At 37.8% G+C, this 72,089-nt stretch overlaps 2 protein-coding genes and 2 long non-coding RNA genes across 4 annotated transcripts; all 4 read left to right on the top strand.

Annotated features, from left to right (window-relative positions):
* Nucleotides 1-2,204: 2,204 nt before the first annotated feature.
* On the top strand, nt 2,205-18,175 carry LOC149767798 (regulator of nonsense transcripts UPF2-like). The gene is made up of 4 exons (XM_089930388.1): nt 2,205-2,210; nt 6,637-6,724; nt 13,331-13,533; nt 17,939-18,175. Exons 1-4 carry the CDS (start codon nt 2,205-2,207, stop codon nt 18,173-18,175), a joined length of 534 nt encoding a protein of 177 aa, XP_089786514.1.
* A 24,967-nt stretch (nt 18,176-43,142) lies between these two features.
* Nucleotides 43,143-46,739, top strand: LOC149767799 (uncharacterized). The gene is made up of 3 exons (XR_016400277.1): nt 43,143-44,404; nt 45,922-46,492; nt 46,576-46,739. It is a non-coding gene; the product is annotated as an uncharacterized LOC149767799 (long non-coding RNA).
* A 7,072-nt stretch (nt 46,740-53,811) lies between these two features.
* On the top strand, nt 53,812-55,880 carry LOC120107441 (uncharacterized). The gene is made up of 5 exons (XM_039120717.3): nt 53,812-54,128; nt 54,231-54,350; nt 54,457-54,613; nt 54,735-55,045; nt 55,151-55,880. The coding sequence occupies exons 1-5, from the start codon at nt 53,832-53,834 to the stop codon at nt 55,529-55,531; spliced, it is 1,266 nt and encodes a 421-aa protein (XP_038976645.3). The 5' UTR covers nt 53,812-53,831; the 3' UTR covers nt 55,532-55,880.
* A 7,579-nt stretch (nt 55,881-63,459) lies between these two features.
* LOC120113068 (uncharacterized) lies at nt 63,460-69,987 on the top strand. The gene is made up of 2 exons (XR_005514897.3): nt 63,460-63,921; nt 69,688-69,987. It is a non-coding gene; the product is annotated as an uncharacterized LOC120113068 (long non-coding RNA).
* The last annotated feature ends 2,102 nt before the right edge of the window (nt 69,988-72,089 follow it).

The raw sequence follows: 72,089 nt of genomic DNA on the forward strand, positions 1-72,089 counted from the left end.
ATATCAGCTGGTATGTTCCAATCTTTGTCCAAAAGGTGCAATCCTTGGCCCAAATAAAAGCAAAGACAGTGAAGCATTGAGATCTAAAATGAAAAGAGTAAGCTTGATTTTTTAAAAAATATATATATACTACAAAGCAATACAATTATAACATTTTTCTGCCTCTTTATAGCGCAAGACAACACCATTAGGGTAAAGTAAGCTTCATACGAGAAAGAGCACCCTTTCATTATAACTGTGACCTAACTAGAAAAGTTTGTAAGGATCATAATGAAATATTTCTCTAATGGAAACTATTCATTGCAAGTGCAGCAATCTCGATACCAGGTACGATACCAGTATCGGTTCGAGATGTGATCATATACACTCCGTACCGAAACAATCCTTTAACCATTTTTCTTAGTTTTCATCTCAATACCTAGGCACAGATCACTAATACGTAGCCGACCTAGGTGTTGGGTTCGAGGTATGACAAATATTTAAATATAATACTTTATTTTAATAAATAGTTTAAAGCAACCAATTTATTTAGCAAACTACCTAGATCACAGTTCACTTCAAACTTATTTTAAATGGTGTTGGCCTTAGGACGATTTTGTTGCCCCCTTCTTTACTATGGTTATTGGGCACCCAAATCAATAGATCCAAGGGCTTGGTGATCAATTAGGAAGTCATAAGCTACTGTAATCATAAAAATCAGGGTTGGGCTGCTCAGTGACTTAGTATTTGGTTTGTTGTTATATTGCCAAGCTTTGTGTTTCTAGTTTTGGGTACTTTTACAGTAGTTTGGCACTCGAAATATTATAGCATTCCATCTCATACTCTTAAGCATACTAAAGCCAGATTGAAATGGACAATATCAAAAAATTAGGAAGTATAATAGTTTACACAGCGATCCGTTAAAAATCATTAACTGACAAATTCTAATCAACTGTTATGTTGTTTTTACAAGACAACTGCTTCTTTATATGGTTGTTCATTAATGCAGTGAGTCACGAGTGTTGAGGCACAAAGTTTGAGGTTTTTTCTTTTTTCTTTTTGATCTAAGGTGTTTTATGTGACTTGAAACTGCATTATTCCCTCTACAGGGTTTTTCTAGGGTAATATCATGCTCATTTCAATGAACATAAATTGTATAATCACAAATTCCTTTGCAAATTATCCAAGTCTTTGTTTGTTCTTTTTGGAAAACACTTGTTCAAATTTAGGTCTGTATCTGGCCATTGTGGAGGGTTCTAATAATTCCATTTTGCTAAAAAAACCAGTTAAACTTAACAACAAATTGCAATTAAACTAGATTCAAAAAACCAACTCTTTCCCATGACTATTAATAGCTTGCATAAGGGCTCCCCAACACATTCACATGCACATTGAAGGGGAGAGGGGGAGGTGTGTGCTATGACAAGGTAGGCCATGAATTTAAAGTTTAAAAAGCATCTATCCTATTCCATTTAGATAATTTTTGAGAGAGAGAGAGGAGAGACATGGGAAAGTATTGCAAAGAGAGATGTCAAGAGAAGGCTGGTCATGAGGTTTTAGTTTAGAGAGCTCGATCTGAATTTCATTTTCATAATTTGAATCTCTATTTAGATGTTTTCGCTATCACTTTTAATCTTTTATTTTTAGAAATATTTTTTATTTTTTTAAAATATAAATATGTATTGTATAATCGATTATTATAAACATAAATATAACTATGGAAGCAAAGATAATTGGGGTAGTAGTGGAGGTTTTAGAAGAGTCAACATGATCACACACTTGCAAGGACACATGTCTGGTGAAGTTAGTTTTCTGTACAGCTGTAATAGAAGGCACACACACTTACCTCATGTTATTCTTTTAATGTACAACATAGAGTTAGCTTTTTTTAATTGTAAATAAATACACAGATGTAACTGAAAAAGAGCAGAATAAACCATTCTTTCATTTCCTTCCAACTACGTGGCATTTCCTCTGCTCCTTCTCTATTCTCTGCTTGCGTTTCTTGGGGTGTTGGTTGCAATGGAGCTGAAACTTTTCTTTTAACAAGAGGCAATAAAGAATATGATGATGTTGGTAGCGAGGTTGGTGGTGCTATGGTAGAGATAGTGATGATAGTGCATAGTGGTGTTATGGAGGCGATGGGGGGTGGCGATAGTGTGACGATAATGGTGATAGCAAATATCAAGATGTGGTGGAAGCGATGACACTAGTAAACAATAACGATGGAGGTAGTAGAGGTGCCATTGATGTAGTGGAGGCAATAATAATAGCAGCGATGGTGATAAACATGGCGGTTGCTACGACTGAAGCAATATTAGTAGTGATAGTAAAAAAATATTATTTTTTTTATTTTTTAGAAATAAAAATATATATTTTTTTGAAATAATAAAATAATTTTAAAAGTAAAAGAAAATAAACTAATGCAAACAAATATCCTTCATTGTTGATGATTTTTCATGGGTCTTGGAAACATTTATTGTTGTCATGGTATATTGGTATTCATTAAAATATAATTTTTATATAAAAAATTCCAGCTTTTTATGCAAAATTCACAAAGTCAAGAAAACATAGACGAGAAGTATTTCGGACCGGCTAGCCGCTAAACCCTACAACGGTCCAACTTTAAACCCTCCCCTCAACTCCTTCCTCTCTCTCTCTCTCTCTCTCTCTCTCAATGACATCTCTTCTCCAAAAGCTCCTCAAAAGACTTCCCCCCAACCCTCCCCTTCGAATCCTCGCATCCTTTGCCAACCCCCAGCTCGCAAATCCCCCGCTCCATCCATCCCTTCTCCACGACCCACTCCCCCGAACCAATCCGAGCCCGAACCCTTCTTCCTTCCCTTCTCTTCCCGATGGCTTCCGCCAATCCCTCCAATTTTACCCTGGCTTCCCCCATTGTTTTCATTTGAATCCCATCTCCCGATCCGGATTCGATCGATGCGATGAGGAGAGTGACAGCGATCCAGGGGTTGGTGAGGAGGGATGCGATCGCACGGTGTGGGCCGACAGTGCGAAGAAGAAAAGGAAGAGGAAGATGAACAAGCACAAGTACAAGAAGCTGCGGAAGAGACTTCGGCGCAAGAAATCTTGATCTGGTTGGAGCCCATGCTGTCATCGTTTTTTATTTCCTATTAAATGTTTTAATTTGGTCTAAATTTATAATCTTTTTGATAATTTATCGGCATACGAAAGCTGAGGAAGGTAGTAAGGCTCCAGAAGTCTTGATGTGGTTAGAGCCCATGGCGTCTTTGTTTTCACTTATTTTTGGAATAAATAATTTGGTCCAAGTTTGGATTTTTCTGTTAGATTATATGACATAAAAGGCTAAAGTTTCGATTTTGGGTCATTTTTGTCTTAGATATTTGATGCACCTTGTTAACGATGAGAATCTTATATGTCTGCATCCTCCTTATTGCCAAACTTTTGAAATAGATAACATATTGACCTACAATATTTAACCAAATCCTTTGAATATATCAAATATAACGCATGGGAAGTTCTACTTAATCTTCACCATTCTATTTTTATCATATCCATCTTAATCATTTATTACAGTCATGCAGCCAATATTTTCAAAACAACAGAAGTGAGCATTTTTTAAACTTTTCTCTCCATCTTATGAGTACTTTGGAATATTTATTGGCCTTTGATTTTGTTGAGGGCCTTGAATAATTCTTTGTTCCTACTAAAAGTGCAAGCTTATCCACTGCTTTACATTTAAGAATATATCTGCAAAACTGTGCAAAAAAAAAAATATCATCTAGAAATGTCTTACAGTATGAAACCTTTGCATACTGAAGATAGTTTAATGAATGATAAGTATATTATGATTGAGGTTTAGGCTGACTTTTGTGTATGCCTCTTGTTTCACATTTTTCATTTTTGGCTTGTTGTTTTCCTCATTGATATCAATGTCGCATTCCAGCATACACTTCTTTTTCTACAGCACCCTACAACATCCCGAGATTACCATACCGTAGGTTTTTGTATGTGAAAGGCCATATACTCTCTTTTTGCATAAATTTTCCCTCTTTTATCAGTTCCTTATATGTGGAACTAGCCTTAATAAGTGACCATCCTGAGAATAAGGGAAATTGTTTTGTTATTTATTTTTGTTTTTTATGGTCTTCTTTACATTATCATCTTCCATACTTTTATTTTAATTTATTTTTAATGTTTTAATGATTAGACAGCTTAGAAATTATTGCTATACTAGTCACCTATCATTGGGTGTTTCTGTAGTTTAAATTCGCAGTCAATAACCTAATTAACCAAACTAACTGGGTTTCTCACAAAATATCATATAATTCTATATCATTTGAACCTAATGTGATATAGAACAGTTCATGGGAAAGGAGAAGTTCAAGGTTTCGGGCTTTAGAATTCTAGAACTAAACCTATAGTTGGCTGGACTTTCTATTCAGATCTGGGTTTTGAGAAAAGGTGAACTACAAGCAAGGTTTCCTAGTCGAAAATATGCAATAGTGTTTTACAATTTTACATGTTTCTGGATGTAAGGATGGAATAGATGTTTGAGGAAAAAGATAGTTGGTGAGAAAGAAAGAAGGAAAAGAGTGAAGATCTGGACTCACATTGGGGTGTTGCTCCATGATCGAGCCTCACACTTGTGAGAAGGAAAGATAATGGAGAAAGAGAATATATGGTTACCTGGAACTCATTGGAGGGCCCAGCATGTGACTTTGTATTATAGAAAGCAGAACTCAAATGACAAATGGCTCTTCTACCAAAGAAAAAAGGGCTTCTAACATTAAACAAGACTACATTATTATCATTATATTAAATTCCCTAAGGGGGCTTGACTGTTCATAAATGACCTAAAAATGGCTTATGACCAAAATGCCTCTCCACTTATAATCGAATTACAAGTTAGTCACTATTTCATGCCCATATAACTCATGGACCTAGTAAACATAAATATAAAATAGCCTCTGCTATGTGCAGGAGTGCATGATCTAATGATTAAGCAAAATAGTACAAAATAATAGAAAAACAACATGAATTCAAGTACTCTCTCAAACAGTAAAGCCAGGACCACTAACTCTCAGGTCTATTAATTAGCTGATACTTGATTGCCTCAACCAAATTACTTGATCCTTGACTCTCTTGGTCCACAGGTTCCTACAAAATCAACTTAGTGACTGCATCATGCATGCTTGCTATCCTGGATTATCTAATGTTCAAGATCTTCCTAATGTTCTCTTCCTTATGAAATATGATAATAAATTCCTCAACATATCCTTTTGAAGCTCCAAGTTCTTCTCTAGTGGCTGCCTATACACCTTTCACTGTGCTATTTCTTCTTGTTGAAATCAATGTCCTTTGACACACTGTAACTAAGGATCTTAAAAGATAATATTCTTCAATATTGAAGAGAATATGCATCAGAAAGTAAGCACTTCTTTTGTGTAAGCATTGTTTACCTCTAAATTTGTAGCTTCTTTATCCACAAGTGCACTTCATGAGCAACTTATTCTTCAATCCTGGGGCTATCATATGCAGCTACTTCAGTTTGCGGTGGATACTGTGGCATGTCATCCTTGACTATCTAAACACAAAGGATGATGATAGGATCATAAATAGCTTTTTCGATATTCTATCTTCAATATTTTTGAGAGAATTCTGATCTTCAATATCATTCTGGATATCTTGTTTGTTGGCAAAACTTTGGGGAGCTTTTTTCAGCTCCTCTTTCAATTCTTATGCTACAATGCACTCTTTGCTAGACTCTTAGTTTTGCATTATGAGAATCCATTGGAAGTTGTAGATGATGCCATCTTCTTTAGCATGCTATTTTCACATGTTTGACTAGGCTCTTGGGTAGTAGGTGCTTCAATGCTTTAGATATAATGTGCATCTGAGAGTCTTCGGCTTGAAGAGGTTGTGACCTATTGCACTTTGACCTTGATCTATATTGATTGGTGTCTTGCATAGTGTCAAATAATACATCAAGCTGATTGCTATCATTGTCCACAATTAATTACATTTTCTTGGTGTCGAAAGACTGTCCCTTTGATACCATGACTATCCTTCATGAGTGCATAGAGTGTTAACATAACTCTGATGCCAAAAAATGATCTTGTTTCGCCTAGGAGAAAGGGGTAATTTAAGGTTTTGGCTTCAGGATGCGAGGACTGAAATTATCGTTGACGGTAGTTTCTAATTTAATATGCATTTTCAATAAAGGTTAGCTACGAGTGGCGTCTCTTCAGGGGAAAAATGCAAGGGATATTGGGGTTTTACCAATGATTTGAGGATCTGAGGTTATCTAAAAAGAAAGAAAAAGTGCACCAAAATTATAAATGAGATTAAATGGGAGAGGGAGAAAGGTATAAGGCCTGGCCTCACTCTGTTGGTCTTCACCTAGAGCTGGGAACGCTACCAGTGCATGATACACTAGTGCTGTTTGGGATAAATAACTATAGTCCTATTCAATTTCTTGTTCTGCAATTAATTTTACATAGTGAACTCAGAATTTATAATTTGCATTTGTTCTTGTAAACCTCATAGGCTGATTGATATTCATCAGATATTCGGTACTAGTAATCTGCTATATGATCTTCAGCTGGTTTTCAAGATCAGAACGTGCAACTAACACATAACTGAACCTTATAAATATAATTTTTTGCTTTGCAGGAAAGTGCTGCACGTCTTGAGGAATATAAGAAATCAATTGATGGGAAACTTGCTCTCCGTCATAGTAATCTGAATCCTGAAAGGCCTGGTAACTATGTAGCGAAGCATGTCATCTTCATAATTTTTCTGTTGTTTTTTGACTGTATTCTGCTAGAAAGTTAGGGATTCAAGTTTAGGATTAGTTACTGCTATTTCATGATTGTGTTAGACGTCAAAAAGTTACATGAGCCCTATTACCTTGACATTTAATAAAACTAAAACAAAATGATCGATGGACATCCAGACATCAGAATTTGCCCCTCCGCAAATGCAAGTGACATACCCAATAACATTTTTAGATGAGGAGATGCAATATTTCATCACAAGTGATGGCATGCAAAAAAATTGATAGGTATTTGGACTATATTATTTTTTTTCCCAATTCTGGTTGGGATACCCCAAAATTATGAAGGGAATTGATCCTACTGGTCCTCACCTCATCAGCTGATAAGCAAACCATTCTTTGTGTTGTTACAAATTTTTATTATTGATGCTGTCAGATGTCCTTATGCAAGAAAATATGGAGTTTTGGATTCACACAAAAATTAAGGTTTTCTTTTTGCATTCTAGTGAAATTGGTCTTCTTATGTGTGAAGTATGGAATTAAAAATCTGATACAAGATCCCTTGTCCATGTGCCTGAGTCCTGCACCCCCCCTCGAACCCACAAAAAAAAAAAAGAGAAAAATCCAGCATCAGTTGGCTACATACAATATATCCTGTTAGCAGTTTCAACCAAGACTTTGGTGTTGGCATGATATGCTTATTATGGTGGAATATAGTATGTCCACTTGGAATGCGCTGGTATGGAAAGTTATGCTAGCTTGCAGATTCACAACATGCATGCTTGGATAGGCTACTTTATTCATTTTGTTTTAAATAGATCAATTATATTGCTTTGTACTAGTGCTTAGACATGTTTTAGACAAATAAATATAGTCTTAATTAGTCCGTAGAAATTGAGAATCATTAATCATCTCACATATCTATACATACTGGGATTTAACACTTGCATTGCATGATTTGTCAAAGCTAACATTTGTGAACAGTTGTATACACCTATTACAATACAAATAAGCTCAAATCTATGATATAACAATATGAGTATATGCAACTATTTTTACACGTTAATAGCAGACTTTTAGTGTTGTAAAAATATTGTCAGTACTATGGGAAGTTCATATTACTAATGGTACTAAGGAAAGCTTATATACCATGTCATACCAATTTATAATCTTTGGTCAAACTACATGCTGACTTTTATTGCTATTATGTTCAATTGTCGATCACAGTTTCAAATCCTATCAGAAAAGGTAGTTATGAAGTGATTCAGATCATTTTGCAAACATACTAAAAAGTTGTTTAGATTGGGTATGGGTTAAAACAGGAAAATTCAGCATAAGGCTATACTGCTATATACTAGCATGTACTGATGCGTATTGAAACAACACAAACTGATGCAAAGTCAATAAGCATTTATACAGGTCAGCACACTTGATAGAGGTGTGCACCCTTGTACCAGGTGGATAAACTGTCAGCACATATATGTTGTTGATATTGCATGAAAGGGAAGGTGCTCTGAATGTTTATTACATCAATGTATGGCTGCAAAATCAGATTGAAAAAGCAATTATATAGTGATTGACATTTCATCAGCCACAACTCGCAAACATTTGCGGTTGGAGAGAATTTTGAGAACTTGCTAGAAGACTTTCCGGTCTGTAGATAAATTAGTGGATATTCTTTGGACTTTCCAGGTATTGGTTTATGGTGTTTACAAATGGTTACCTAATTTTGCTGTCCTTAGGTACTGTTCATCTTTGGAATGATTTTTTTCTTTTTTGGGGTCTAGGATAGCCTCCTCATTTAACTCTCATTCTTTTCTGGATACTAGACTACTCAATTACTTTGTACACTGAGTGGTTGATGAAAGGTTTCAGAAACTATTCCTCCTTGGCTGGGCCCATCAAATTTATGTTACAGGAATTCTCTGTTTCCTTCAAAAAATTCAGTGAAAAATAGAAAAAATATTAGAGATGGAAACATGCCAAGGGGAAAAGTTGTATTATTTGGAATGATGGAAGCATGCCAAGGGGAAAAAGTTGTATTATTTGGAATGATTGAATGTACGATTCCAATGTTTTTAGACAGAAAGTCTTGAACTGACAATATTTAAGGATAAGGTCATATCTAAACCAGCAAAAAATGCTAAATAATTGTGTCACACATCACTTTGCAGTCTATGTTATTCGACTGCTTGATAATGATCTAAAACTACAGAGATGTAATGATGTATAATTGTTGACTTGATGTTAGGGATGGCAACGGGTTGGATAGGCAATTACCTGTACTTGCCCTGTACTTGCCTCGAGGCCGGGTGGGTAGAGTTAGAAGGGGCAGCTTGGAGGATTAGGTTGGGTAAAGCTGTAAAAATCAATATTTTTTGCATACAAATCATTTTTTTTGCCTCGTTAGGGGATTTCTGAAGAGTGATATATATCTGGGTCGGGCACGGGGCGGGTTTTGCCATTACTCATACCCGCCTTGGATCCATAGCGGGTCGGGTAGAGGCTAGAGTAAAAATATACGGCTTAGAAAGGAAATGATTTTTAAGGGGGGCTTAACTTAGTTTGGTTGGGCTTTAAAAACCATTTCACCCCGATTCTGTCTTCTACTGTTAAAAAAGTGCTAGAGTTAGACATCAAGGATAGGCAAGGGAGAGAGTGCAGGCATCTTGCAACCCAACAGAGAGCAAAACTTGTTTGCAAGGTTTGCCATCTTTGGTAGCGGATCTCGTACCGTTGCCATCATGGTATAGTGACAGTATCTTGGTAAGGGGTAGGTTCAGCTTACTAATATTCAATACACCTCTCATACCGCGTACCGGTAGGTATACACCAGTATTGACCCCTACGGCATACCATACTTGGTTGAGTGATTAACTTAGCTAGTCTTCGCCTTTGACCTGACCAGGAGAGAATATACGGTCAAGCCAAGCCACCCTTCCTCACTTGCCCGAATGGAATACATATTTCCATCATCTAGTTGAGAAGGGAAAAGGCCCGACATGGAACTAGATCGTGAGTCTTCTAAACAATTACATTATGGAGAAGTCCATTCTCATCATAATCGATCCATATCCTACCATAATGTCTGGAGTACTAGGCTTGCTTAAGTTTCCAATCTAGCTTACTATGCTATGTGCGAAGGAATTTCTCTAAGATCGCACAAGCTAGCTAGAGGTGAAATTTGGAAATGGCTATGAACAACAGACATTTTCGCATATATGTTTTACCTCTCCATTTGCTACCCATGTCCCTTCATCCCCATCCTCATCCTTGTCCAAATCTTTTGCCTTCTTGTGCCACCATCCTTTGTTCTCTTTGCTTTTCTCTTCTACTCTGCATAGGCACTATGTGGAACCCTAGTTGCTCACAAAATGTGGCCATTTTTTAAAACTCTTGGTTCCATTTTGGAAGTTATGCGTAAAACAAACTATATGTAATAGAAGTTTCATCTTCTTTTCCATTTTATTCTATTTTTTTTTGTTAATTTGTATTTATAATTGATTAAGTAGTATTTTCTTCATTAACTTCTATAATTTTTAGATTTAGGAGGAAATGTATGTGTATATTATTTATCTAGATCTACTTATGAACAATACGTGGTGAATAGTTAATAAGACTTGGTAAATTCAAGAAATTACTTGATTGAGTGATCCACATGGATGATCTAACGAATGATGATTGAAGGATATTGATTTTTAGATTTTGCTGATTGGGATATGCTAACAAATTCTAACTTTGGCTTAGTTATAACCTGAGGTATCAATTTTTTTTAAAAAATAATTGAATATGTTTGAAATTTGTGGTTTTGCCAACTTCCTGTCATATCTCATGGAGGAAAGTTTTGTCTTTAGCTAAAACCAAATGTCTGCTTTTGTTAGTATTCTTCTGTGAAGCTTAGAATGGATTTCCTTCCATATTTATATTTAAGATAAAGATGTTATCCAACTACTGCTTAATAGTTTTTAAAATAACAAAGTAAATTTTCAAGTGATGTTCTGAATTGTCTTGTCGAATTGTACATCTATGGTTACAAGTACTTTTATGAAGTTGATGGATTTAAAGAAGGCACACTGGGGTTGGTCATGGGTCTATTACCAACTATCAGGAATTAGGAATGAGTGAGGGTATTCTTAGTGAAAGCTATGAGAAATTTCACCCTCAGCTAAGTGATTATTAACAGATGAGATGACAGAGTCTGCTGTCTAGTAGCTCTCTTAGATGACACAGTCTGCTTTCTAGTAGCTTTCTTACACAATGTTTTTGAAAAGGACTGATGCCAGCCCATGTCAGTCACTGGATGTTACAACACCTTTATCGACAAACTGTTCAGCCAGTACTCTGTATCCGTATGAGTGGGTATGTAGCCATCATTATGGGCTGTACTGATGCTACTTGAATCCTTGCTCTTATATGCTCAATCAGTTTTAGGTAATTTTTGGTATCTTGCTATTCATGATCTTCTTTCTCAATTTTTTTTTCTGGGTGTAATTTAAAGGTTTCTCAGCATTATACTTGTTCCACTAGTCTATAATATATCAAAGAAATGAAAGTTTTAAAATTTGGAATATACCATTAAGATTTCCCACCCCCCCCCCCCCCCCCCCCCCCCCCCCCCAGCATTATACTTGTTCCACTAGTCTATAATATATCAAAGAAATGAAAGTTTTAAAATTTGGAATATACCATTAAGATTTTGTATGTTGCAACCCCCCCCCCCCTCCTCTCTCGGGGGGCGAAAATAAGAACTCTCCTTAACAGAAAGAATATTTCCATGCAATCTCCTAGTTGCACTCAAATATCAGAAGCATAAAGAAGATATAGTGCCAGAAAATGTAGTTGCATAATTTAGATTCTTTAACATGTCATTGCACCATAATAAAGACACATTTCCTCAATTCCAATCTAATGGTATCAAAAATATAGACACCATTGCTCTTTCCTGATGCCATATTATCGTAAATATTGACAACTCTATCATATTCCTTTCAGATTCAGATCATAACACTCTATTGAGGTCACATAGCAAGTTTTCCTTTTCTTTACTCTATAGTTTCTTCCATAAAAAAAGAGAAAAAAAGATAAGTGAACGAAATATAGAATATCTTTACCATAAATAAGTGAATGAATGATTCCAAATATCAAAAATTATCACATCTATCCATCAAATGTTTTCTTCATAGTTATGCATTATTTTTATTTTTAAATTTGATTTTTAACTATTTTCTGTTTTAATTCAGTCTGCTTTTATTTTTTACATTAAGTTTATTTTTTTATTTTCCATATTCAATTTTGTATCCTTCTAAACCTTCTCTGATGTCCGTTATATCTTCTTGTTAGAAATGGCTTATGGAGGATTGGATGCCAAACAAATGTCATGAAGTTATAATTTATAATTGTGTTTTCTTTCATACCTTGGCATAAGGAACAAAGTGAATCAATTAAGAAACACTTTTTTAAAAATAATACAACAAAATCCTATGATTTCTTGTGGCTTCTATAAACAGGTAGCTTCTTCCTTTTTATGCCTCTGTTGTTCTAGATGCACGGTGTACATATATTTTTCCTCTATTTAACCCTCAGTTAATTCATAGGTGTTATTTATATATTTTGCTTTCTTTCTCCTTGGTACTTGACATGTAATGAATACAACATACTATATTTTCCAATTTCTTTACAAAAGACAAATTATTTTCATTCGATATGATGCTTATTAATGAAAATGCAAATCCAACTTTATGACTGTAGAAGTCTTTTATTTATCAATAATGTTGATTAGATGGCTTAGGGTTTTAAGTAAATAGTGAATTATTGTTGAAGCTTTTTATGTTTTAAGCTTGGGATTGGTGCTAGCAAGGTTTGGAGTCTTGGTATCGGGCACCATACTGGTATATTACCGGTTTAGTACGGGGACACACGTTGTACCTAGATATCTTTTGAGTCATTTTTCTTACTTCCTATCTCGGCACTGCTTGAATCTGGGTAGTATAGGTCGATATGTACCCTGGGTCACCTCGATACATCTTGGTATGCCTCAGTATGAGTCGGTACGGGTTCGAATGGGGCCTGTACCAACCCGAATACTGGGTGGTTCGGGGTGGTAGGGCAAACACTGCTCTAGCCTCTTTTAATCCCTCTAAAATCATGTCTTTTTTTTTCTGATCTTGAACTGTAGTGGATGAAACATAGTTGATTCCAAGATGACCTATTCAATTGCTTCAGATCACTAGTTTTTTATAATTTTATGGCATTTGGCCTGTCATGTTTGGGCTACCATGTGACTGCCTAGCAGCCTTTGTTAAATCTTTGACTGTTCCATATATGGTTCACCTGCATTTTATTTTTATCCGCTGAAATTCTTTTTGTGCATGAAAAATTTAGACCCATGGTAGTTTTATCATCATCATGCACACCTTGCTTACACAACAGGTGTCCATAAGTTTTGCCCTAGTGATGCTTGGGAAGCTGAATTTTCTCTCTCTCATTTCCTTTTAAATGATGCCTGAGTTAAATTATTATATTTATTCATCCTGTGCAGTCATCAGAGTAGATGTCTCTCTTACATAATAATATTTTGATGTTTTCTTCCAGACTCCGGTTTTCTCAGAACATTGGACTCCAGTATTAAACGCAATACAACAGTTATTAAAAAGCTTAAACGGATAAACGATGAGCAACGAGAAGGGTTGATGGATGAGTTAAGAAGTGTCAACTTAAGCAAATTTGTCAGTGAAGCTGTGGCAGCTATTTGTGATGGCAAGCTTAGAACTTCAGATATACAAGCTGCTGTGCAGGTATCAAATTGACAATTTACATTTTTGTTCCTGCATTGTTTGCAAATATTGTCTTTATCTTTGTGTCCAGCTTGAACTTTGTTAGTTATTAGAAAACATCTCAAATCTCTACTGACTACTTGATAGGATTCTAGGACCTTTTACATCTATCCTTTTAGTTGGTGCATATTTAAATTGTATACCCATATAATATTCCTAAGACATGGATTGTGTGCTTTGTTTTCTTATTTTTCTTGCATTAAGTTTGGCTTTTTGTTTAAGAATAGTCAAGAAGAAAAACGTCAAATCATTTCATCATACTTGCAGTTGTTTCCATGTATCTTACTTTGTTTTGGTCTTTTTTGTGGTCAAGTTTTCTGAATTGGGAGTTGTTCTTGGGTTCTATTTTTCTGCTATTTATATCATATTTGGCCCCCCTTTTTTCTAATATTTGAATGTGATTAACTATTTAATCCTTACTGGGTTTGTCTCAGAAAACATTTAATTTTGTGAAACCATTTCTGAAAATCTTGGTGTTACAACATTTTTTTTTAACTATTCATTTCTAATTTCATTGTTCTTAGTTTTGATCCTGCATTTACATCAGCATTTTCATTTCAGTTCTGTTTGCAGCATGCTCACAACCTTTTTAGTGCTTGACAGTTTGTTGCATACTTCGAAGCTAGTCTTGTACTTGTCTTTAAGTAGAGCATAATTACAATAAAGTAATAGGTAACGTGAATTATGCTTTTTTCATTGAGTTTGGAATTGATGTTATGGGGTACATGATGTTTTGTCAAGTTACTAGGTGTCCAAAAGCTAAGGATCGCCGAACCGGTACCGGTCGGCGCCGATATCGGTTCAGACCGGTATCGAACCGGCCACAGTGCACACACAGCGAAGGCGAGCGTGAGCACGCATGAATATGCCACAACGCGCTACAGTGGCATTAAATGCCACTGTAGCAGAGCTATAGTGTATGGCTATAGTGGCATTAAATGCCACAGTGGACCGGACTCGGTGCCGGTTCGCACGGAGTCCTGGTCAAACTAGACGGAACCGGTCCGGTTCCGTCTGGTTTGGCCTTATACTGGTCGGGGCCGGAACCGTTTTGTGTAGCCAGCACACTGCTAAAAGCAGACAGACGAGCATAAAACATACAATGACAAAATTTGGCAGCATGGTACAGTCAACAAATAACCAGATGAGACTAACTCTACTCGAGAAGGCATGACTCTGTTAATTAAAGCATTATATTTGAGAGTACGGGCTGAACCGTACCGGCCGATTCAGCATATCTTGCCAAAAGCATATATATTTGATGTGTATGCAGATGTCTATATATTGTAACATGCAACTAATTGGATCTATTTCCTGATATTTGCTAAAATTGGTAAATGATAAGCCAAACTTACATTAAATTTGACTTATACGTAGAATTGCCAGAAGTTGATGTGTAATTGGAGGGTCAAGCCTATGAAATGTCTAGTTATTCATGAAATTCAATTTAAAGTGTTTAGATAATGGTCGGCGGAATTGTTCCGAATCGGGTAGTTCCGGCCGATTCGAGCCGTACCGGTGGCTCACCGGTACGGTTCCGGCAACAGAAACGAAATCCGTTGCCGGAGGCGGAGGAGAAGGAAAAGAGAGAGAGAGAGAGAGAGAGAGAGAGCGGAGGAGAGAGGGTGGCGGAGGCCGGCAGAGGGACCTTTTGCGATTTACGCGGTTGTTCCCCTGTTTCGTTCCGCCGGGCCTCTGCCATGCCTCCGCCACCCTCCGCCGGCCTCTCCCTCCCTCCCCCGCTCTCTCTCTTTTTCTCTCTTGTTCTCTCTCTTCCCTATCTGTTCTACTGTCTGTACGGGCCTGGCGTAGCACGATACAGGCCCGTACCGACTCGTCCTATTGGAAAACTAGTACGGTGCCCAGTATTGGTTCCACCAACGTTGGTTTGGATAGCACCTTTTGGAACTAGATATCATGGATTAAGTGCTGATTGGCATGACACAACATGATACGGATCATGCTAGTACCTTATAAGCATGCAGAACCATCATGTTGTTGTCCGCATATAATTACTTTTATGCTGCTGTGTGAAGCAATGGCATGGGATGGCATGGCAGGAATGACACTAGTATTATGCCAGCACCTTACTGGCACACAATTCTTCCATCTATGGGATGTGGAAGTGGAGGTAGGGGCATATTGCATCTGGGAGGTAGGGTGGTGGTGCAGTGTGATGTTTTAAGAAGGGTGAAGGATATATAGGAGAGTTTGAATCACCGTCATGGTGTGAGATTCTAGCAAAGCAGAGTGCAAAGGAGAGGGCAACTCATAGTGTTTCCATTGTACTTACACTAGTCTTTCCCCCTTATGCCCTTCTATTCTTGTAAGTCACTAAGATGTTCCAAAACAGTTATGGATTTGATGCTTCACATTGTCAGGTGGATATTTGATTAGGATCCAGCTGGAAATTGACCTGAATCAGAATAGTTGATACCCTTGTTGTATGTATTTATGCATATTTACTTGCCGTCATCCCGAACTTCATTTTGTAACTCACAATCAATTTGTGTTATCCATTTTCTTTTACTTAATCCTTCTTTTAATATATCAGTTGCTATTATCTTTTTTTTTTTTTTTGAAAAATCAGATCCACCTGAAATGATTTTGACACCTTTATTTGTCATCTGTATGGTTTCCATCTTTCCATTTCTACGTCCTTGCTGAATCATTATTTTGTTATTACTGTCTGAGCCAGATCTTCTTCATCAATGTATTTGAAATTTTGAATCATTACTATGTACTCCTAGTGCAAATCCTTTTTGGTAGTTAAGAAAGTCTTTTTTCATTGTTCTACAGTCCCATCATATTTTACAAGGATATCAACATCTTTATGGTTCATGGATTATGCTTCTAATATGGCTTAGAGCTCTATCTATTCAACCCCCATCTTTGCTAGATCTGGGTTTCCTTCTTAGTCATGTTTTATGTGAAGAAGTTAATATGCAAAGCTGCTTGTTCAATGATGGTTTCCAACCTCTCTGCCTTGGAATTCTTGATGTAATCTATTTTTCATGTCATTTATCAATCTGAGACCTTTTTCTTATTAATTATGTATTACACTCTAGGTTTACTATTCAGTTACTTTGTTTAAGCATCTTTTAACTTTAGATTTGTCTACACGGCCCTGCCACTTAGCTGATACCTTCTACCATAAGGTCCCCTTTTGCCTCCATTCATCCGTCTTATCCTTATATATTTTGCCATTATATGTCAATTATCAAGGGCCGAAAGAACATAACCACCACCTAACTCTTACTCTTTTCTCTCTTACTGGCCGTTTTTACTAGTCTATGCTTGGTAATCAAACGTTACCTGGGGATAACTTGACATTTCTTATGTCATTTGTTATTGTTCTGGATGCTAGGTCTGCATCTGGTGATGCAAATTAAAGCTCAGGTTTGTTCTGATGTTATACACCTGCAATTCAGGAATAGCTTTAAGGGAATGAGTTAATGTTGACAGATAAAAACCCTTTAGGATATATCCTTAATGAGTTAATGTTGTCTACACGCTCTTGATGATCTATGGTTTCTCTTACATTTACCTGTTTATGGCACAGTTGTATAATTTAGGGATAATCAATATATACAGTTCAATAAGAATGAGTGTAAAAAAACACACCACAAAATTAAGATAATCTTATTAATAATTTTGTGGTTCTTCCTTGCAATGTCAAGTATTTTTGTTCCACCTCATTGTGTTATTTAAAAAGGTCGAAACACTGATCCATAAGAGTCAGAATCATGCAGCATCATGAATCAATTTTATACATTCAGGCATCTTATTCTGCTACATGGGAACATTCACTTATCTATTACTCTGATTATTTTTGTTGATCAGTCTTTTATAGGTTCTCGTAGCAGTTTTGTCTCCACTTTATTTTCAGAAAACTCTCAAATAACATGCTTTAATTAACAGAGTCATGCCTTCTCGAGTAGAGTTAGTCTCATCTAGTTATTTGTTGACTGTACCATGCTGCCAAATTTTGTCATTTTATGTTTTATGCTCGTCTGTCTGCTTTCAGCGGTGTGCTGGCTACAAAGATAAAAGAAGAATGCAAAAGCAGGGTCGATAAGTCCTTTGTCTTAAAAGAATTTTTTCCCATGCTAAATCAAGCTTACATGGAGTTGGATCGACTTGCTATCTCGAAAGAACTACAGTAAAAACTTGTAGTAATGCTGTATCTTATCTAGGTGTTAAGTGAATTGCTGCCTCAGCATGGAAGGTTGATGACTTAGTGTTTTAGTCTGGCTGCATAAACTATACTGTGGAAATAAATCTTTACATTAATGGTAACATGCAAGTGCTATTAACTTGTTTTGATGCTATAATCCTTTTTTTATTTATGTGTTCCTGTTTGTAGGTCTGCTCGTTGCTTCATCAGAGATACAAAGACTTCTCTCCTTGTCTTATTCAGGGCCTCCTGAAAGTGTTCTTTCCAGGAAAATGTGGTGATGATTTGGATGCAGATAAAAACATGAGGGCAATAAAGAAGAGGAGCACTCTAAAACTTCTAATGGAACTTTATTTTGTTGGAGTTGTTGAGGATGCCAGCATTTTCGTAAATATTATTAAGGATCTTACTAGCTTGGAACATTAAAAGATCGGGATGCAACTCAGACAAATTTGTCCCTTCTTACCAGTTTTGCTCGACAAGGCAGATATTTCTTAGGGCTCCAGCTCCATCAGCCTGGACAAGAAGTTCATGATGAGGTACTACCTAGAATTTGCTAAGTTTTATGCTACTGCTTTTGTAAGTTGACTTAGTATGGATGATGGTTAGGTCTTGTTCTGCCAAATTGGTGGACCTATTAATGGGAATTTTGAAATTGTTTGCATATGTGTATATATTGTTCTATTTTCATTGTAAGACAATGGAAGCCAATTATTTTTATCACACCCCAGCACATATGCCATCTAATAATCTGGATATTAGTCTTGTTATGTATTTAAGTATCAAAAACCTACCATCATATGTGAATACATGGTTTCAAAACTCTTGGAACGGGATTGTATGACTGATATCGTATGTTCGATGTAAAACATGCATCGTTATAGGTGCTGGCATCGCCAAAACTGTGTACCGGTATGTACCAGCCATACTAGTCTGCACTACTCCATACTGGTGTGTAATGATGGTATCCTACCAATTGTACCAGGACACACCAACAGTTTTTCATTTTTCCTGAAGCTCTTAGTTTCGTTATGAGCCCATTGATACCAGAACCTTACCATTCTAATGGAAAAATAATGTAGGATTCGGTACTGGTATTTAAAACCTTGTACAAATATATGCTTCTACACTAAGTACTTACTATTTTCTTTTCTTCTTTGATATATTTAATGCTCAGCATCGAAGTTTCTATATAAAGTAATATAGGAATACTCCAATTGTTTATTAACATGATCATACTAGCCATCTAGCACTAGTGAGATTTCATCCTCGCTTCATTATAGATTTGTGCTCATAATTGTTTTGAAAAAACTAAAAGTCAAAAAAGATGCATTTTTGATATAGTAATAAATATCACCATCTGCTTGTTGCTGGGAGTAAGTTTGCTGATATGTGGTTGCATAATCCATCTCATAGATGATATTAAACACGTGGACAAGTAAATACAATATTGTCTGGTTTGATAGATTGTAGTTCAAAGAAACTTGTAAGTGGTATTGCTTTTATGTGCTTGATAATTCAATATTTAATATGCTAGATAATATTTTATAGTTAGCTTACCCAACTAGATATATTGTGGTCAGTGTTCAGTATTTAATTTGTTGAAGCTTCAATACCTTGAACAATCATCATGTTAGGCTTAAAGTGGCTGATATCTCTTTTTCCAACTATTTGGGGTCGGGTTTATGAATCCTTATTTGCCAAGTATCGTTTTCTAGGGCTACCTCTGATGTTGTTCGAAATTTCTTCATTTCCTTTCTCACAACCTCTATTCATGTTAATTTAGGTCTTCCTCTTCTTTCAACCTTTAACACAAACTAAAATACCTCTCCTTACAGGAGCCGCCTAAGATCGTTGTTATACATCACCATACCATCTCAATCGATTTTCAATCACTTTATCCTTAATTTGTGCAACCTCTAATATATTCATTTCTTAATCTATCTTTACTAGTTTTACCCTACATCGATCTTAATATTCTCATTCTGCCACACTTAATTTGTTTTCATGTACCTTCTTTATCACCCAACACTTTTAGCCTACAATATTGCGGGTGTTACTGTTATTACAATACTTATCCTTATGTCTCCAAGGTAATGCATGTATCATACAATATCCTAGATGCACTTTCTACTTCATCCATCCAGCTCATGCTATTGTATATATCTTCATTTATCTCCTCATCATTTTGTACAATAGATCCTAAATTATGAAATCTATTTCCGTGGTATCTCTTGTCCATCAATCTTATTTGATAATATGTCTTCATTTTCATTCTCATTAAATTTACAATTCATGTATTCTCTTTGTTCTACTAGTTTTTAAGCCTTTATCCTCTAACCCTTGTCCTCTATAAATCCAATTTAGTATTTAATCTAGCTTTCTTTTCATTGATCAATGCTATATCGTCTGCAAAAAATATACACGATAGGACATCTTTCTGAATATCAGCTATGAGTGGAATGTGTTGTGGTCAGTGGTTGTATTTAATTTACTGAAGCATCAATGCCACGGAACATCATTATTGGACGGCTCGAAGTGGCTGATGTCCCTTTCTAGATGATTATGTTATCAAGTAGATAATTCATGAAAAACCCTGTTAATTCACTGGTTAATATTGCTCGACCATAGTGATGTAGGTTTTAGCTTGCTCTTCAGTTTGTTCTTCATGGGGTAATGAGAAGTTGATAATCTTCTCGCACCAACCTACCTAGAGTGGAGGTGGACTACAATTTTTCCAGAGGCTATTAGAATGTTGTACTTCACATTATTGTTTACCAACAGTGACATAATGTAATTTTCATCATTTTGGTGAAGAGAACTTGAATATTCTAAATAATGTCTTCTGGGAAGATGTCAACTTTCGAACTATGTTTTGTATTAATAGGGTTCAGTGATGCCATCTGTGTTTACTTAACTGATCAATCTCCTCACCAGATTCCCTTGGAACCATCACCCCATTTTTGGGGTCATTGGATGAGCAGATGACAACCATAACAATTTGTGTATTGCATGCTTGTGGTGTGTGTAAATTAATTAAAATTTAATTTGATGCCTTCATGTGAAACTTCAATCTGCCATAACCTTGGTGGCATTGTTGTGTGGGGTTCATAGTATTTAACCTGTTCCTGAGCTACAGTTCCATCCCCTATTTTTTTCTGTTTTGCCATATTTGTTGCTAACAATTCGACACATACCATTTCCTCTATACTATCTCATTCTCATGCTGTCGTTCATGCTATTAAGTATTAACCAAATTAGTGAAGAGGTATGCAGTGATATGATATGCATATATTTTAGTCTATATAATCTTTTTATTGTTTTATCATGTATGCTAAAGTTGATTTGAAAATTTACAGAAGAATAATTTCTCTAAAAATTAATCTTCGTAAATTAAATTTAACATGCATGCTGAGCAGAACTCAATCTCAAGAAGGTTTGTTCATTTTTTAAGACTATTGCATTAAAGAAACACATCAACAGATGAATAGAGAATGGATATAGAATGATCCTGTTAAAATGGATCTATGTGGTACTCCACCTTATGCAGATTCTGTGTTGTCTTCCTGCTTATTTGACTTATATAGAGTTTGAGCTCTTTCTCCTGAAATGTCTTCCTGCTCATTTACATCATCACCCTTCACGGGTTGAGTTCCCATGTTGACCTCCTTAATGCTGTTTGAAGAAGCTAAAGAAGGGTTTCTGATACACTGGCTGATCCATTGGATGGGCATTTTCTCAAAATGATGTGTAGACTGGCTTATCCATACCAAATAATGATCAGACTTTTGCATGGTGGCTTAAGCATCTGTCTCCCCTACCTATGCTAGAAATGCCTTCAAGCAATATGTCCATTTTACTTCAGTGGGCAATACTTTCTTTAGGTATGCTCAATCACCTGAATTGATTCTGGAAAACCAAACCTGTAGGGCTTGAACCAGAATTGTCTTAGGCTCATATATTCCTTTTTCTGATTCAGCCTAGGACATTTGTGATAAACTGTTACATACGGCTATGGAGCGAGGATGGATGGAGGATTGGGCCAGGTTTAAATTATGAAGAAAATCCATTATTTTGCACCCTTTCTGATCAAAGATTAGTTAGTTTATATCTAGATTCAGCAAAATATGCTCCAACAAACACTGAAAATTTATTAGCTTTGACTGACCAGAAGGCAATTGGCATGTCTTGAATGGCTACATTTATATGTACATAATGGACATAGATACGTTCAGCAGCTCAGCAGATGCTGTGAATTCTGTGTCCATCAATCTTGGAGGTTCATCTCTTTTTCTTTTCCACGAAAAGCATGTCTTAACATCAGCTATAAGTCTATTTTAGTCATCCCAGAATATTTCTCTCATTTTTCAGTTGCTGCAATGGCTTAATATTATACTTTGCCAAAAATGTGAGAATTCTTCACATGCATGATGAAAGCTGTGTTCATGTTCCATTTTATCATAAAATGTTGGCATTGGGAAGAAAGAGTAAATTGCACTTAAAAGCTTGCTCCTATATTGGCATTTATTGGTATAAAAGGCATAGTTGCAGCACTGTTAATTTCAGATACTTATTGTTCAGAATTTGTCAAAGCTCATTTCTTCCATCTTCTTTAGCTTCGAATAGCATGCCAGAATATTAGGTACGGTAAGATTGACTTATTGGCTGTATGAAACATAGGTCACTCTTCATAGGCTTTCTTAAATTCTTATTAGATTTTATTTTGTTCAGTAAGTACTAGATTGGTCACCTTTATTTTCTGATTTTTATTATCTCTATATCTTCTAACTGTATGATTGCAGATTCCTTCTTCCTCAATTAACTTTCTACCATGTCTCTTGCAGTTCTTTAAAGGCCTTAATGTCACTGCAGATCAAAAGAAGTTCTTCAAGAAAGCATTGCACTCATATTATGATGCTGTAGCCGAACGACTTCAATCTGAGCATAATGTAAGTTTTGGAACTGTCTAAAATTTTGGCATAATCTGAATATGCTTCTCTTAGCCTGGTTGTGTGATAACCGCCCCACTCCCAAGAGAAACGGAGGGGGGGCATTACACCGTCGTGCAGGTGTTTGTAACGCCTGATGGTGGGCGGTTACAACCGCCCGCCTTTCCCAGCAATCGGAGGCTACAAGAAGCCTCGATCGGTGGGGAATTTCATCATCCTCTTCCCTCTTCTCCACCGTCTCTCTCTCACAAACCTTCACGGTTGGCAGTATCCGGTGTTAGACCCACGCCGTCGGAGCAGAGGGCTGCATCGCCGGAGTAGGAGACGAACGATCCCCTTCAGAGCAGGTAAAGCCCTTCTTCCTAATTTATTTTGTAGATCTAGTTAAAAAAAAAAAAGAGAGGAAGAGGGTAGCGGGCGCCGGCTGCGGTGGCCGCGAGCTGCGTCGGCCGCAAGCCACGGCGGTCACAAGGGGCGGCCGGTGCCGCTGACAGGCCGGGGAGCGCTGCCGGCTGCGGCTCGGTCCCTCCCCGAGCCAGATCTTCCATCCGCGAGAGAAAAAAAAAAAACATACCGGCGGTTGATCCGCAGCCGCAACCGCGGGCGCCGGCCTCGGCCGTGGGCCGCGGGTCGTCGGCCGTGGGATGCAGATCGCCGGCAGCGGGAGGCAGACGCGGCCGCGGGCCGCCGATGCGCCCCGAGCACGACCACGGGCACGGCCGCGGGCGCCGCAGGCCGGCCGCCGGGCGCCATCGGCCGCTGCCCGTTCCTCCCAAGCTCGCCCTCCTCCCTCCATGGGAGAAGAAATGGGAAGAAAGGGGGAAGGAGAAATCGGGAGAAGAGAAGAGGAGGAGAAGAAAAAGAAAGAAAAAAAAAAAGGGAGAAGAAGCTTCGGGAAGGAAGAAGGAAGAAAAGAAAAAGAAGAAAAGAAGAAAAAGAAAAGAAAAAGAAAAGAAAAGGAAAGAAAAGAAAAAAAAAAAAAAGAGAGAGAGACCCTTAACGGGTCCGACCTAACGGGTCTGATCCGAGTACGGGTCCGAACCTGTTAGGCCCAAATAAAAGAAAAGAAAAATGGGTTTAGCCAAATTTGACTAAAATCGAGCCCAGTCAGATTGGGCTAAGTCCGGACGAACCTAAACTATAAATTGGGTTAAATCCGAACCAAATTAAGCCCAATTGAGTTAGGTCTGAACCTAATTAAACTGAGTTAGTCTCAGCAGACCTAAATTGAATATGAATCAAGCCCAATTCAAAACCAGTTTAACTAAATTGAGACCGAATTGACTTTGGGCTGACCCTGACTCAAGCCTAGATGAGCCACATTGACCCTAGACCAAAATTAAACCTAATTGGACTTGAAATTGAGCCCAATAACATAATCAGAAGACCAAATTGACCCGATAGGGCTAGACCCAATCAAGAACCGAGCCCAATTCTTTAATTAAAGACCCAATTGACTTACGTGAACCCAATCTGGTTCTAAATCGAGGCCAAGGGCTCTAAATTAGGTAAATTGGACTTGAGATCCAAGCAAGTAAATTCATGTTATGATAAATTAGAAAATTATGAAATAAATAGAGAATAATATGACCCCTATGTGATTTATTTAGGTGATCAAGGATTTGTCATCCGGACGTAAGAAATTGGAAAGCATATTGCTGTAAGTAACCTTGGCACTGATCTTAAAGTTTTTAAATTACTGTTTATTCATCATTATGAAAATGTATTGCTTATGATATATTTTCCTCAAAATTAAGATCAAGTATATGATTGCATGTGATACATGAATTTGATTAAAGAGCATCCTTCATGAATATTTGATGATGTATGAGTTATGAAATTATGATTATGTTAGACTGCATGAAAAATGATATTTGAGGCATGTTTATACATTTTAAATTATATAATGCCATTTATCATTTTCAAACCTATTTATGATGATTATGATTTATGAAAGAAAAAGAATATGATTTATGAACTCTCAGATAGCTATGACCACCTCTAGAAATAGAGGCCAGTCGACACCCTGGAGCTAGCATCCAAAGAATAACAGGCCCTCTGCCAACGGGTTAAAGTTGGTAACGAATAACAGAATTAGTCGACTAAGATTAACAGGCCCTGTCACGGGATTATAGTGACCATAGCAGCACATCCGTCTGAGAGTATGTTTTATAAAGTATGGATAAATGGCAATATTTTTATATGACTTGCATTATCATGATTATAAATTTTATGGATAGAACATGCATTGCTTTATGACCTGATTTGTGTATATCATCTATAAAATGTTTTATTTTACATCAACTGTTGGCTTTTTAATCACTGCATTGGCATAATTGTACTTGATCCAATAAGATAGTACCTGGTTACTTACTGAGCTGTGTAGCTCATACCTTTTTATCTATTTTTTTCCTACAGATGATTAAGACCACTAGGAGCAGGGAGCTTGATGTTATTCAGGGTTGGGGTAATTGAAAATGTTATGTAATAATCAGATTTTAGAAGCTCTATACTGTTCCAACTTCATGAACAATGTTATGATATTAGTAAATGAAACTATCTATTTTTATTATGAAATTTTATGTGGCTTCGTGTTATTGTGTGCATAAGATAGCAATAGCACGGCCGTGTCATGATCCGGATTTGGGGCGTGACATTTAGTGGTATCAGAGCAATAGGTTTAATAAAGGGTAAAAAAAAAAAAGGAGTTTTAGTAAGGGAAATGGGTAGTTAAGTCCCGTTAAATTAAATTCGGCATATTCAAAATAAAGAAAATTAGTTAATTGAATTATGCTAATATTTTTTTTATATAGGTAAAAATGAGGAACAGAGAGAATGAAGTCTTGGCAAATATTGCAGCTCGGAGGAGAGGAGCAAGAGGGAGAGGAGTTGCCAGGCAGCCAGCCGAGCAAACTCCTAACCCAGCTGCCACCCAGGCCGATTTTGCAGGAGCAAGTCAGGTGATGACTCAGCTCCTTCAGATGCAACAGCAAATGCAGCAACAGATGCAGCAGCAGATGGAACAGCAGATACAGATGCAGCAGCAGGTGCAGCAGCAGATGCAGATGCAGATGCAGCAGCAGGTGCATGCCACTGTCCGACCTGCACAGTCCATTGAGTCCTACTATGAGCGATTCCGTAGGCTCAACCCACCTATGTTTGACAGTGGAGCTGACCCTCTGGTTGCTGAGACCTGGATTCGGGAGGTAGAGAAGATGTTCAAAGCCTTGCAATATCCCGAAGAAGTAAAGGTCAGATTGGCTATCCCTATGCTGAAGGGGAATGCAGAGTTCTGGTGGACGGCTATTGAAGCTGCACTCGAGGGTGAGGACGAACTACCGACATGGGAGGAATTCAAGAAGATGTTTTATGACCAGTATTTTCCTGAGTCAGTCAGAATATTTAAAGAAAATGAATTTTTATCTCTGAGGCAGACAGATGATATGACTGTGCTAGAATATGCCAACAAATTTACTAAGCTGGGTCGGTTCTGCCCTCAGATGATAGAGATTGAGAGAAGCAAGGCTAATAGATTTGAGCAAGGCTTGAGGGATGAAATTCGATCCCAGTTGTCAGTTCTGATTTTTACCAGCTACGGAGAGGCCCTGGAGAGAGCACTGAAGGTAGAAGCAGATATGAAGAAATCAGGGAAGGAAAGAGGTGAGCAGAAAAGGGCCGAGACATCAAGGAATCTAATGAACCGACCAAGAAACTTTGAAGGCCCTCCTAACAAGAAGAAGAAATTTAAGGCTTGTTATTACTGTGACAAAATGCATTCTGGTCCTTGCTTGAAGAGGATGGGAGCCTGTTTTATATGTGGGCAGCCAGGACACATAGCCAGAGATTGCCCGAACAAAAAGAAAGTTGAATCTGGACCTTCTAGACCAACTGATCAGATGCAGAGAGGAGCTGCACGGGTGTACGCACTGACACAACAGGATGCTAGTGCCAGTGACAGAGTTGTGGCAGGTATGATTCCCATCAACTCTGTTGATGCTTCAGTACTATTTGATTCTGGCGCTACACATTCCTTTATATCCTCCAAGTTCTCTGCATCCTTGCATCTTATGCCTGATAAGTTAGATGAGCCTTTACTTGTTGCTACCCCTCTCAAGAAGACAGTAGTGGTGGATTCTGTTCATAAAAACTGCATAATTCAGATAGAGGACAGAAAATTTTTGGCTGACTTAGTACTGTTAGACATGTATGATTTTGATGTCATCCTTGGTATGAATTGGCTGTCTGAATATCATGCTCACATTGATTGCTTTGGCAAGAGGGTAGTGTTTCAGATACCTGGTGAACAGGAAATCTTCTATCAGGGTGATGCACCCACTAAGAATCCCTCTTTGCACATTATCTCTGCAATGAGTGCAAGGAAGGCCCTCAGAAAGGGGTGTCAGGCCTACCTAGCTTGTGTGGTAGACACTACAAAAGAAACAAGGCTAGAGGATATCCCTGTTGTGAGAGAGTATCCAGAAGTATTCCCTGATGATCTACCTGGATTACCTCCTGATCGAGAGATTGATTTTCGAATCGATCTCTTACCCGGTGTTGGGCCTATCTCGAAGGCTCCTTATCGGATGGCCCCGGCAGAGCTGAGAGAGTTGAAGGTTCAGCTACAGGAACTTCTAGAGAAGAAATTCATCCGCCCGAGTGTTTCACCATGGGGAGCTCCTGTACTATTTGTCAAGAAGAAGGATGGAAGTATGCGGCTGTGTATTGATTACCGGGAGTTGAACAAGGTGACAGTAAAGAACAAATACCCTCTGCCCCGGATTGATGATTTATTTGATCAGCTACAAGGTACCCAAGTCTTCTCCAAGATAGATCTGCGATCTGGGTATCATCAATTGAAAATCCTAGCAGATGATGTGCCGAAGACTGCATTTCGAACCAGGTATGGGCACTATGAATTTTTAGTTATGCCATTTGGACTAACCAATGCGCCAGCTGCTTTTATGGATCTGATGAACAGGATTTTTAAGCAGTATTTGGATCAGTTTGTTATTGTTTTCATTGATGATATACTGATCTATTCTAAGAGCAAAGAAGAACATGAAGATCACTTGAGAGTGGTATTACAGATTCTTCAGAAGAATAGATTATATGCCAAACTGAGCAAATGTGATTTCTGGCTGGATAGTATTGCATTTCTTGGTCATGTAATCTCTAAAGAAGGGGTGTCAGTGGACCCAAAGAAAATAGAAGCAGTGGTGGATTGGCCTCGTCCTACAAATGTCACTGAAATCAGAAGCTTCTTGGGTTTGGCTGGTTATTATAGAAGATTTGTGGAAGGATTCTCTCGAATCGCTACTCCTTTGACCCGTCTGACCCAGAAACGAGCAAAGTTTGTATGGAGTGAAGATTGTGAGCAAAGTTTTCAAGAGCTAAAGCAAAGGCTGGTATCTGCTCCTATTCTTACTTTCCCAACCAGTACTGGGGGTTTCATCATTTATAGTGATGCCTCTAAGAAAGGATTAGGCTGTGTACTAATGCAGAATGATAAAGTAGTAGCCTATGCCTCTAGACAGCTGAAGCCATATGAGCAGAACTATCCGACACATGATTTGGAGTTGGCAGCGGTGGTTTTTGCTTTGAAAATTTGGCGACATTATCTATATGGTGAGCCTTGTGAGGTTTTTACTGATCACAAAAGCCTAAAGTATATATTTACTCAGAAGGAATTAAACATGAGGCAAAGAAGATGGCTTGAGCTACTAAAAGATTATGATCTAAGCATCAAATATCATCCGGGAAAGGCTAATGTTGTGGCAGATGCTCTCAGTAGGAAGTCAGCAGTGGGATCCATATCTTTGCTTACCACTCAGAAGCAGATTTTGAAAGATTTTGATATGATGCAGATTGAGGTGATTACCAAGGGTGCTGGAAGTATGTTGGCTAGTTTGTTGGTGCAACCTACCTTGATAGAAAGAATAAAAGCTGCTCAATAGACAGATGCACGTTTATGTCAGCTAAGAAATGATATGGAGAGAGGGTTACGACCCGAACTCCGAATCCACCCGGATGGTACTCTGCGTTTTGGCAGTAGATTATGTGTACCCAGGGATGCTGATCTAAAAAGAGAGATTCTGGAGGAAGCTCATCAGTCTCGTTTCTCTATTCATCCCGGCGGCACTAAAATGTATAGAGATTTACGGGAACATTTCTGGTGGAACGGCATGAAGAGAGAGATAGCAGAATTTGTAGCTCGGTGCTTGGTATGTCAGCAGGTAAAGGCTGAGCATCAGAGACCGGCTGGTTTGTTAGAACCACTAGAGATTCCAGAGTGGAAATGGGAGCACATTACTATGGATTTTGTTAATGGGCTTCCGAGGACAGTAAGGAGGAATGATGCAGTATGGGTAATTGTTGATCGCCTCACGAAGTCAGCTCACTTTTTACCCTTTAGGGTTGGCACTTCACTTGACAGGCTGGCTCAGAGGTATATTGATGATATTGTGCGCTTACATGGGGTACCAGTAAGCATTATATCTGATCGGGACCCCCGCTTTGTATCTGGATTTTGGAGAAGCTTCCAGACTGCTGTGGGCACTGATCTGAGACTCAGCACTGCTTATCATCCTCAGACTGATGGTCAGTCAGAGAGGACGATCCAGACCCTGGAGGATATGCTGCGGACTAGTACTGTTGATCTGGGAGGTTGCTGGGATGATCATATATCACTAGTGGAGTTTGCCTACAATAATAGTTATCATTCTAGCATCCAGATGGCACCTTATGAAGCCTTGTATGGAAGAAAATGTCGGTCTCCTATACATTGGGATGATGTTGGAGAGAAGAAGTTGTTGGGCCCTGAATTAGTTCAGAGTGCTAGGGAGAAGATTCTACTGATCAGGAAAAGGCTCAAGGCAGCTCAAGATAGACAGAAAAGCTGGGCAGATAAGAAAAGAAGAGAAGTGAAATTTCAGGAGGGGGACTTTGTATTCTTAAAGGTTTCACCCTCGAAAGGTGTTACAAGATTTGGAAGACATAGTAAATTGAATCCTCGCTACATTGGACCCTTTGAGATTCTTTCCAGAGTAGGGGAGGTTGCTTACAAACTAGCTTTGCCACCAGAGTTATCCAGTGTGCATAATGTCTTTCACGTTTCTCTTATACGGAGATACATTCCTGATCCCAGCCATATAGTACAGCACGAGCCCCTGCAGATTGATAGAGACCTGATTTATAAAGAGTATCCTATACGCATCATTGATCATAAGGAGCAGGTCCTGAGGCGACGTATCATCCCCTATGTGAAAGTTCAGTGGAGCAACCATTCGGAGAGAGAGGCCACATGGGAACTTGAGGAGGATATGCGAGCAAGACATCCGCAACTCTTTGAGAATACAGGTATGTAAATTTCGAGGACGAAATTTTCATAAGGAGGGGAGAATGTGATAACCGCCCCACTCCCAAGAGAAACGGAGGGGGGGCATTACACCGTCGTGCAGGTGTTTGTAACGCCTGATGGTGGGCGGTTACAACCGCCCGCCTTTCCCAGCAATCGGAGGCTACAAGAAGCCTCGATCGGTGGGGAATTTCATCATCCTCTTCCCTCTTCTCCACCGTCTCTCTCTCACAAACCTTCACGGTTGGCAGTATCCGGTGTTAGACCCACGCCGTCGGAGCAGAGGGCTGCATCGCCGGAGTAGGAGACGAACGATCCCCTTCAGAGCAGGTAAAGCCCTTCTTCCTAATTTATTTTGTAGATCTAGTTAAAAAAAAAAGAGAGGAAGAGGGTAGCGGGCGCCGGCTGCGGTGGCCGCGAGCTGCGTTGGCCGCAAGCCGCGGCGGTCGCAAGGGGCGGCCGGTGCCGCTGACAGGCCGGGGAGCGCTGCCGGCTGCGGCTCGGTCCCTCCCCGAGCCAGATCTTCCATCCGCGAGAGAAAAAAAAAAAAAAAAAACATACCGGCGGTTGATCCGCAGCCGCAACCGCGGGCGCCGGCCTCGGCCGTGGGCCGCGGGTCGTCGGCCGTGGGATGTAGATCGCCGGCAGCGGGAGGCAGACGCGGCCGCGGGCCGCCGATGCGCCCCGAGCACGACCACGGGCACGGCCGCGGGCGCCGCAGGCCGGCCGCCGGGCGCCATCGGCCGCTGCCCGTTCCTCCCAAGCTCGCCCTCCTCCCTCCATGGGAGAAGAAATGGGAAGAAAGGGGGAAGGAGAAATCGGGAGAAGAGAAGAGGAGGAGAAGAAAAAGAAAGAAAAAAAAAAAATGGGAGAAGAAGCTTCGGGAAGGAAGAAGGAAGAAAAGAAAAAGAAGAAAAGAAGAAAAAGAAAAGAAAAAGAAAAGAAAAGGAAAGAAAAGAAAAAAAAAAGAGAGAGTCCCTTAACGGGTCCGACCTAACGGGTCTGATCCGAGTACGGGTCCGAACCTGTTAGGCCCAAATAAAAGAAAAGAAAAATGGGTTTAGCCAAATTTGACTAAAATCGAGCCCAGTCAGATTGGGCTAAGTCCGGACGAACCCAAACTATAAATTGGGTTAAATCCGAACCAAATTAAGCCCAATTGAGTTAGGTCTGAACCTAATTAAACTGAGTTAGTCTCAGCAGACCTAAATTGAATATGATCAAGCCCAATTCAAAACCAGTTTAACTAAATTGAGACCGAATTGACTTTGGGCTGACCCTGACTCAAGCCTAGATGAGCCACATTGACCCTAGACCAAAATTAAACCTAATTGGACTTGAAATTGAGCCCAATAACATAATCAGAAGACCAAATTGACCCGATAGGGCTAGACCCAATCAAGAACCGAGCCCAATTCTTTAATTAAAGACCCAATTGACTTACGTGAACCCAATCTGGTTCTAAATCGAGGCCAAGGGCTCTAAATTAGGTAAATTGGACTTGAGATCCAAGCAAGTAAATTCATGTTATGATAAATTAGAAAATTATGAAATAAATAGAGAATAATATGACCCCTATGTGATTTATTTAGGTGATCAAGGATTTGTCACCCGGACGTAAGAAATTGGAAAGCATATTGCTGTAAGTAACCTTGGCACTGATCTTAAAGTTTTTAAATTACTGTTTATTCATCATTATGAAAATGTATTGCTTATGATATATTTTCCTCAAAATTAGGATCAAGTATATGATTGCATGTGATACATGAATTTGATTAAAGAGCATCCTTCATGAATATTTGATGATGTATGAGTTATGAAATTATGATTATGTTAGACTACATGAAAAATGATATTTGAGGCATGTTTATACATTTTAAATTATATAATGCCATTTATCATTTTCAAACCTATTTATGATGATTATGATTTATGAAAGAAAAAGAATATGATTTATGAACTCTCAGATAGCTATGACCACCTCTAGAAATAGAGGCCAGTCGACACCCTGGAGCTAGCATCCAAAGAATAACAGGCCCTCTGCCAACGGGTTAAAGTTGGTAACGAATAACAGAATTAGTCGACTAAGATTAACAGGCCCTGTCACGGGATTATAGTGACCATAGCAGCACATCCGTCTGAGAGTATGTTTTATAAAGTATGGATAAATGGCAATATTTTTATATGACTTGCATTATCATGATTATAAACTTTTATGGATAGAACATGCATTGCTTTATGACCTGATTTGTGTATATCATCTATAAAATGTTTTATTTTACATCAACTGTTGGCTTTTTAATCACTGCATTGGCATAATTGTACTTGATCCAATAAGATAGTACCTGGTTACTTACTGAGCTGTGTAGCTCATACCTTTTTATCTATTTTTTTCCTACAGATGATTAAGACCACTAGGAGCAGGGAGCTTGATGTTATTCAGGGTTGGGGTAATTGAAAATGTTATGTAATAATCAGATTTTAAAAGCTCTATACTGTTCCAACTTCATGAACAATGTTATGATATTAGTAAATGAAACTATTTATTTTTATTATGAAATTTTATGTGGCTTCGTGTTATTGTGTGCATAAGATAGCAATAGCACGGCCGTGTCATGATCCGGATTTGGGGCGTGACAGGTTGAGCATGTGCTGCTTGCTTTGATTGTAATTCATTTGCTTTACCCTTCATTTTTGATGTATTAGTATAATCCTTTTATGTTTTTCCATGTTTGTGCAACAACTTTCCAGAAGCATTGAATAATATTGATTTTTTTTTATACTATGCAGTCTCTTCGAATGCTGGAACTTGAGAATGCAAAGATCTTGAGTGCTAAAGGGGAGCTTAGCGATGAGAATGCAGCTTCATACGAGAAGCTTAGGAAATCTTATGATCACTTATTTCGTTGTGTCTCCTCGTAAGATCGTTAGCCAAACTTTCTATCTTGATATTTTGCTTTGAACTTAAATGTCTCATAGTTCCTAGTCTAATGTCTTTTCTTGTTTTCATGAGTAGATTAATCTCTTTATTATATTGTAATGCAAACTCAGAAATCCTGCCTTTATCTTAATATGTCACTTTGAGTTACCATTATCTTTGTATATGCTATTATCTCTAGTATACATACTTCTTTTGGTTCAGTTCTCAATCTTTTAAGGAAAGAGTTCGGAGATGTACCAATTAAACGCGGAAACTTTCTTTCAAATTACATAATTTACAAAAGTCTTTAGTTAGAAGAGGTACCGACAACCAGTTGTGCTTCCACATGTGCATTGCATGTGCCAATGACAATTGCTATTTTATGTTGCAAGCTCTCAGCTTGATTTTATGTTCCAGCGTCACTCTTGTATGACTACACATGCTCGTCTTTAGTGAATACAAACCTTTTGCTTCATTTCTGTCTTGAAGAGACAGGAGAAGCATACTATGTAATAGGGGGACTATCCTTTTCAAGTTACATGTCTCAGTGGAGAAAAGTTTTCAATCAGAATGGACTCGTTACTTCATCTGTCAGTCATGTCTATATGAGCTCGAAGTCTTCATAAATGCACATCCTTAGGTTTGATTTTGTACTCCTCTCTGAGGGAGAGAAATAAGAGGTGTGTCAGCCTAAGTTAGCAGTTCATTTATCCAGTTTCATAAATAATAGAAAGTAATCTGTTAGCTAATGGGAAACCGTGGCCGTCAATTTTTCCTTTCATGTGCCTAACACATGCCAAACATTAGTTTATTGATGTTGCATGCTTTTTGCACCCCTCCCCCTTTTCTCTCTTCCTTCTATAAATTTTCTTTCTTTCTTTCTTTCGTTTTTTCTTCCTGCCTTTTATTTATTTCTCATTAGCTTCATTATTGTGCTTCCATCTACAATCTCATTCTTTTTTTCCCCTATTTTTCGGTATACAGTTTAGCTGAGGCCCTTGATATGCAACCTCCAGTAATGCCAGATGATGGGCACACGACTAGGTTAACCACAGGTGTGGATGTACCATCTTCCGCTTCTGGAAAGGAGTCTTCTGTGCTTGAACCTGTGTGGGATGATGAAGACACAAGGGCATTTTATGAATCCTTACCTGATCTGAGGTTGGTTAAAACTTTTACTAGTGTTGTTTATGCTATCGTTCAGAACTATTATATAGAATTTATACTCTCTGAATTTTCAGTTAAAGATACTGTTCTTATTTATCTATGTGAGAGATTTCTGTTATTTCTGTTTGTTTGTAGTTCATGTGATACAAATTGCTTATTTTGTAACCAGAGCTTTTGTTCCTGCTGTATTATTGGGAGAAGCAGAACCGAAGTCGAATGAGCAACATCCAAAGACACCAGAACGACAAAATGTAAGGATGAAATGGTTATCTTCTGGCATCTCTCCAATGAGTTTTAAAAGTTTATGAAAAGAATATATTGCCTTAAAATTTGCATTAATTTTTCTGAGAATGGTGTACTGTAATCAAATTTGTTAGGGAACTAATAATCTTAGAAGCTGAGTGCTCCTTATCATGTTACTGAAGTAGCAAGTATAGAGCCATCAGGAGCATGATAGTTTTACTATCAGAGATCTCATTTAGTATTTTTTGTGTTTGAAAATGCCTTAAAAATTTTATCCCAAAAAACCTTAAAATTCTGCTCAGGGTTATGGGTATTGTTACACTTAAAGGGTGATTTGCCCTAGCATCATTTTTCCATGGTTAGTTTGTCTGTTAAAATCCGAAAATGGTAAGATTGAACTGAAACGATGTCTTCCACTAATTGTTTAGTGTGACTGCTGAGCTTGGTTCCATATCTTAGTTGTAAAAAAATGAGAATTGATAGGGGAATGATAGTGACGTAAAAAGGAGTGGGGATGCATCCTTTGGCAAATGTCAGGTTCTTAAACCACCAAGGGAAAACTGTTGGAACATATATTTATTTGCACATGCATATATGTTCTTTTGAGATGTTCAGTTGCAGTTTTTCTAATGCTGTTGCGTGTGTTCGAAGGGATGGTGTGATATGCAAGGTTCCTATTGGTAGATCTTGAGGTATCTTGCATCACAACAGTATATGTTCTAGTTCATATTAAATCTCCCCTGACTACTGGTATCTTAAAGTTTTACATGTTCTCCATGTGGATTTTATAGTTTCAAAATTGAGCATTCAAGTTAGTTTAGCAGATTATTCTGGCTTGTCTCTTGTTCAGCTGTATTATTTTATGGATTAGGTATATCTAGGCTGGGTGTAATTTGTGGAATTGTACACTCCCCATCTTCAAAATGTTTTTTTTTGTTTTAAAAAAATTAAGGGGATCCCCGTCTTAAAATGTCAATTTAGGATCAATATCGGCTGAACCGATATTGGGCACCATACCAGTTGCCTGGTGGGACAAGTCGGTTTGGGCCCGTTCCGTGCCGTACGGTGCCCGTACCGACACAGTAGAGGAGGCGGGGGAGAGAGAAAAAGAGAGAGAGAAGGGGGAGAGAGGGAGGGAGGCTGGCGGAGGGCCGGCGGAGGCCGGCGAAGGGCCGTCGAAGGTCGGCGACCCGGGCAAGAGACGGAGGAAACTTTCGCTGCCAGAAAACAGGACGGGTCCCCTGTTTCGTTCGAAACTATGGTCCGACCCTTTTTTTATTTTGCAGTTTTTAAGTGAAAGCAAATCATTTCGACTTCACTTAAAAATTGTAAAATAAAAAAAGGGGTCGAAACAGGAGATCCGCCCTATTTTTCGTCTGTGGAGCCGCAAGGGCTGGAGGAGCATCCTTCGCATGGCGAGCCGGCCTCCGCCGGCTGGCTTCCACCTCTCCCTCTCCCTCTCCCTCCCCTGCTCGGTCTCTTTTTCTCTCTTTCTTTCTCCTTCTCCCCCTCCGGCAACGGATTTCGTTTCTGTTGCTGGAACCGTGTCGGTCAGCCGTCGGAACGACTCGAAACAGCCGAAACCGCCCTATTCAGGACTATTCCACTGACCCTGCTTAGGATCCTGAAATATGTAAAGTCTTTAGTTTCCTCAGATTTGATTTTTTTTCTTTATCTTGTTAAGTTTGAATTGATTAATATAATTTGCTAGAATTGCTACAAAAAGCTCCTTTTACATTTCATTTAGCTTTTATTTCAACAACTTCGGTGCCTTTCATTTGATAAGGAAAGAATGATTTCTCTGGCTTTCATAATTTTAATGGAGACCTTCCCCTAGATTTCTGAATTATATGATTTGTCATATGTAGGATTTGAGTTTTATGCTTTGTTGGTCAGATTTAAATGAGTGGCGAGTTTATTATTTTCTAAGCAAGGTCTGTTGTGCTAATATCGGGCATCGTACTAGTTGCTCGGTGGCACGAGTTGGTACGGGCCCACGCCATGCTGTACCGACACAGCAGAGGAGGCAGGAGAGAGAGTGAACATGTGTGAGAAAAGGGAGAGAGGAGCGCTGGCGGAGGCCGGCGCCCGGACAGGAGGCGGAGGCTGCGGCTAGGTCTCGGTTTCGTTCAAAATGGGGTCCGACCGCTAAAATTTTTGCAATTTTTAAGTGAAGCCGCAAATCATTTGCTGACTTCACTTAAATATCGTGAAATTACAAAAAAAATTAAGTGAAGTTGGCAATAGGTTTGCTGGCTTCAACTGAAATCTGCAAAAATAAAAGGGCCTCCCTCCGGGCGCCTGTTTCGAACGAAACAAGGGACCGGAGGTGGAGCCCCGCCTCCGCATCTCTTCGGCGTTTGCCTCCTCCCCACGGAGGCTCCCCGGCCTCCGCCGGCCAGCCTTGGACGACCTCTCTTCCTCCCTCTCCCTCTCCCTCCCTCCCCCATTCTCTCTCGTTTCCTTTTTTTTCTCCTTCTATCCCTCCGAAGACGGCGTTTCGGTTTGGTTGCTGGAACCGTCCCAGTCCGCCGTCGATACGGCTTGGTACGCTCCGAACTGGGCGGTTCGGGATGGTTCCGCCGACCATATTCTGGAGTTTCATCTCATGATTTTTGGAAGTCGATGAAACCATAAGGAGGCTCGTTGGCCATTTAAGCCTTCTGTCATTTTTAGGTTTTTTTTGAAGAATCAGTGTGATCTGGTCATTAGATGTATACCCTTTTGATCTAGTCATTGCATATACATTGCATATTTTTCGTTTCAACTCGTATGGAAGTTCATATTTTGAGTACAAATCATGTAATCGCATGACATATGTAATATGTATCGAGGGGCCATATGTAAAAGATGGCCGACGGAAATTACAATGTGTTGAACATACTGAATATAGAGATAAACAAGAAATAAGCAGCCAATAAATGTTCATGACATGTGTAAAACCTAGACATCCGAAGCGCTATGAACCACAATATCATATTTTGCCATTTCCATCCATCTTCTTTGGTCTCCTGTTCTGCTTTCCAACCCTTAAACCTAAATATCAGAACACTTATTAAGATGCTCGGTGGAATTTTCCAGCCCCGAAGGTACTATGCTTTATTTTTTTCAGTTAATGGCTGGTGCATTTAAAAATATCATTGTATAATTATTTTTAAAAATGCATGATAAAAAATTTCAGGTTTTGGAGGAGATTAGGCTTGGGTTAGAATTGAATGATTATGGAATGCAGCAGCAGCGCCTTGCTTACATGCGATTCTTAGGAGAGCTATACAACTATGAGCATATTGATTCATCTGTAATTTTTGAAACATTATACTTGATTATCATTTTCGGCCATGGAACACCAGAAGTAAGTAATGTGCCTTATTATTATTGATTATTGAAATTCTTATTTGTATTTCTTACCTCAAGTTTTCAATTTTTATATTAATGTTTGTAGAAATTGTTGCTGGCATGGTAGAAAACATTACATGAATGATTAAAGTTAAAGCCATATCTGGTTTTTGGGATTTGGCAAGGGTTGGTTATTTGACTAACAGTTCTATTGCATTATATACTTGGTTAATTTGCATACCAGAAGTTAAAAAAAAATATCAATTATTATATTCATCAAGGTTTTATATCTATTATGTTATGGGTTCTACAAATTGATAAGCTTGTTGACCTGCATTTGAGGGATTCATGTATACAGATGACTGATCTATGATGCTTTTGAAATTTGAAGCTTAAAGCTTCTTAGATTTTGGTGATGAATGACTTAAATGGACAAAAAGTTAAACAATTGTGGTCAAGCTTAAAATCTTCTGATTGCAAGTTCTAATTAGATCCTTGTTTCCAATGTTTTTGCATGACTTTATCCTAGTTGTTACATAATCATGAAATGTCTTTTAATTTTATAAAATCCTGGATAATGGATTTATAATAGAAATGCTTTCTTCTCATGCTACTTGTGTCCTAATCACTTTTCTCCCATTAATTACTGGCATTTTATTTTTGCTGTTTCTCTATTATTTTTTCCTTCTTGCCAAACCATGTAATACTATTTGAAACTGTTCTTACTTGGGGCATTTTTAAGTTAACTGTTTATGATCACGAAAACTGGAAGCTTTGCTCCAGTTAGTCACGATGTTAAAAATGCGATGTGAAATGGTCGCTAGGAGAGAACTGGTGTAACCAACTACCAAAGCTTGATGTTTCTACATAGCTTCTGGATTCAATGTAGATAAAGACACTTCCTTCTCATTTCATGTTTTTTCAGTTTCTTGTGAGCAGGCTTGGGCATTCCACAGGCTCAACAATCTAAAAATTTGTTACAATCAAGTTTAGTCAATCAAGACATAATTTAAAAAAATTATGGTCAAGACTTGAGGTTGTTCATAAAGAATTATAAAGTACAGATGAAAAACAGATAAAAGTAATGTCGTGTACCTTTTGTTGCTGATGTTGGTGAGGCATAAGCTTGTAGAGTCCCACATGGGAGTTCCAGTTCATTTAATGGAACTCTAAACCAATGGGATCATCATTATTTCAAATGAAGGAAACTGCTAATTCTCAGTCATCATATGTAAAGTGTGGAAATCTTTAACTTTGAGCACTATGTACTTTAAAATACATAACCTTTATGAAGATAATTAGTCCTATTGCAGTTTAGTAGAGGTCAGGAAACTTTAATTTTCTGCTAGTTATTAGTGATCAGATTGAATGGCCAGATCCACATGGCTGGCAGATTAAGGCGAAAGTAACTAAGACAGAATTTCAATATTATAGACAAGGAGGCTGAGATATACTGAATACCCACCTAATTACTCAAGGTCCGGAGCACTCTTCAGTTTAGCCATGATATATTGACAGAATATGGTTCTTGTGGAAATATATAACATGCGATTCTTTCAATAGTATACTGCTTGTGCATATCCGTATCTTGCATACTTTCCTCATAAAGCAATAAATTTTCTTTGGGGTACATAGGGACTATATTAACATATGTAAAAATCAGACATGAAGCTGCATGGAGATAGTGTGTTGCGATCAAACAACAGCTTTTCTAGTTATGTGAAAAAATAAAGGCAGTACAACAAAGAGAAGGAGAATAAGAAAGAGGGTAAGAGAACTAATGCTCTGAATGCACAAATTGCCAACTGTTGTTCCTTATCTTATTACTGTAACTTCTAGAAATCTCGGGGGTAAAGACAAAAACTGAGTCATTGTTTAGAAGTTAAGATATTGACAAAATCATAATTGGTAGATGCATATATTCGATACAAGAATGGCACAAGCATTGACTGCAATATGCCCGACACATCAAAAACATGATGTTGTTTTAACGCTTTCAGTTATTTGGTGTTGTGATTAGCATTTTAACTTTGCAATCTGAACTTGTCCTTGTTCATGAAATCAAGTGTTTCTTTTCTTTCATTTTTCTACTTCATGTAACATGATGGAAATATTCTTTGGCCAATTTTTCTTATTAGTGCATTTTTTTATTTTTCTTATTGTAAAGCAAGATGCACTGGATCCACCAGAAGACTACTTTCGGATCAGGATGATAATAACACTTCTTCAGACATGCGGTCACTATTTTGATTGAGGTTCTTCAAAGAGGAAACTTGATAGATTTTTGATATATTTTCAGAGATACGTCCTTAGCAAAGGTCCAATACCACTAGATATTGAGTTTGACATTCAGGTTAGTTAAAATTTACTTGTCAAGTAGTTATTTATTTTTCTATCATCCAATAGTGGTATTCCTATTTCCAGTAAGTTGCTTTGAGCCTCCTAGCATGTGAGGTTATTTTAGAATTGTCGATGCACTTGTCATACCTTATAGTTACAATTATTTTGTGTATGCAATGTGATGCAGCAAAGGGTACAACCAACAGGTACTATGACCAGCTAGACCATGCCAAGCGTTGGAGGAGTCAGATGAAAGTTTTCCAGTTTCATACTTGTCAGCTAGCTAAAGTCAAGAAACAAAATATGGAATTTTATAACCCTCTGCCTGTGCCACATATGCCAATCAAAAGGAAGAGGAAGTAAACTGGAGCAAAGAGGTTGCACTTTGAATATTAACATGCAAATAAAAGTAAACTGGATTGAAGAACCCTTTAACTTGGTGATGGAAATTCTTTTGAAAAATTGTATTAACATGCCAAAGGCTACCTCTTACAATGTATTATACACATATTTATAGGATATAATCCCCTAACACTAATTCGGGCATTAAACTCAATACGAAATCATACTTGAAATAGGACTCGACAATAAGGAAACATGCTGGAGTTATTCTTCTACAAATATGGAAATCTGGCTAAAATTTGATATTGTTCTTAATGAAAAATCTATAAGAAAATTTGATGAATCCACTGGCTCCTCCAACGCTGGTTATAGTACATGTTGGTTGTATCCTGTGCTGCATCACAATGTGCATAATTCTTATGCTTTGAAAAAGTCACATATCTCTTTTTAGCTTTGACTATGGAAATAAAGTTCTTTTTATAGTATTGCTGAATGAAACATAGAGATTCTGGCTGATTGGATTTTGGTTTGTCAATTGGCACCTCTCTTCTTGTTGCTAGCTCCAAGGAGAGGATCCAGGTTTGATCCTGGCACGTGACCCTCCCACTATAATTCTTGGAAAACAAAAAGAAATAAAAGAAGAAACAAAGAAATTCTGCATTTATTCTGCATTAATAAATTTAGTGAATATTTCTCATTAATTAAAATGCTTGCAGGATATGTTCGCCGATTTACAACCAAACATGACTCGATACTCATCCATTGAGGAAGTTAATGCGGCACTGATTGAACTTGAAGAACATGAGCGCATAGCCTTAATGGAGAAGGCCAGCAGTGAGAAACACTCTGATGGTGAATCTCAGAAAGCTCCATCCCAAACAACTACAACCATCAAAGCCAATGGCAGCAGTGTAGCAAACAGAATGGAGGAAAATGGCAGGGTCCAGGAAGAACCACCAGATAGTGAAAGCTATTCAGATAGTGGCAGCATTGATCAGGAGGGACATGAAGACGAGGAAGATCTGTTGTATGAGGACAAATCAGATGACAGATCTGAAGGGGATGGCGACGATGAAGATGATGGGGGACCCATTGGTTCTGATGAGGAAGACAGTGTCCAGGTCAGGCAGAAGTTGGTGGAAGTTGATCCGAAGAAGGAAGAGGAATTTGACCGGGAAATGAGAGCCCTGATGCAGGAGAGTTTGGAGTCCCGCAAATTAGAGCTACGGGCAAGGCCCACTCTGAACATGATGATACCAATGAATATTTAAGGTTCAAAGTTTAGAAGAATGGTAGTCAGTAGTCGCCAATCCGAAATCAAGACTCCTGGGACTTGTTCGGTGCAGCCTGATAAATGCAAGCTGCTGCACCACCCAGGCATTCTTCTTCAGAGTGAAGTATTTGCGAGTCTGTATATACTGTTTCTATCGTCATCTTGGATATAGTTGTTTGGCGATTGTTGATCTCAGAAGTTAAGATTAGATAATATTCATGCTCTTACTAGAAATTCTATTTCTTTTATGTAGTACAACTTCTGTTTTAGCATGCTATGAGGATGCCACCATGAAAGTTGGCAATTAGCTTTATGAGATCTAAACTACTTGGAGAATGGACCTCTACTTAGATAATGGATGTAGCTTGTTTATTGTGCCTTGCTAAAGTTTTACCATGGTGCTAAAGCTTGTCTGGTTTCCTGTTTAAAGGCTAGAGCTTGTGATTATTTTCATCTATAGACCAAATAATGCTGAATACAATTTGATATATTACATATATTAGTAATGTAAAATAGAATACAAAGAGAGGAGTGGAGGAAAGTACTCTTCTGCAATTGTTGTTTTATGGTTCTATAAGAGTTTCAGGCAATGTTGTGAGAGGTGAGGAGGGCTATTACCTTGGCAGACTTCCCTTCCTCCTTGAAGCTGTATCATCTGGTAAATTGTTCTCAATAACTCTAGCTGCTCAAGCTGCAGGAACCATTGCACAATTAAGTTATGAAGGAGTGAACAGGGAAGCTATGGTGGAAGCTGGTGCTATACCAGTCCTGATTGATCTGTTGAGAGGTGATTCAGCGGAACTGAGGGAATATGCCAGGGAAGTTCTGATTAATTTAGCAGAAGACCTGCTTTACCACGAGAGAGTTTCTGAAGCTTTTGATATCCCTTCATTCCTGGCCGTACAAGAGAGGTTAAGCGGAATCCGGGCTTCTGATGAGCACATGGTTAGGTCTATGAGACTGATAAGTGCTGAACAATTCACATCGGACCCAGAACTAATCTGACTCTTTTGATGGTATTCTATCAAATGTTACTGTGCTGTTATAGGTTCTTTGTCGCTGTTTGTTTTTCACCTTGTAACTTTTTTTGTTTGATTTTATCTCTTTTAATGAAGAAGATTTTGACAATGCTGTTGCGTTGTGATTAATATTCCTACAGTTATGATCAAGATATACATGCCAGCAGCAATAGAAATGCAGACTTTTACATATGGCCTCGTTTTTATTCAACAGCCTGCATTTAGGGGAGATTATGATACCAGCTGGGATATGTTTCATGTGAGATTTGCTTCTATCGAGCAGCTTATTTTTCTTTTCAACCAACTTATGTCAATAACTAGCACTTGGTCTTTTTGTGCCTAAGAGCCTAAGAGTGAGCATCCCACAGCTGCCTTCCATGTTGCGGGAAAGAGCATTGCCTTGGGTGGGTGGTGGTTATTATCACAAACTTGTTGCAGGATAGTGTACTGTCGCTTGATCCACCGATCCTTCTCATGGTTGATTGGGTAGAACTACTTGGTTAGACTCTTGAATTTATTCTATGCTAGATTTGAGATGTCGTTTTCCTTATGTACGAATTCCACCAAGTAAGTTCATTGCTAGAAAGCTTGAGATTGGCAAAAGATATCTTTTGGATATTAGAGTATCTATAGACAGTAAAGTATGTCTCAACTGGTCTAGCTAATTGTTCTCGATTTGACCTTTAACTTTAAATGGTTGACGGGAGATATTTTTTGTACCTGTAGGCTGCTTAGCCCATCCTCCTTCCTGGATGGTAGATTGTCATCTTGAGATGTAGGAAACAACTTGGCAATAGGAGTTGCTGGTGCTTGTGCTGAAGGTATCACCAATCTGAAGATGATCTTAGTGAGTTAGACAATCTTCTCCTCCAGTTGTATGAGACGTCCCTTTGTCTCATTATTCATCGAGGAAGAACTAGCATCCATACTCGTCTTTGTCCTTTGATGTACTTGAAGCACGGATAGAACTTCTCTTGATTGCTTGTTGTTCATGTATTTGGACCATGAATAGAGGCCCCCATGGATATAGAGGATTAGAGCTTTGATACCAACCTAATCCGATTGGGGAGAAAGAAGAATTTCTAGCTTTGGTACCAACTTACTCTCATTAATGTAGAGGAATCTGGCTCTGATACTAACTTACTCCTACAGGTGTCACTACAGAAAAATTGTGCCGCAACGATCCTTTTTTGCCGACGCTTTTCCCAAGCGTCGGTGCTTTTTGAACTAGCGTCATCGTAGACTATGGCTTAAGACGACGCTGATACGCGTCGTCAGAAGTAAAATTGACATCGAAACCTAGCGGTCGTTCCCCTCCTCCTCATTCTGCATCCCGATCAAGGCTAGCCCTAGCTCCTCTCCTCCTCTCTCCTCTCCAACGACGAGCGGCCGACCCTTGTCCTCTCCGGTGCCGAGCGACGTCCGACGGTAAGCTTCTCTCCTCCTCCCTCCTCTCCGACGACGAGCGGCCGACCCTTATCCTCTCCGGCGCTGAGCGACATCTGACGGCAAGCTCCTCTCCTCCTCCCTCCTTTCCGACGACGAGTGGCTGACCCTTGTCTTCTCCGGTGCCGAGCGACATTCGATGGCAAGCTCCTCTCCTCCTCCCTCCTCTCCGACGATGAGTGGCCGACCCTTGTCCTCTCCGGCGCCGAGCGACGTCCGACGGCAAGCTCCTCTCCTCCTCCCTCCTCTCTGGCATTTAATAGCAGGTGAGTTTTTTTCCCAACCCTCTCCGGCATTTCAAATTTTAGAATTAACCAAATATTAGTAACTCGTGGATTGGTCCATAGAAACAATGCCTATATGAAGTCCTTATTTATATGCATGATGTATTGTCTGTTATTTCTGATCTTATTTGCGGTGATTCGTGGTGCTTATTTTTGGATACTTATATAGTTTTTTTGCGTTATCTTGCCTCTTAGATTTCCCTCGGTTGTTATTGCAGCACTTGATTTTTCTGATTCTATGTAGAATTTCTGTAATCCTTCTTTGCATTTTGTTCTTGATTTTATTGGCCTTATTCGAAACCCCCCCAAAAAAGGAAAAAAAATATAAATGGGCAACTATTTTTACGGGGCTTGTTTCTTAGTCCTCTGCTACAAGATAGAGAAAGAACATTTCATGGAAGTTTTGTTTAGGCGTGTCTGGGAGCATCACGAGCAGGATGGCCCGCTTGCTGTGGGTGCAGGATAGGTCTTCTGTCTTTTTTACTGTTTTTTCTTTTGGTTACATGGTCGAGGAGATTAGCATCACTGTAAACAAAAGAGAGAAGATGGAACCTCCGCCTGTTTTCACTGAAACAGTGCCCAGTTTTTGACAAATATTTTTCACTTTCAGAAAATTAACATGGCTTTTATTGTCTACTGTTGAAGGCTCAGTGTTTAAACATAAGCTTATGCAATGCAAAATATGGAGACCACAGACCAAACGCTCTGAAGCAATTAATGCTTCCAACCCCCCAACTGCCGGCCAATATTGGTAGGAAGGAGGACCCCGCAATGCATTCAGATAATTCTAAATAAATCTTCACATTATATGCGAAGATTCTAATCCACCACTATAAACTCTAATGTCATAGACTACTAACTCTACCTAAATAAGAAATGAAAACCTTAAGCCCTTATAATAATTTCTACCGCATCAAACTACAGATACGTGCGCTGATGGAATCCAAGAATGACAACCTATGCAAAATATAGTAACTGAAAAACAGAGAATGTCCCTGGCATGGTCAGCAACTGTTCTTGATATAGAAATGTTTTCTGAGTAATATTTCATCAGATAATAGGAAGTACATTATCAGTGCAAGGTCTAAATAATATAGATTAGTTTGGTTCCAATTCTCACTAATTGAATTAGTTCATTTCCAGGTTAAGGGGTTGGATGTCTTAATATTCTAACCCAGCCAGACCATATATATATATATATATATATATATATATATATATATATATATATATATATATATATATATATATATATATATATATATATATATATATATATATATATAGTTTATAAACCAATCTCTCTTTGTGCCATTTGCCGTATGCCATGTTGGCAATCAAAAGATTCTTTGTGATTATAGGATTGCTACGATCTCTTTGCAAGATAATTGTTGACAAGGTCAATTTCAATTGCTCAGCTGGTCACATTGATTTAATTAGCAATTCATTTAGATTTTATTTATTATTTAACTAATATTACTTCTTTTTGTGCATATTAGGTAACAACATGCTGCGAGAAAAATGATTCAGAGATGTTGAGTTTCAGTACACGTCCGTCGGATCTTCTTCCAATCAGTCCCTGCGGTCCCAGCAGCCCGACGAGCCCCAGCAGCACGAGTCCCGTTCTCAGCACGAGTCTCATACTCAGCACGAGTCTCAGTCTGAGCACGTTCCACCTGCTGATTATCCATACATGGATGACGTGCACATCCAGGATAATTTGATTTACATTTTATATATTAACTTTTCTTACAATCTAATTATATTAAATCATTTGCCTTTAATATTTTAATTAATGGATGGATATTTTATTTTATTTTTATAGATGGACTGGAGAGAGTGAGGAGGACACGAGGACCCACTCGAGCATGGGACATGTGGAGCCTACGCGAGGATGAGAAGATCGTGGTACATTGCAATGAACTGGGGCAGCCTATCAAGAGGGTTGCAAGCATTTTATCAATTTTTTTAAGATCGGTTGTGCGGAAGGGTCAGTTGTGTTCGCTCAACTATACGAAATGAGATGAAATGCCTCCTTCATATAAGGTTGAGCTTATTAAAGTTATTGAGGTAAAGAATTGAATTTGCTTACTATCATAATTTTATTTTTTGATTTAACATTATTATAACATTCTTTAATTACTTTGATGTAGAAAAAGTTTTTGCTCCCTAAAGAGAGCCATGATTGGGTGCTGAAGTCCGTCAACCGCAAGTGGAAAGAATATAGGGCCAAGTTAAAGGCTGACTGGAAGCACGATGGTATGACAGAAGAGGAGGTTGCCCGTGTTTTTCCTCTTGATGTAATCCCTCATCAGTGGAGGGAGCTTGTCCACTATTGATTTTCCGTGAAAGCTCAGGTTGTGTATATTTTTTCAATACTTTATATTGTATTTACTAATAATTTAGATTACAAATTTATATTGTTCATTCTTTTTTTGGGAAGACATATTCCAACATTGGTAGAGCTGCACGAGCCTCTCAGACTATTCCTCATACTCCAGACTCGATGAGTTATGCTCGACGTAGAGCTGAATTCGTAAGTTTTTTTGAAACTCTTTGAAATTATTTTAAACTGCTCTATCATATAGCATATATCATGATAACTAGCTTGCCAATATACTTTTTGTTATAGATGGATGATAATGGGAGGGAGCCTGGTAAGGTGGACTTTTATAAGATGACTCACACCCACCGAGATAGCAGTTTTGTTCGGAAGAAGTCAAAAGATATAGTTGTATGTATTCATCTTTGAATCTTTCAACGATATTTTTATTAGTTCTATTATTGGCATACATTAATATGACATTTTCTTTTGAGAGATATAGGACATGTTAACAACTCTTATTCAGAGCACGTCGGGGAGTCATCATCATCCGACGCAACCAGTAATGTTGAAGCTCAGGTGCTCGCTGAATTATTGGGCCCAGAGCGTTATGGTAGAGTGAGGGGTTATGGCGTTGAGGTTACTCCCACTCAGTTGTCTGCAATGGGTATGTATACAAAAAATGCTGGAGAAGGCAGTACAATGCAGAAGTTAGTAGACTTCGGGTAATAATCAAAGATATGAAGGATCGCCATCAGGTAGAGTTGGTGGAGCTGAAGCAGAACCAACAAACTTTGCAGTCTCAGCTTGAGCATATTTCATCTATATTACAACGATTTCTCCCTCCTTAGGTAAATCACTTTATGTATTTGATGACTTTATATAATTATCACTTATTTTGTATGAGTTAATGATTTTCATATTCCTAACTTCTAAAGTTTCTCTTTTTTTTTGTAGATTCCTGATACTTCAACAACTCGTAGAGATGATGATGGTGCTAAATTTGGTCCCTGATACTTTTTAGACTGTTATTTAAGGAGTTTTATATGTATCTTTCTTATATTTTTCAAAGTACATTGTAATTCTAAACTTATTAATCATATATGACAATATGAATGTTTTGAATGATTTGAATATTTCTGTTGATGTAAATGTAATGCAGGTTTATATTGATGTAAATACTGATTTATGATATGCATGTGTTTTTCTAATATATTTTTTAAAAAAATTCCTCTCCCGACGCTTTAAAGCGTCGTTAAAATCCAGTGGCTGGAACGCTTTCGTCGACGCTTTAAAAGCGTCGGTAAAACTATTCACCGAGCTTATAAGCGTTGGCAAAAATCCCAGCAACTATGGCAACATGCCCGAGTAGTAGTTTATGCCGACGCGTGTTTGTGTCGGCAAAAGCGCCTACACCGACGCCTTTTTTAGCGTCGGTAAATCCCGAGTTTTGCCAATGCTTTTCTTTAGCATCAGCAAAAATCTTTCCCACTCAGTTATCGCCGATGCGTTTATGACGCTTTCTCTGGCATCGGCGGAATTTTTACCGACGCTTATTAGTGTCGGTAAAGGCTGTGAAAAATGTCGGTAAAAGGTACTTTTTCTGTAGTGTGTAGAGGATCAAAGCTTTGATACTAACTTAATTTGATCGAGGAGAAAGAAGAATTCGTGACTTTGATGCCAACTTACTCCCATAAATGTAAAGGAATCTAGCTCTGATATTAATTACTCCTATAGATGTAGAAGATCAAAGCGCTAATACTAACTTGATCTAATTAGATCAAGATAGAATTCCATCAGGTAAGAGCATGGCTATCATATCAACTTACTCCCATAGATGTAGAGAAATTTGGCTCTAATACCAACCTAATTCGATTAAGAAGAAGAAAGATTTTCTTTAACCCGCTCAACTAAAATCTCTCAAAAGAAATCGAGATGAAGATGGAAGAATCAAAAAAATAGGGCTTAAGTCCCTTTTTATTTTATTGATTATCTACACCATCTAAACTGAGGTACATAGCTCATATTTATAATCCCAGCGAGATTCCTTTTTCACAATTTGGGTTGGATTCCTCATTTAGCTAAAATAGGACTAGATATCCTAAAATAAATATGACTAATAGTATGTGACCCACAATAAGGATCACCCATCATGCAAATCTCAAAGCACACCGAACCCCTTCATTCATCTATAGCACAGATATGAAAACACCCTTATTATATGGTCCACAGCTAAAGATCATTTGTTGCATAGATCTCAAAGCACTTTGAACACTTTCATTCATCTACAGCATAGATCTCAAAGCATCCTTAGTATATAGCCTATCTTGAAAGATCACCCACCACATAGAACTCAAAGCACTCCGAACCTCTTCATTCATCTGCCAACATAGATCTCAAAGCATCCTTAGTATATAACCTAAAGTTAAATAAGGATCATTCACTGCATAAATCTCAAAGCACTCAAAACCACTTCATTTATTCTCTAGCATAGACAGCCCAACATTGGAAGGGGCAAGCATCGGAAGCCAAGCGGAGACTGTACGAGATGAGACAGCCTGAACAGCAGAGACAACCGCTTCAAAAAAAGTAGCTGAGAGAAAAAGGATCACCTGCCGTGCAAATCTCAAAGCACATAAAACTCTTCGTACATTCATCCTTAGTATATGGCCCATAGATAAAGATAACATATCACCCAGGTCTCAAAGCATTATGAACTCCATTCATCTACACAGATCTCAAAGCACCTATAGTATATGGCCCATAGTTAAATATCACCCACCGCACAGATCTCAAAGCACTTCAAACCCCTTTATTTGTCCGCACTCTTGAGTGGGTGAGGGTATTTTGGTTGGCAAGCTAACAACGTCCACTAGTTGGGGAGCTAGAGGACTAATTTGGAAACTTGAAGAACTCATTTAGAAATTTTAAAGTTGAGGGAATATCTCTAGGGTAGGCCCTAAGTTGAGGGAGTGTCCCTATAATTTTTTCTTAATATTTTTAAGCAATCAAAAAATAAAATTTGGAAACCTACAATTGTTTAATAATAAAAATTTTCAAATTCAAACATAAGTATTCTCTATTTATTCTAATTCTAAATCTGAAAAGTGCTAGAAATAAATCTCCCATTTATACCCAATCAAATTTAAATCTAAGATGACCTATTTAATGAGTTGAGCACAACTTAAACAAATGATCAGATAGCATACAAGTTGATTAATAAAGAGCCCTATTCAATATGTTACATGGAGATATTAGAATGTCTCTAAGGACATGATGTTTGTTTTTGAACCACAATTCCGTTTTTAGCAATTAGATATTAATTTCGGAAAAATACTTCCACCCCAAATCATATTTTAATTTTCTTTTTTTTTGACTTTCATTCTTCTATGATAATAGACGCATATTGCTGGTATTGGTTGGAAATTTTTATTTCTACATTTACATCAATATGATGCATGATGTAATGCTTTAGTCTATTCTAGAACATATCTCTTGCGCGTTGGCTTGATATTTTCCTTTTTAATGAAATTCAAAATATCTAAATCTAATATATAAGTTTTGTCCTGCTTCAATTAGCATATAGTTCTTGTGATGTTGGTTTGAAAATTTGCTTTTTGAAAATTAAACTTCAAATAAACTTTAGATTTAACATAATTTTTGTTCAACCATTGAATTCAAAATCTCTAAATCCAATACACAAGTTTTGTTCCACTTCAATTAGCATCTAGTTCTTGTCATGTTCGTTTGAGAATTTTCTTTTTTGAAAATTAAACTTCAAATATAGTTTAGATTCAGACATAATTTTTGTTGAACCATTGAATTGATGTGCATATTCCTTTTTGCATATGTTTGGAATATTCTTTTAATAGTAAATTTGAATTTTGAATTTTTTTAATCGATGTGTAATTTTTTTATTTTGTATTAATTGACACTTATATTTTATGTATCATTTTTTTTCCTTTTATGAGTCAATATTACCTCGTAACAAATTAACTATTTATTTTTATTTGATTTGCATATTTTTGGTTGGGAGACAATGACATGTGATTGTTGCCTGCCTATGTTTCTCTATGATCCATCATGCATTATAGTCCCTTCATCTTATCAGTGCAAATACCTCTAGACAAAGGGCCATGGCCATGGTCTGTGGTAGGTTTGGAGTCATCGCCTGCCCTTTAAAATCAGAAAGAACCAAAAAATCAAAAGATAAGAGTAGATAATGACAACATCACAAAACCTAAGTCTTGAGTAAGACCTGCATGTACAATTAGGGAAGGCTAAAAGATGGAGAACCCCTCTAATGAAGGCCTAGGCTCATACTTCCTCATGTAGAAGGAGTCCACGGCATATATACCATACACCTATTAAGCAATTGGAGGCTGAGATTTAAAAACCAAAAGTTTAATCCCCATGCGCACTCTACAATGCTACAATTAGGGTTTTGATAGTACAAGAGCTTTCTAAGAAGTTAGTTCAAGAGATTTTGGACTCTATCCATCCATTTAGATATTCTAAAAATAAAAGAAAGTAAAAGACCACAATCTACTTAACTAAGATACAAGAATTAAGCTGAAATAAGTAAGAAAATAAAGACACACACAATCTTATCATACAGGGCAAAGAATTGTTATTAAAATCAAGTCAATTACATGATATATATGGAGATCACAAGTTCATAGCAAGAAAAATAAAAAAAAGGGGAAAGAAGAATTCTCTGGTAGTATATAGATTGGCATGATTTAACTTGTATCCAACTTTTTGGAGGAGGCCCTTAAGGATCTCCTCTATCTTGAACTTTTCTTTGCTTTAACCATTCTTGGATTTAAAATGGATCTTGCTCCTAGAATTTGGGTGATCTAGATTTAATAGAATTGTGGGAGAAGCTGAACGGAAGGCAAGGGGGATAGAGAAAGTTAAAGAGAATCTGAGCTCAAACTAAGAAATCAATGACTAGAAAAGAGCTCAAAAAAACTAACAGAGATCTAAAATGGGAGAATGAGATCCAATTCTCCTCCAAGGGGCTACTTGAGCTAGAGACAGAGGGAATCAATGGTGAAGTTTGAAAGGAAAAGTTAGAGCTCAAAATATCGAATCTCTCACTTTTTTTTCCTTTTCTAATTACTTCTGAGTGGATTTTAGTCATTTTTGGATGATCTTTCTTAGTGGATTAGAGATATCTAAGAAATACTAAGCTATGACAAGTAGACCAATATAAGTTCAATCCGAGCACCTTTGACTAGGTTCTAAAAAATCATCAATTATAGGCTTATATTATATATCTATTTTTTCTATAGAAACTTACTCTTACAATTCTTTATATGATTTTTCTTCTTTGGTGTTACTTTTTCACCTTTTTGAATTGATGCGGACATATATTTTGGCAAAGAACATTTTAGAACCTGCACACGCTGCTCCATAGAATTAAAGCAGTTTTCCCACATGTAGGATCAAGACTAGGGCATCTCTTGGCGCAGCATTCAGACTGAAAATTGAAATTTGTGATTTTATTAAAGAGCTAGAGCTTTCTATTCCACCAGAAGATTTTTGGCCTAGCTGGAGCTTTCTATATACCGAGGATGTATCTGTGCCCTTACAACTTAATGTTATAATATTTTTTTGTCCTAATTGCATGAACATCAAGTTTGCTGAATTAACTAACCCATGCACTTTATCATTTCTAGTCCTTCCTTTCATGATTCTGGAATCAGAAGTTTGAACGTGAGAAAGAGCAGATAAGATAACAAGTCATCAAATGCCATCATATTTATAAAAAATCAGTGCATCAAGGATTCTGTGTTTATTTAGTGGGTGATTGTGGTGTGGGAGTGGAAAGCAAAAGTCTATTTATACATGGCTATATTCAAAAATATGGGTTGGTTACGGTCTCAAAAAATTGTCTTTCTTTTCTCACCATGCAGTTGCAGCCATAAGACATTCTGTGGGTTAGTGCCACAAAGTATTCCCCAGGTGTTGATCAACATTTCAGTAGCCAAACATTTCAGTAGACAAATTCAAAAAGCTGCAGACGAGTATGCATGCTGGTTTTGTATCGGTGCATCATCATCTGAATTAGATTGAAGTCCCTGGTCACACCCTGGGTAACGGTGCACAGCAAGCTGTACATAAGTAATAACAGCTGGTGTTTGTTACAGAATTCAATGAATTTCTCGTGAACATAACAACTGAATATGGTTCGTGTACAAGGCTGTGCAAAAAATAAATCATTAGTGATAGTTTCAAATCCCTTGAGCCATTGATAAGATTGAGGAAGCTTAGCCTCAAATAACTCATAATCCTCCAAACATGAAATCCCATAAACCATAATTACTAAACCTTCCCAAGTATCAGGATTTGCAAACTAAGGGTCAACGTAATCTCAGTAAGGCCCTTATAGCAACAAGCTAGAACTAAATCGAAGTGAAATTTGGCCTTCGGAGGCCAAATTTAATCCAAATATAGAACGTGGCAGCTGAATCCAGAGAAGACAAGGAATTAGTTGAAAGAGAGGTCCCGGCCAGCCAAATCCAAGATTTCCGGGGACACAACGGTTTACTAAAGATGAGCTAATCTCCAGGATTTCCACCGGAGCAAAACCGGCAGCGATTGCAACCGTTTCGAGCAAAAATGTGACCGTTAGCGCGCGGGTTCGCCTGTGTGAAAGAATCTCTAGAGGGTCAATCACTGCCTCTCTGTATTCTATCTGTACTTCGGTCAGTCGTTCCTCCTCACCTGATCCTTCTTCCTCTCTCGCTCTCTCCGTCTCTCTTGTGCGATCTTTTGCTCCTCAATCCTCTGATCTTCGTCTGAGAAGCTTGGAGTCCAAGAGAGGTCGCTGGGACGACAATGCTGCCGCCGGGCTTCTTGTTCAGACCGAGCGACGAGGTTCTCCTCGTCACCTACCTCAAGAACAAGTTACTTCAGTGGCCTCTTCCCTGCGATGTTATTGTGGAGGCTGACGTCTATGGATGCCACCCCCAGGACTTGGCTTGTAATCATCTGGTGCTTCTCCATTGTCTTCTTTTTTGATTCACGGTTTCTAACCCTTTCTTTGAGTTTTCTTGGGTTGTTTCAGTGGAGTATCTCATGGCAAACAGGGACTTCGAGTGGTTCTTCTTCACTTCTACCCCTCGGAAGCATCCAGGCGCAAGCGAAACCAGCCGTGCATCTCGGCGCGCAGGCCTGGGACGATGGAAGGCCACGAAAGGTGTCAAGAACGTGGTGGATTCCAAGAATAACACCATTGGGTCGAAGAAGAGTTTCTGTTACATGGAACAGAACTCGGACGGTGGCGAGAACAAAAGTATCTGGTTGATGGAGGAGTTCTCTATGCAGAACGTTAGAAGGAGAGGTAGTGCTGGTGAGATGAGGGACACAAATGAGGTGCATATCACCCTAAATAACTGTCAATGTTCTTGTTGCTGTGTTTTTCTTGAGTGTAGGAATTGATGTTCTAACGTTGCATCTCTAATCCTTTACTTGCAGTTGGATGACTGGGTCATCAGCAAGATTTACTTGACTCCAAAAGCTCGCAAGGCTCACGCTGATTTGAAACAATTTGCTAGTGCTACATTGGAACCCGCTTTCAAAAGAAGAAGGATAGAGGTGCCTTACTCTTCTCCATCTTTTCTTCTTCTTATTGGTCTTCTTCTCCTATTTGACTTTTTGTCTGTCTCCTTTGCCGACTCCCTCTCATCTTCTGATACCACAGCTAGAATACATGATGGTGCCACCTGGATTTATTTTCCAGCCAACGGATGAGGAGCTCTTGGATTTCTTCCTCAAGGAGAAGCTCCTCCATCAGCCACTTCCATGCGACATAATCAAAGAAGCCGATGTCTATGGAAACCACCCTAGCAACCTTACTGGTAAACATATTATATATATATATATCAACACCATGATCTCTTCTTTTTCTTATTCTCTATCTATATTTGCTATGATTAAGGTTCCTAACTCGTCATCCTTTTCTTGGGTTCCTTTCTTTAGGTCAAATGGCCATGGAAAATAGAAACTCGGAGTGGTTCTTCTTCACCTGGACCACTCGAAAGCATCCAAATGCAGAAGCCAGCACAAGGGCATCTCGGGTTGCAGGCCAAGGTCGTTGGAAATCTACCCAATCGGTGAAGCTAGTGCTCAACAGCAAGGGCCAGGTCATTGGCTCCAAGCAAAACTTCATCTATATGGAACGCACCCCCTTGGGCAAGGAGGAAAAGAGCATCTGGTTGATGGAAGAGTACTCCATCCAGAACCTTAGAAGAAGATGTGGTGATGCAGCTATGACGATGGACCGAAACAAGGTATTTGTCATGCCTCCATAAATATCATACATCTCTTGTTAGTAGTTGCTAATGAAATATCTTTCATTATTATATTAACTCTGTGCCTCTCGTCCTCTATGGCAGCTGGATGACTGGGTTGTTTGCAAGATTTATCTGAGGCCGAGTGCTCGCAAAGAATTGTGTGGTACAGAACTTCCTACAATGGAAAGCAGAGAGCTGGAGGTGCAAGAAATATGGTATCAACCTTTTGTATTACCAATTCAGCAGATCACTGAAGGATTTGACCAAGAGGTGGAGTTTTGTTCTTATAAGTCGCACGATAGCTCACTACAGTATCCATCTCCTGATGAACTACAAGAGAATTTTGAATCACTGCCAGCTGAAAAGATCCTCCAACAATTCGCTGATGCACCTGATACAAACTCTGATATTCTGCAATTGCCGACTCTTGATGAGCTAGAAAAGATTTTTGAACCACCACTGGCTGATGAGATTCTCCAATAATTCGCTGATGCACCCAATGAAGGTGTTGGTGTTGAGCAACATGGTATGATGAGCTTTTCTCCTTAATTGCTTGAATAGAAGCTACAGGAAGCACACCTTGTTCTACATAGGTTGTGATTTTTTATATCATGAAATATATTTATGACCAATTTGTAGATGAAAACATTGCCTATTTACGTTGAGTTTGTAATCATTTTTTCCAAGTTTTACACAGCAAGAAATAAACAAATTATGCACTTCACAACAAATATTCAGCGGTGCATTGATGTGATTTTCTATGGTCCTTTTGATTGTTCACTTGTAAATTGATTCAATAAATTACAGTTTCACTTTTTAGGAGAGGTTTAGTTTCCACGAAGACTCATTCTTGAAAAAAAAAAATCTAACCCTTCCATGGGAACCATCTTCCAGTATGTTTTCTGATGTGAACAATATAACATTTGTTTGTAACCTTTGGTGAGAGTTATTTTGTTCCAAATATTTTTCAAATGCTTCTTAATTCACCTTTCAGTTTAGTGGCAGGTAAAGCCTTATAAAAGATGCTCTAGTTTATGGCACATCTCACGAAAAATGAAAAAGGTTTGGATTTTGCTGCTGGGTTTGCAATTCTGGTCTCTCTGCTTTGAATAAAGGTGCAGCACAAATCAAAGTTGGCCTTCCTTATAATAATAAATTCAGCTATGCTTCCAAGTATTCAAGCTTTGTTGCATAGTTCCATAATTGCAGAATACAGAAAGGAACCCCAAGAAGTAGAGGAACTTTACACCTTGAAGTTATGTTTTCTCTCTCTTCAATCATAAAGGAGAGATACTGGTATCAGATTTCTGAAGAATAATGCAAGTTGGCATGTAGTCCACCTCCTTGCCCTTCATCCACTCGTATCCACCCAACCAACCATATAAACCCAACTAAATCGACACCAAGAGTCTCATTTGTAAACTAAATATAAGCTGCTTTGGAATGTACCACTTTTCATGGTTAACCAAACATATAAAAACAACTTTCTCAGGCATCATGTTCTTGTTATTTATTTAACAATTCTATTAGTCTGTCATCTTAAAAGATCTTTCTCCGTGCTCAGCTGGGAACCTCGGTAACTTCTTGAATGGGAAGGTAGCTTGTCTGAGAATATAGGCGATGTACCGATAAGCTTCCGATAATGAAAGGAAAGGCTGGCAGTGACCCACCCGCTTGCATGTAATTCATAATCATGATATTTTGTGATTTTGCAATGTATGCTTTGATCTGAAATGAAGTTTGGCTGCATGTTGTAAATTCAGAAAAATGACAAGATCATGCAACTGAGAGTTTATTTGAGTAGTATCATTCAAGTTCACAACCCCTTCCTTCATACACTTTCCTTCTTAGCTCTCTTTCTCTCTCTCTCTCTCTTCTTCACAATCCAGACATCCTAAAACAACCTTTTTAGTTTATTTTATTTGAAACAAGTAAGAGAAACGGAACGGGAATATATATATAAGTGAAAACCTTCAATTTAGCATTAATATTCCAGTCAATCAATTATGCAATCTTGAGATATTTTGTTGGTGCAGTAATTCTAGGAGAGCTCTAACAATCATAGTTTGGCTAAAAAGATTCAGAGTTTTAGGATGATCACAGATTAGCAAGATCCTGTGATTTAGGAAGAGATTTTGCATACTTGAATAGAAGCTGCAGGAAACACCATCTAGTTCTACATAGGCTGGTGATTTCTTATGTCATGAAATATATTTACAACAATTTTGAAGATGAAAATATTGTCTATTTATGTTGAGCTTGTAATTGTTTTCTCCAGAAGATAGAAGCAGTTTTATACTAAGAGAAATAAAGAAATTGTGCTTCACGACCAGCATTAAGCTTTGCATTGATGTGATTTTCTATGGTTCTTTTGGATTGTTTGTTTGTAAATTGATTCAATAAATCACAATTTCAATTTTTAGGGGAGGTTTTGAAAGGATAGGAAAGAAACCGTTGAAAGCTATTTTTTTCAGGAACTAGAGTTTTGAGTCATGTTTGCCGTACCGATCGGTACGGGTCGGTACGGACCGGTATGTACCGATACTGGATGGAACCGGTACGTACCGATCGGTACGGGCCGGTATGTACCGATACTAGACGGAACCGATACGGTACGTACCGGTATCTTATCACTAGAAGACCTGATGACAGTTTCTGTAACAGGAAAAACTCTCTCCCATGACTTTCACTCCAGCTAACCTCTTCCCTGCCTCCACCTGGTATGATATATCTAGTGGATATCTTGTTGGGGCATCCAAATAGGTCCTTCATATGTTTGGTATCATCTGTTCAACTACTATTTCGTGTAAGCTTGAAGTTTTACTGGGAAGTTTCACATATATCTAATTTGCCATTCTACATGAACTCAACATCAGTGTGACATTCCTTTAGACTATCTATTAGGAAGACTGACGTATTTTGCTCCCTTATATCACCTAAATCCTTGTTGAGTTGTTGTCAATTCTCTACAAATCCTAGTTTCTGTTGTGTGAATCATTATAGCCTCTAGATTTGTCACCCAGACAGGTGGAATTAATTCCACTCTGTAGATGTCTTAAGGAAACAATTTTGGAAGTGCTCACAATTCTACAATGTGTCTCTGGTCTTTCTCTCCAATCATATCATTGATGCATTTTGTCTTAAAATTTCTCACCATGTCTACTTCACTAGCAATTGCAACTTCTTTCAGGTAGATGAATTGTCTCTTTTCCTATCTTTTTTTATTGCATTGTGTTTGGATGGGTACTTATTGTATCGTTTTTCTGTTGTTATTGATTCACATAACAAAAACTAATAAATCATTTTGCTTCAGATAACTTATCATTCTTAGACATCATGCATTGTTTTTCTTTTGCAGAAAAGTGATCTGCTTGTGTAGAACTTATTCCACTCTGTGCAATTCAAGCTCTAAATAACAAATTAACATTTCCTAGTGCTAAATGCAAATTCACCTCCTTTTTAAAACTCTGCTTTTATACCTTCCATTTGGTGCCTGCTGTATTTTCTTATCAATTTTCTACCACATTCAGGTCAATGACATTGGTGTGTCGGATGGTTTTCCTCCAGGTGCAACAAATTGGGAGCTGTCTCAGAATTTCAGTGCATTATTCAGGACATCTTTCAACTCCATGTCGACTCTTCAAATGATTTCTGGAGTCCAGTTGGTGAGTAGATGTTGGAAGCATTAAGCATATAACTTTTTTGTTGTATAAGTTGATAGGGTGTTTCAAACATATATCAACTTTGCATGAAAGCGATGTACTGGCTATGTTGGTGTCAAAATTTTTTTGGCCTTCCCATTTAGATTATTCTTTCTTCTCAATTATCAATTGTAATTAAATTTTAAATATCTTTCTTTTTTGTCATCATTTGGGGAAGGCTTGTCTCATTATTACTTGTTAATCGAACTAGGAAATGCTACTGTACTAGTGGATGATCTTCAGCCCATTGTAGTGATTATCTTTTCATACCACCTAAATTGTTTACTCTTCTTTTAATCTTGATATTGCAGTTTACTCCATTGTTCCTTTGTCTAAATGAGAGAATCAATCAGCAAACAAGAGTAAGAACATAGATCTCTGATTATGTGGAGCAGCACAAGCAAGCCCGAGTTGCCATCATGGTGCTCATTTCTTGAGTTATTTCCATTCACACCAAACTACAATCAGAGGATGTCATCCTTTGGGGACAGCGTGTATATGTTTGCTACTGATTGCTAGTGCTTGCATTGATTATTATTGTTTAGATTACTCGGTGCTCTGGAAAGCTGAAGGCAGATTGAGTCAATTGGCCCAACCAACTGAAACTGCCATTCTGGGACATGCTGAGTTTTTCTGATTGAGGACTTATTTGGGTAACCCACAAGGATTGGGTTAAATATGTGGATTGAACATTTTTTCCAGCCTAATCTTGTAGGAGAAAAAACAAGATCTAATGCAGACTACAGGCCCACAAGAAGGGACTTTAGGCTGGCAAGAGATGATCGTTAAATATTTTTTTTTCCCTCTGAACCTTCCCTCACCCTCTTGTGAAGGAAAATACATCTTCTTTCTTTTGAAAATAAATTTTATTTTTTTATGATGAAAATGCCACTCTAATGCATAGGGAAATATTCATCTAAATAAACGGACGGACCGGTACGTACCGGTACCGTACCAACTCGGTATCGGCCCGTACCGACCGGTACCGGCCCGTATCGACCTCATTTTTTTTAGCTTTTGGCCCGAACCGGTACAGTACCGGTTCGATATGGTACCGGTACCGTACCGGTACCGGTGCCCACCGTTACGTCTGTACGGTCCGTACAACGAACCTTGGTACTTTTGATATAATTGTGCTTTGCAAATTGCTGCCAAAAAATACCTTGAAGGGAAAAAGATGTTGTAAATTTTCAGAACTTGTGATATTTTCTGTAAATCAGCAACCTAACAAGCTTAATAGTATCAAAAATATGGTGTGCACTTCGTTGATCTCTTTATTCAACAATATATTCAGTTTTTTTTCACAGTTTAACTTCTCAGTTCTTGAATTACTATTTAAAATGCATTTGTGTATGCAAGAATGTAGGATTTAATATGCATTTCTAGCAAACTACATATCACCATGGAAATTCTTCTTGTGGTTCAAGGGGATACGGAAAATCCATCACCGATCACACTATTCTTTAGATTAAGGATGGTCCTGAACTCTTTCCTTTCAAAACACATTTATGTGTAGTGGAAAGGGATGGATTGTGTCTTGCTAACCACAATTATGGGAGCATAATGACATGGAGAAGAAGTTTCCTAATGTTATGGTGGTTTATAAATCTCAATGAATGAGAGCAATACAATGTGAAATGGGCTAGATTCATCTGGTGGGAAAGGAGTTTCATCATGGCACGTAATCCCTTATGCTAGGTGCTTGAGCTTATCATTTAATTCCTTCATGATATTCATCAAGATCTCAACATGATGTCCTGTCAATGTTCGCTACAAATTCTAAAAATTCTTGCCAAGGATTGTTTAGATAATCAATCTATATTTTAACAAAAGTTCACTTTGATACTAAATTGATGAAGGGAAAGGATTCAGGCTTTGTCATCTGTTGAGATTTTGCTGCCCTAATTTGTTATAGGTATTACATTAGGGTGAAGGGGCAATAGTTGTGAAGGAAGAAGTAATTTAAACCTATGTAGTGCAACCTTGGATGACAATCTACAATAGAAACATTATCCAATATAACTATTTATGATGTTGAGAAAGAAACAACAAATCAGGAATGATATCAGCTGGTGTGTTCCAATCTTTGTCCAAAAGGTGCAATCCTTGGCCCAAATAAAAGCAAAGATAGTGAAGCATTGAGATCTAAAATGAAAAGAGTAAGCTTGATTTTTTTAAAAAAGATATATATACTACAAAGCAATACAATTACAATATTTTTCCGCCTCTTTATAGCGCATGACAACACCAATAGGGTAAAGTAGGTTTCATACGAGAAAGAGCACCCTTTCATTATAACTGTGACCTAACTAGAAAAGTTTGTAAGGATCATAATGAAATATTTCTCTAATGGAAGCTATTCATAGCAAGTTCTGCAATCTCGATACCAGGTACGATATCAGTATCGGTTCGAGATGTTATGGTATACACTCTGTATCGAAACAATCCTTTAACTATTTTTCTCAGTTTTTATCTCAATACTCCTCGGCACAGATCACTAATACGTAGCCGACCTAGGTGTTGGGTTCGAGGTATGACAAATATTTAAATATAATACTTTATTTTAATAAATAGTTTAAAGCAACCAATTTATTTAGCAAACTACCTAGATCACAGTTCACTTCAAACTTATTTTAAATAGTGTCGGGCCTATTGGCCTTAGGACGATTTTGTTGCCCCCTTCTTTTCTATGGTTCTTGGGCACCCAAATCAATAGATCCAAGGGCTTGGTGGTCAATTAGGAAGTCATAAGCTACTGTAATCATAAAAATCAGGGTTGGGCTGCTCAGTGACTTAGTATTTGGTTTGTTGTTATATTGCCAAGCTTTGTGTTTCTAGTTTTAGGTACTTTTACAGTAGTTTGGCACTCGAAATATTATAGGATTCCATCTCATACTCTTAATCATACTAAAGCCAGATTGAAATGGACAATATCAAAAAATTAGGAAGTATAATAGTTTACACAGCAATCCCATAAAAATCATTAACTGACAAATTCTAATCAACTGTTATGTTGTTTTTACAAGACAACTGCTTCTTTATATGGTTGTTCATTAATGCAGTGAGCCACGAGTGTTAAGGCACAAAGTTTGAGTTTTTTTTTTCTTTTTTCTTTTTGATCTAAGGTATGTTATGTGACTTGAAACTGCATTATTCCCTCTACAGGGTTTTTCTAGGGTAATATCATGCTCATTTCAATGAACATAAATTGTATAATCACGAATTCCTTTGCAAATTATCCAGGTCTTTGTTTGTTCTTTTCGGAAAACACTTGTTCAAATTTAGGTTTGTATCTGGCCATTGCAGAGGGTTCTAATAATTCCATTTTGCTAAAGAAACCAGTTAAACTTAACAATAAATTGCAATTAAACTAGATTCAAAAAACCAACTCTTTCCCATGACTATTAATAGCTTGCACAAGGGCTCCCCAACACATTCACATGCACATTGAAGGGGAGAGGGGGAGGTGTGTGCTATGCAACGATCGTGCTAAGACAAGGTAGGCCATGAAGTCAAAGTTTAAAAAGCATCTATCCTATTCCATTTAGATAATTTTTGAGAGAGAGAGGAGAGACATGGGAAAGTACTGCAAAGAGAGATGTCAGGAGAAGCTGGTCATGAGGTTTTAGTTTAGAGAGCTTGATCTGAATTTTATTTTCATAATTTGAATCTCTATTTAGATGTTTTCGCTATCACTTTTAATCTTTTATTTTTAGAAATATTTTTTATTTTTTTAAAATATAAATATGTATTGTATAATCAATTATTTTAAACATAAATATAAATATGGAAGCAAAGATAATTGTGGCAGTAGTGGAGGTTTTAGAAGAGTCAACATGATCACACACTTGCAAGGACACGTGTCTGGTGAAGTTAGTTTTCTGTATAGCTGTAATAGAAGGCACACACACTTACCTCATGTTATTCTTTTAATGTACAACACAGAGTTAGCTTTTTTAATTGTAAATAAATACACAGATGTAACTGAAAAAGAGCAGAATAAACCATTCTTTCATTTCCTTCCAACTACCTGGCATTTCCTCTGCTCCTTCTCTGTTCTCTGCTTACATTTCTTAGGGTGTTGATTGCAATGGAGCTGAAACTTTTCTTTTAATAAGAGGCAATAAAGAATATGATGATATTGGTAGCGAGGTTGGTGGTGCTATAGTATAAATAGCGATGATAGTGCATTGTGGTGTTATGGAGGCGATGGGGGGTGGCGATAGTGCGACGATAATGGTGATAGTAGATATCAAGATGTGGTGGAAGCGATGACACTAGTAAACAACCATAACGATGGAGGCAGTAGAAGTGCCACTGATGTAGTGGAGGCAATGATAATAGCAGCGATGGTGATAAACATGGCGGTTGCTACGATTGAAACAATATTAGTGGTGATAATAAAAAAAATATTAGTTTTTTATTTTTGAAAAAATTGAAAGTAATTTTTTTTATTTTATAGAAATAATAAAATAATTTTAATAGTAAAAAAAGTAAACTAATGCAAACAAATATCTTTCATTGTCGATGATTTTTCATGGGTCTTGGAAACATTTATTGTTATCATGGTATTCATTAAAATATAATTTTTATATAAAAAATTTCAGGTTTTTATGCAAAATTCACAAAGTCAAGAAAACATGGACGAGAACTATTTCGGACCGGCCAGCCGCTAAACCCTACAACGGTCCAACTTTAAACCCTCCCCTCAACTCCTCTCTCTCTCTCTCTCTCTCTCTCTCTCTCTCTCAATGGCATCTCTTCTCCAAAAGCTCCTCAAAAGACTTCCCCCCAACCCTCCCCTTCGAATCCTCGCATCCTTTGCCAACCCCCAGCTCGCAAATCCCCCGCTCCATCCATCCCTTCTCCACGACCCACTCCCCCGAACCAATCCGAGCCCGAACCCTTCTTCCTTCCCTGCTCTTCCCGATGGCTTCCGCCAATCCCTCCAATTTTACCCCGGCTTCCCCCATTGTTTTGATTTCAATCCGGTCTCCCGATCCGGATTCGATCGATGCGATGACGAGAGTGACAGCGATCCAGGGGTTGGTGAGGAGGGATGCGATCGCACGGTGTGGGCCGACAGTGTGAAGAAGAAAAGGAAGAGGAAGATGAACAAGCACAAGTACAAGAAGCTGCGGAAGAGACTTCGGCGCAAGAAATCTTGATCTGGTTGGAGCCCATGCTGTCATCGTTTTTTATTTCCCATTAAATGTTTTAATTTGGTATAAATTTATAATCTTTTTGATAATTTATCGGCATACGAAAGCTGAGGAAGGTAGTAAGGCTCCAGAAGTCTTGATGTGGTTAGAGCCCATGGCGTCTTTGTTTTCACTTATTTTTGAAATAAATAATTTGGTCCAAGTTTGGATTTTTCTGTTAGATTATATGACATAAAAGGCTAAAGTTTCGATTTTGGGTCATTTTTGTCTTAGATATTTGATGCACCTCGTTAACGATGAGAATCTTATATGTCTGCATCCTCCTTATTGCCTAACTTTTGAAATAGATAAGATATTGACCTACAATATTTAACCAATCCTTTGAATATATCAGATATAACACATGGGAAGTTCTAGTTAATCTTCACCATTTTATTTTTATCATATCCATCTTAATCATTTATTCCAGTCATGCGGCCAATGTTTTCAAAATAACAGAAGTGAGCAGTTTTTAAACTTTTCTCTCCGTCTTATGAGTACTTTGGAATATTTATTGGCCTTTGCTTTTGTTGAGGGCCTTGAATAATTCTTGGTTCCTACTAAAGCGCAAGTTTATCCACTGCTTTACATTTAAGAATATATCTGCAAATCTGTGCAAAAAAAAAATATCATCTAGAAATGTCTTACAGTATGAAACCTTTGCATACTGAAGATAGTTTTATGAATGACAAGTATATTATGATTGAGGTTTAGGGCTGACTTTTCTGTATGCCTCTTGTTTCGCATTTTTCATTTTTGGCTTGTTGTTTTCCTCATTGATATCAATGTCGCATTCCAGTATACACTTCTTTTTCTACAGCACCCTACAACATCCTGAGATTACCATACCGTAGGTTTTTGTGTGTGAAAGGACATAAACTCTCTTTTTGCATAAATTTTCCATCTTTTGATCAGTTCCTTATATGTGGAACTAGCCTTAATAAGTGACCATCCTGAGAATAAGGGAAATTGTTTTGTGATTTATTTTTGTTTTTTATGGTCTTCTTTACATTATCATCTTCCATACTTTTATTTTAATTTATTTTTGCTATTTTAATGTTTTAATGATTATACAGCTTAGAAATTATTGCCATAATAGTCACCTATCATTTGGGAGTTTCTGTAGTTTAAATTCATAGTCAATAACCTAATTAACTAAACTAACTGGGTTTCTCACAAAATTTCATATAATTCTACATCATTTGAACCTAATGTGATATAGAACAGTTCAGCGGAAAGGAGAAGTTCAAGGTTTCGGGCTTTAGAGTTCTAGAACTAAACCTATAGTTGGCTGGACTTTCTATTCAGATCTGGGTTTTGAGAAAAGGTGAACTACAAGCGAGGTTTCCTAGTCGAAAATATGCAATAGTGTTTTACAATTTTAAATGTTTCTGGATGTAAGGATGGAATCGATGCTTGAGGAAAAAGATAGTTGATGAGAAAGAAAGAAGCAAAAGAGTGAAGATCTGGACTCATGTTGGGGTGTTGCTCCAAGATTGAGCCTCACACTTGTGAGAAGGAAAGATAATGGAGAAAGAGAATATATGGTTACCTGGAACTCATTGGAGGGCCTAGCACGTGACTTTGTATTATAGAAAGCAGAACTCAAATGACAAATGGCTCTTCTACCAAAGAAAAAAGGGCTTCTAACATTAAACAAGTCTACATTATTATCATTATATTAAATACCCTAAGGGGGCCTGCTGTTCATAAATGACCCAAAAATGGCTTATGACCAAAATGCCTCTCCACTTATAATCGCATTACAAGTTAGTCAGTATTTCATGCCCAAATAACTCGTGGACCAAGTAAACATAAATATAAAATAGCCTCTGCTATGTGCACGAATAAATGATCTAATGATTAAGCAAAATAGTACAAAATAATAGAAAAACAACATGAATTCAAGTACTCTCTCAAACAGTAAAGCCAGGACCACTAACTCTCAGGTTTATTAATTAGCTAATACTTGATTGCCTCAACCAAATTACTTGATCCTTGACTCTCTTGATCCACAGGTTCCTACAAAGTCAACTTAGTGACTGTATCATGCATGCTTGCTATCCTGGATTATCTAATGTTCAAGATCTTCCTAATGTTCTCTTCCTTATGAAATATGATAATAAATTCCTCAACATATCCTTTCGAAGCTCCAAGTTTTTCTCTAGTGGCTGCCTATACATCTTTCACTGTGCTATTTCTGCTTGTTGAAATCAATGTCCTTTGACAGACACTGTAACTAAGGATCTTAAAAGATAATATTCTTCAATATTGAAGAGAATATGCATCAGAAAGTAAGCACTTCTCTTGTGTAAGCATTGTTTACCTCTAAATTTGTAGCTTCTTTATCCTCAAGTGCACTTCATAAGCAACTTGTTCTTCAATCCTTGGGCTATCATATGCAGCTACTTCAGTTTGCAGTGGATACTGTGGCATGTGATCCTTGACTATCTAAACACAGAGGATGATGATAGGATCATAAGAAGCTTTTTCGATATTCTATCTTCAATATTTTTGAGAGAATTCTGATCTTCAATATCATTCTGGATATCTTGTTTGTTGGCAAAACTTTGGGGAGCTTTTTAGAGCTCCTCTTTCAATTCTTATGCTACAATGCACTCTTTGCTAGACTCTTAGTTTTGCATTATGAGAATCCATTGGAAGTTGTAGATGATGTCATCTTCTTTAGCATGATATTTTCACATGTTTGACTAGGCTCTTGGGTGGTAGGTGCTTTAATGCTTTAGATATAGTGTGCATCTGAGAGTCTTTGGCTTGAAGAGGTTGTGACCTATTGCACTTTGACCTTGATATATATTGATTGGTGTCTTGCATAGTGTCAAATAATACATCAAGCTGATTGCTATCATTGTCCACAATTAATTACATTTTCTTGGTGTCGAAAGACTGTCCCTTTGATACCATGACTATCGTTCATGAGTGCATATGGTGTTAACATAACTCTGATGCCAAAAATGATCTTGTTTCACCTTGGAGAAAGGTGTAATTTAAGGTTTTGGCTTCAGGATGCCAGGACTGAAATTATAGTTGACTGGAGTTTCTAATTTAATATGCATTTTCAATAAAGGTTAGCTACAAATGGCGTCTCTTCAAGGAAAAAATGCAAGGGATATTGGGGTTTTACCAATGATTTGAGGATATGAGGTTATTTAAAAAAAAGAAAAAGTGCACCAAAATTATAAATGAGATTAAATGAGAGAGGGAGAAAGGGATAAGGCCTGGCCTCACTCTGTGTTAGTCTTCACCTAGATCAACCCTTACAGCTACATGAAGGAAAGATAACAAAATAGAGAAGATATGAATACCCAGACTCACTAGAAGGCATTGTACTTGACTTCATATCACATTAGAGAACTCAAACAGGAAGAAGAAGACTTCTATCATTCGTCAACACTATATCATCATCATTGCATCAAACACCCTAAGGAGGGGCAGCCACTATTTGTAAATGGCCTAAAAATGGCATGTGGCCACAGTGCGCTGCCACTTAAGTGTAATAACTCAGAACCTCATCCAAAATGGCTAGTCGGAAGGTGTTATTTGGATTCCTTGATTCTGTATAAGTATCCAAGACCTATCTAGCGAATAACTGATGTAGGACTAAACACACACCCGCACGGGTCCTCACATATTCCTCCTGTTTAAGTCCTGACGTACTCGTCAGGATAAGGGTTCAAATCTATTCCAATATAATCACAAGCACCACGATCGGTTCGTAGTCAACCTAAATGGATTCGTATTGCAGTGTCCCCTAATCCACATAGGTCATGGGTTGGGTCCGTTCTGATACTATTTATAACAATGCAGGATTTCATTTAAAATGGCTAGCCGTAAGGTATTATTTGGATTCATTGATCCTGTATAAGTACCCAAGATCTACCCAGCAAATAACCAATGCAGAACTAAACACATGCCCGTACATGTCCTCACACTTAAATTTTAATCACAGACCAACCGCTAGTTCATGCCTAAGGAACTTCTTGGTAAAGTAAAAACAATTTATGTTGACTAAGAAAATATAAAATAAAATAGCCATACTTTATGCCCCAGTAAGTGATTTAGTGATTAAGCAAAATAAAGAAAAAAGAAAATGTCATGGACCCAACTAAGACTCAAACAATAAAGCTAGGACAAGATGAATAAAACTCAGGCGACTTTATTAAGTAACCGAGACTCGATTTGCTCAAGTTAAAAAGTACTTGAACAATACTTGCAGTTTTTTGTCCAGAAGTCATCCACAAGCTTGGCTTTGGCAATTGCATTGTAATGTCTTTTCCTCTTGCATTTTTCTAAAACTTTAATTAACTTCTTTGAATTGAATGATTGTATGCATATATATTTTCTCTGAAATTAATTTTTTAATCTATTGCATTCGACCCTTGTAATAGTTTGAAAATATCCAAGCCTAGTTTTATCAATTCCTTCCAGCGTTTGCCAAATTCACATTTTCTTCATTCTTCATGCAATTAAAGTGATCCAAATAACAGTTTTTTCTGACCAAAAAGAAAAGTTTTTTCATGCTCTCCTTCTAGTGATGCATATGTACATATGCACTGCTTGCATATGCATGTGATATGTATGTATGTATGTGTGAGCACATTCATGTGCTTGTGCATGTGAGTTTGTCATTTGTATGTATGCATATTTATATTGTTATAGATCAAACTTCTTGAGCTGCGTGCTTGTTAGTCATTCTACACATGACCCCGTCCACAAAATATAGCGCACTTGCCACCTGGTGCAAATCTCTATCTTCAGGAGTAGGCTAATCAATATACTCAGATTTATTAAAAGAAGAATTTGATGGGATCATAATTATCCATCCTTCTCGTGAACATGACATGTGCTCAGTATTGTATGCATGCATTCGCGTATCTCTTAAGACTAATCATCTTGTAACTTCATCATTAGCTTTATACATTGCCTAGCCATCCTTTTTGCTTGCTTTGTCCTTTCATATACTTCTTTCCTAGCCTATTATATGTTTTTTTCTTTCCACTACTTGGTGCACAGACAGCACCAGACTGTAGGATGAAAACACATTATGGCCTTAACTATGTATTGGGAGATGCATTTGAAAGCTAAAAGAAAAGGAATCTGAGTTACTAAAAAAGCCTGTAGTAGAAAGTGGGCCCCTAATGAAAAAGGAGTCATGCATACCTACTAGCAATTTATAGTTTGGATTGATGCTTCATTGTTTGGATATAAGCACCATCATGGTGTATCCTTTCTGGATTCCATCATGTTCATCTTTCTTGCATTCACTCTTTTTCATCTCTCTCCACTTGCAAACCAGCCTTCGCCTTGACTGAACACTCAACTAAACAACCACATTTTTTAGCACCAAATTCATGCATACATGTCATTATGATGTTTGGATCTATTGAATGTTCATTGTAATTGAAAAAACTAGTTCCTATTCAAATTTTGAAAGGAAAAGATTATATGACAATGCCTAAGTGCTTTTCATTGTCTGATGGGAATAATTATTTTATTGATCTCATAGTTCCACATTTTCAATAGCACTTGTGCTCAGATTATTCTCAGATAATATATTTTGATCGAGTTATCTCATTTAATGCTACTCTATGCAACTATCCCCATAAATTACTGGATTTGTCTCTTTGTTTTTTCCTGAAGGTTTGTTATTTTGTTTATAAACCACTTGTCTAACATTTGTAGCATGGGAATGACAGAATACAATTTTGTTTTATAGGATGGGACTGCGTGAAGAGCTGAAAATACTGAGTGCAACTAAATCAAATAGGAGGAAATACATGTGGAGAACAGAGTAGTGGAAAACAACTTAAAGCAGAAACACGTGCTTATAGATTTGTCGACAATGGGGCTGAAGTGGGAGGGAGGCAACACTTTCTAGGGAAGGGTGTTGAAGAGAAACTACCAGTCTAGCCGAATAGAAAGAACTTGGGTTCAATTCTTTATTCAGAATGGTCTAGTCTCATTTCGTGTTGTCAAAAATGATTTATAAATGACAATGTGCATTTGATGTTTTTCCCTTGATCGTGTTCCATATAAATTGCATTTTATTTTATACTTTGGTAATTTGAAAATTGAATTTGATCTGATGTCCATGCAAATTTTATTTCTCAAGTCATCTGTCATCTCTGAAATAAATACTTCTGAGAAAACTTCAAGAGAGTTGGCTCCTAGTTCCTCTCTCCAGATCTGGATCTAAATGTTTGAATGTTTTGTAGCCCAACATGATAGGTCTTAGTTTAAATGACCTGTTGATTTCATGCTAATTTTGTCATATATTCTCTAACTATGCTTTATTACAAAAATTGATGCCATTGAAATCCTTTTTGCCTTCATAAAAACTCAAAAGCATATAAGAAAGATACTGTACAATATCAACCTTAACCAAGTATGCTTTTGAAATTCTCACAGGAAATGGTTACCAGAAAAAATCTCACAGGAGATGGACTATATACTAGAATATCTGAAAGATTTGACATAGAAGGAAGTTGTAGAGATAGGGTTGGATTATGGTCTGCTCTCAAGCCGACCCAATCGATCTGGCTGCCAGCCCCAAGGCATAGACTAAAAGATAGGTTAGATAGACTGTTATGTTGTTAGTTAAAAGAACTTTCTCTCAACCTACCTTGGTCTTCCTCTCTAACCCCATTACTCATGTGCCTAACACTAGAAGCCCTTCTTGCATTCAGTTTGAGAAGAAGTTGGCTGGCTGGAAGTTTAGATTTCTCTCAGTGGGAGGAAAGTTGATTCTTATTAGTACAGTTCTCTGGAGTCCCCACTAATAGGTGGTATTCTAAGGATAAATAAACTTTGGAGGAGTTACTTGCAGAGAGGAACTGATTCTACTACAGGCAGGCATTGTGTGTGTAGATGCAATGTGGGATGCAGTCGGAAGAAGGAAGGTGGATTAGGAGTCAAGGATTCAACATATTTGAACTCTACTTTTCTGTGAAAATGGTGACAAATACTTTTGTAGGAAGAAAATCTTTCATTAATCCCCCTGTGATAGTATCAATGATGTTGAATTGCGAAGAGCTTCAACTAATAATTCTTTTGCTTTCCTATTCTTGAGAGGGGTTCTTAAATCAAAATTTGTATTGTTTAGTGCCTTCAAGAGAACCATAGTTGATGGCAAGAAAACAAAGTTTTGGCATGTGATGTAGTTGGCAAACCAGCATTTTAAGGTTCCATTTTCCTGAACATTTTAACCTATGGTAGGATGAAGAGATCAAAGTCAATGATTATTTGGTACATTTAAGCAGCAATATGTCTTGGGATTTAGGATCCAAATATGACGAAGGATGAGGAAAGTGAGTTTATTGATCTAATTAATTTACCTAAAAACATCAAACTTTCTCATGAGAATGGCAAAATTATGTGAAGATGAGGGAAGGAAAGAAGATATTCTATGCACGTAATGGGAGTTAGGCCTCTCACCGGATTTCATATACTCTGTCCCCTCCATTAAGCAAGTCTTTTCTTTGTACATAAATCAGGGATTGCCTTCTCTACATTCTAATTTACAAACTTTTGCTAGCCTGTTATTTTTGTTTGGTCTTCTCAAGAAGTGCTTCCTGACAAAAGTTGATCTTTAATGTGAACATACTCCTGAAACAATAGTGCAATTATCTCCATAAAAATTATTTGTTGATCATATATATATCTCCCAATTCTTGTATAAAAAGGTCACTAGGGAGCCATGCATTTGTCTAATAACTTCAATTCTAGTCAGTAAATGGGGGCAAATCGCAACTTCATAGTACCATCAAATAGATCTTTCTGAAATTAAAATGGATGGTTTTCTTCTAACCATCAACAACGGCCCATAAAAAACTTTCCATCTTGTTTTAACTAATACTATTAGGTTGAATCCCAACAAGAAGGACAATACGCTCCTTAATGCTCCAACCAGATAAGTTAGCATATGCAAGAAAATCATTGATAGTCCAAGTAAGAGCTGCCCGCAATTTGAATGTTTGGTTAGTGAAAGCATCAAATATATCGATATCCTCCCATAACTATTTCAATTCCTCTATTAAAGACTGCAGAAAAATATCAATATCATTATCTAGAGCCTTATCATCTAAAATAGCCATTGATAGAATAAATGAAGACTGTTTC

This window comes from Phoenix dactylifera, chromosome 4, assembly GCF_051530095.1.
Source record: "Phoenix dactylifera cultivar Ajwa chromosome 4, Ajwa_hap1_PhDact_Kaust_v1.1, whole genome shotgun sequence".
In the NCBI taxonomy this organism is placed as follows: Eukaryota; Viridiplantae; Streptophyta; class Magnoliopsida; order Arecales; family Arecaceae; genus Phoenix; species Phoenix dactylifera.

Bases quoted from the DNA above. Each gene is read 5' to 3' on its own strand.
- LOC149767798 (XM_089930388.1), top strand. The intron at 6,725-13,330 runs GTAACTATGTAG...GTTTTCTTCCAG, and splicing joins TCTGAATCCTGAAAGGCCTG to ACTCCGGTTTTCTCAGAACA. The intron at 13,534-17,938 runs GTATCAAATTGA...TCCTGTTTGTAG, and splicing joins ATATACAAGCTGCTGTGCAG to GTCTGCTCGTTGCTTCATCA.
- LOC120107441 (XM_039120717.3), top strand. From the start codon at position 53,832: ATGGCAAACAGGGACTTCGAGTGGTTCTTCTTCACTTCTACCCCTCGG. The intron at 54,351-54,456 runs GTGCCTTACTCT...CTGATACCACAG, and splicing joins TCAAAAGAAGAAGGATAGAG to CTAGAATACATGATGGTGCC. The intron at 55,046-55,150 runs GTATTTGTCATG...CCTCTATGGCAG, and splicing joins TGACGATGGACCGAAACAAG to CTGGATGACTGGGTTGTTTG.